We start from the raw sequence: 72,089 nt of genomic DNA on the forward strand, positions 1-72,089 counted from the left end.
TGGTATCAAAATATTTATCTCTTCCTTACAAAACAAGGTTTTATCTCTTGTTCTTCAGATCCTAACTTATATGTCAAGCTATGCAATGATAGTTTTGTTACTCTTGCTCTATATGTGGATGATACTATACTTGTTTCTAACAATCTCAACTTCCTTCAACAAGTAAAGAAGGTTTTATCTTATGCGTTTGACATGCTCGATCTTGGAGACATACACTCATATCTTGGTATTTAGATTCAGGTCTTTTGAGAAAAGGGTGTTCTATAACTACGTCAAACAAAGTTCATTAAAGATATTATTCAAAAGTTTGGTTTGGATTCTACACATCCTATTAGTACTCCTTGTCTTGTGAGCTCTACCAAAGACTCTCACTTTATGCAAAATGATGGACAATTAGCGTTACATCAACCTTATGTAATCTTATTGAATGTCTTCAATTTGTTGGCTTAAATTATTGACCTAACATTATTTTTTATACAAATTTTCTTGGACAACATCTTAGTTCTCCATGCCTTAAACATTGGACTACATCTAAATGAGTTTTGAAGTATTTGAAAGGCACTAAAGATTTTGGGTTGGTTTATTGATGCCAACAAAACTCTGATTCTCTACATTCACTTCAACTTTTGGTCTATACAGATATAAATTGGGCAAGCTCTCACTTATCTGTGTTCTACAAGTGGAAATTGTTTCTTTATCAATGGTTGTCTTGTTTCTTTGACTAGTAAGAAACAACGTTGTCTTGCTGTTTCCAATATAGAGGCTGAATATGTAGTTTCATCTTTAGTGGCTTGAGAATTAGTATGGCTTTGAAAAGTTCTATTAGATATTGGCCATCCTCCTCTCTCCATCACACCACTTTGATGTGATAATCAAAGTGCTATTAGTCTTACTAAAGACTATGTTCGGCATAACAAGTCTGAACACATTGTAGTGCATTATCATTATGTTTGATATGAAGTAAAGAAAGGAACAATCATGATTAAACATTGTTCAAGTGATCAGATGATTTCAAATATATTCACCAAAGACTCAATGAAGCACCCTTCACTCTACTGCGCTCAAAACTTGGAGTTGTCTCAACTTCAATCTTTGGGAATTAATCTATTATGACATTGTAGTGCCATTGTACATACTCCTTGTAGTAGGCACCATACACTTCACATATGCACATCTACCTCACACTTCTTGGTAATCTTTGTATAAACACATTTGGTCTCACCTCACATGCACACAATAATCTTTCTTGATCATGTTTATATATTTGTATATGGGATCTTGATTTTTTTCCTTATGCTCTCGAAGAGTTTTTTCATATCCAACTAGAGACCTTTGTTTGAGTGGGGTGTTGGAGCTATATATAGCTCACCCTATCTAGACTAGGTCTCACCTATATATATGTAGATTGTGATCAATATGATGTAGTCTTTGGTAGTGCATATGGTATGTCTCTTCTCTCCCTCTCACGTCTCTACATATCTTCTCTCTCTACATCTCAACACCATCACACTATTACCTCCCTTTGCTTGGAGAAACACAAATAGTACATATTTGCACACTAAAATTTGAGTGTGAGATATATATATATATGCACACACACACAAACACCATAAACCTCTCCATGTATTTGTGTGTATGTGTGTGTAGTTCCAATGTCCATACTTAGATGTATCTTTTCACACTTATAATTGGTGTTAGGGTATTTATTAGACATTTCTAATGTTGCAAGCTCTCTCTCTCTCTCTCTCTCTCTCTCTCTCTTATTAGCCACATGTAGGAAAAAGAGGGCAAGGAGGAGTTGCATGCATATACAAATATCATTTGGAGGGAATGATTGATGTATGTAAAGTAGACCAACTTAAGTGGTACATATGGATTATGCTCAAGCACACTACATCGATGTACATTGAGGGATGTTACATTCCACATAAGGAGTCCCCCTTGTATGCACAACATGAAGTGGATTTGCAAGAACCTCTTGAAGATTTGAGTATGGATGCATGCACATATATGGAACAAGGACATGTGATGGTCTTAGGTGACTTAAATGCACATATTGGACGTATGCAATTTCAGCCCATAGCACGTGATGAGTTAGACAAGGAAGAGATTGAGGATGTAGATGCATGTTGGTGTAGACAATCTGAGGATACGTACATTAACGCTCATGGATGTGCTTTGATGGATATGGTTAATGGTTTTCACATTCCAATATTGAATGGTATGAAGTTTTTCCCCAATTACTAAAGGATACATGTGCTACTCAACTAGTGGAGGTTCCAATGTGGTAGGCTATGTAATGGTACACATGAATGATTTATGCATGATCAGAGAGTTCTGGCTGGGTGAAAAACATCCAGAATCGGATCAAGTAGCTTTGGGCTTGACACTTGACATTTTCCACCATGTAGGACATGCAGGGGACGCACTAGCTACTGGTGCATTTCGTTTTGATGTAGACAAGAAACATGCATATGCTGGTCATGTGGATAGTCTTATGAGCAATCTTACTAGGAGCACATGGGATGATCTAAGAGATGGAATGTTAAATATGGATATGGAGGTTTTTGGAAAACCAAAGAGCAATCACAAAAATGTCAAAGGATTTCCATGCAAGAAATGGTTTGATGATGAATGTAAGGCTACATGTAGAAAGTTGAAAATCCTCCCTAAGGGACAAGAATGAAGTGAGGTAGAAAAATGATATATTGCTCTCACACATAAAAAGTGACAACGATATGTAGTGGCCAAAGAGAATGAAGATGCTAGGGAGTTTGAGAAATGTCCAAGGCAAGCATGGAGAAAATGGTAAACCAAACTATCAAATGTTATGGGGGATTTTATAGATGCTCATATGCTATAGTATGTTACAATACTTTGCATGCATAAAGGGGTAAACCCCATCAAATGTGATGTACGTAAGGGATGAGATGGCAATTTGCTAACAAACTAACGTATGATTATGGTCAGTTCAGCCATGACAAAGCTATTCAACACTATCTTGGAAATGCAATTAATGGGTAGAAATTAATAACAAAGGAGCTTATGGACGAGTAGGTTTTCACCCTGGTGTCATAACACCATAGACCATTTGGTTACTTTATGTGTGCTTATGGATGAGAGTCGTCTTGAGGGAGCAACCTTGTATTGTTGTTTTGTGAATTCTAAGAAGGCTTTTAACACCATACCAAGAGTTGGCTTATGGCAACTAATGTAAGAATTAGGGGTCCCAAATTATCTATGCATGGGAATTTACAGGATATATCAATGAGTGGTGTGCCGCCTCAGAGGTCACAACAGTGGGCTATCACAAGTATTTGAGATTAATATGGGAGTCAAACAAGGTTGCCCACTCTCCCCTACATTATTTGGTTTATACATTGATAAGCTAGAGGAAATACTTATTATGGCTATGAATGAAGAGGAATCCAAAAAGTCTGCATATTGGTATGTTTTCCATCCTACTTCTGCTTTATGCAAATGATGTGGTCTTCTTTACATATACTGAGGAACATACGCAGCAGTTCATGGGGATTCTTAAATGGTTTTGTCAAGATAAAGGTTTGATGGTGAATGACTAAAAAACAAAGCTAATGGCTATGCACACTAAGCAATCAAGGACCCCTCTAGAGGTACATTATGCAAGATAGTCTATAGAGATAGTATCTACTATCAAATACTTGGGGATTCAGATACCTGTAGACTACACATGGCATACTTGTGTGGAGCGGCGATTAGCGGTAGGGAAAATAAAGTATTATCACTTTGAAAACCACTGCAACCATAAAGATACTAAATGCTCAAAAAATATGGTGTATGATTTTTGGTGCATATGTTCTACAGACAGTATTATAGGGAGTGGAAGTGTGGGGGGGAGAGCATCTCCTCTTCTACATGGAATGACATTGAGAAGCTACAAAAATATTTTATTCCTAGATATTTGGGCATCAAAATCACGACACCATGTGTACTTATGCTTTTGGAAATCGCCTGTTGGCCAATTGAGGTACATGCTATGATCCGAGTACTAAGATATACCACTCGAGTACGTCAAATGGATGACAATAGGCTCCCCAAACAGGAATGGGATGTTAGCACATGCCTATAGAAAACGTGGAAAAGTAAAGTGCTTTCAATAGAATGGGTACTGGATATGCGAAAATGGTTTAAAGGGTGCAAAGTGGATAGATATCTAGATATGGCATCCCAAGATATATGCATGGATACATTTCAATCAGATCTCTTACAAGTGTATCAAGAAAAACATTAAAGCAAGGGAGAAAATGGCAAACTTTCTTATTACAGTATGCATATCTATCCTTCATGTTGGGAATTCTACATGCACGTAGAGGCACACACGAAGCCATACATAGCCAACCTACTCTCAGTGGTAATTTCACGGAGTATTGCACGACTTTGAATTTGATCACACACTTTATTAATCGAGACAGGTGCATGGAGTGGACATGCAAGAGAGATGAGGTTATGCAAGCTGTGTGGACTACAGAGTGTAGAATCAAACAAGCACATGATTATGACATGCCCAGGATATGCACACATACGGGCTGAATTTGATATCCCTTTACAAGGGCCACTTCACCAATTTTTCACCACTATTCCTATATCAAAGTTAGGGGCTCTCATCACCCGCATGTTATGCTTTTGGGAGAACCAGACTGCATAGATCATTCTTTCACCATAGCTAGCCCTTTCCTACCATGGGGGAAGAGAATCATTGTATATCTAGAAAGGTCTGATGGGTCATAATTTGGCCTTCCATGGACGATAATAAACTAATCTACTCTCTCATTTCAAGCCTAAGGAGAACCCTTATATTACACTTAGATGAAGTAAAACTTGAAGGAGAAACAATGTCCAAGGTTGCAAAGAGAAAGTAAGAATGTACTAAACTAAATTTAGTTGAAAAAATAGCAAATGTCTTAGAAATCTTAGTACATTGAGAAAATAGCCATGTTAAGAGATACTATCATGCCACATGAAAAATATCCAAAGTTAATATTCTCATTCTATTCATGAATAACTTTTCAGGAATATATAGCATAAAAACCATTTAGATTAAGCTCTCTCTCTCTCTCTCTCTCTCTCTCTCTCAAAAATACACTTTCCTATACAAACACACCCATGTATCTTTCTGTACTCAACATTAATGACCATACACACTCCACTCCCTCCCACATGAGAAAAACACACATACACACACTCTCTCTCATTCCAACTGTTTTGCATGTGTTAGCACTATATCTCACTTCAATGCTATTATTTCTTCCACACTTCTATCATCTCTCACCTTCAAAGCTTGTTTGTTTGAGAGAGTCATGCCTTCCTTTTAGTACAATAGCTCACACTTCAATTCTCATTAGATAGTCACGCCATTGTCAAAATGGCTATTTACTTCTACATTTTATACAATCTCGCACTCTAATGCTTGTTAGTGAGGGCCATTTTGAGTATGCTAACAATATCCAGCACACGCTTCTACCTAACAATAATTATACATCACACTCACCTGCCGCCAACACCAAAAAACAAAAATAAAAAAAGAAACAAAAACTTGGTCACTTTCTTGAACTTCATTTCCATCATGGTCTTTAACTTGGTCTTTCCTTTGATCAACTGCTCTTTGAATTTAATTCTTATGATATTCTCTTTTTTTTGGATACACAAATACACGTTGCTTTGGCTTGATAAATATTTCATGACTTGAGTAATCTTGGGATACATACAGTTTGGGATTTCATTTGACTTTGACTCAGTGATATACATAGTATTTAGTGATTTTTGAGGCATGAAAATGGCCTTCGAATTGATTTTGAATAATAAACTTAGACATCTATGCATGATGAAAACAAACCATTGTTTTTCGGGTAGCTCAATGGGATACATAGATGCATACATGTATACATGGCTTAAAGTATTCTTATGATGATGAATATACATTATTTACTCTAAATTTTGATGGATGTATTGGTGAGCTTTAGATCAAAATAGTTTTTTTACAAGGCTCAATATTGGAATAAGATAGTGTAGTTCTTACCATGTGAAGAAGGCTCAAATAATAACCAATTTGGAATTCCTAGTGTGAAGGAGCCTTTGTAAAAATCAATTTGAAGAGGCTGAGTGTGAAAGGGATTTAGGGGGCTTTAACATTAACCTTATAGAGTAGGAAATAAAGAAGATAATGAAAATATATAATTGGCAATAGGGTTGGTATTTTTTGGACAACACAAAATGATGAAGGCCTCTTACATGTTGTGATGGCAAACGAATGGATTTGTGACATCCTTAGATACTAGATGATTGCTGAGAGCTCTAAGCTCCTCCTTCAACTTGGCTTGATCTCTATTTCTTCTTCTTTCTCTATCTCACTAATATACAGCACATGATAGTCTCAAAACAGCATTGACTAGTTCAAAATGCGAGTGGACAAGAGTGTATGTGGAACTACAACCAATTAATGAAAACTATAGTTTTTGGATAAAATGATGAATTTGAGAGACTTGAACTCAAATAGATCTCTCTTTCTTCTCTTCTTTGTTTCTCTATTCACTAAGGAAGCATACCCTTGAAACCCCCCGATTGAGTGAAGAAGCCCCTAAGTTTGTATGGAAGTAATCCCTTGGCTTATCTAAAGCATGCCCTTTAAGCATAAGGCTTAAAGATCCCCCTTAAGAAGGGTCCTTTCTGAAGCAACCCTTAGCTTTAGGCAATGGCAGACACCCAATTTAAACCAAAGAGATAATGAATAAATGAAGAAGATATGTTTTGATACATCTCTTGAGTGAAAACCCTTTCAATTCCTTCAAAACTTTATAGTCCTTGTCAAGCCTTCAATATTTAATCTTTAAGCTTTAAGCCTCTTGAGTAGCAAACCTTCAAATTCTTGAACTCCTTCAAACTTGTGTAGCTATGGATGCCTCTCTACCTCACAGCCTCTAGCGAAAATGCCTTTATACTATGTTACAAAACATGATTGAGAAAGAAGAGAGTAGCAGACTCTATGCTGTGATACCATTCCGCAGCCCTTCCTTTTAACGTCATATTGAAGAATATCATGAGATGTTCCTCGTCTTGGATGTGATAATTGAACATCAATCTCTGAAATTCACAAATGTGAAATTATGCATCCTCTTCCGTTAACCCATTAAAAATGGGCAAGGGCACTCCTAAGGCTGGTAAATCCGGCATCCCTGCACGAATTGCAATACCCTGTGCCATGGTGACAATCCGATTAGCAATAGGAGCTTGAATTGACGGATTCACACCCCCACTTGAAGTGGGTAAACTTGGTGGAGGAGAAGAAGATCTTACACTTCCTCCTGCACCTAATGGAATAGGTGGAGTAGTTGCTTGACTAAGACCACTGCTTCGTATACGTACTTGACTACTCCTTTGAGGAGAATAACAGCTTACGATCTCTAACCGCCGTCTATCCCTCTCAGCACGTTCGGCTTTTTGGATTTCAGCTTGACGGTCCTTGTCAGAGGACATAAACCAACTTTCTTTTGGTCCCTAAAAACCCTAGATCCGAAAACCACCACTTATAAGTGTCTCCCGGCAGACGCACCATTGATGGGATCTAAAACCAGTCGGCACTGGCTATAGCACTAGCCGGACCTCATGCTCATGACACACAAATACCCTCATGGCCTCGCAGACCAGGAGCGTCAATCTAAGGCTGAAGGACAAACTACCCTAAAGCTTAATTCCCGCGTTTATAGTTTATAGTGCAACATTTCCCTTAAACTCCTCAGAGGGAGAACCCTTATACATAGGCATAACGCCTTGATTACACACACGTAGGAGGCACTCCACCGACTAATAGTCGAAGCCCCACTGCAGCTCTCCTACATCTCAGGGATTGGCCCTTTGATGCGCTGCTAAATATATAACACAAACGAACACAAACTCCTCTCTTTTATATTTCTTGTATTTCTAGGAGATATACTATGCTTTCTCACTTCACAGTCCCTTAGGAAACCGACCCTCTACCCTACAGCAAGGGATAACCTCACATTCTCAATCGTGGGTCAAAGTCCTAAGAAAACAATTGCTATGTAGTCCAAGAGATTTTCCTTCGATACCGTGAACCATGCATAGTGCATAATGTGAATGGTTTAGTGCACAAACAATAGAAAATCAGCATTGTGCATCGTGCGAAACCAATCTTTCCATGATTTCCATGCTAATGTTTATGTGTTGAAACAAGGAGAGACACCGAGCCTTACGCTCATGCTGCCTTTTCCTTTATTTTAAAACGATGTCCTATAACCATGATGCAACACATAAATCAGATTTAAGATTGTACTTTGATACTCAAACTCTCCTCTCACCCTACCGTTTAATGTTTTGCAATCGTTGATAGGTGTAAGAGTCATTTTATGTGTATTTCTTTGTAGAGAAAGCAATAAATACGGACAAAAACATAGAAATGAGGGTAAACCAGGCTAACCTCGTGCTCTACCTTCATTATACATTGCACAAACACTTATGTAATTTTTTGGAAATTTTCTTTTATCGTTTCCTAATTTTCCCCCATTTAAAACCCATTTTTCACCATTTTTAGGCATTTTTCCTCTATTATTTTGAATAAAAAATGACTAGAAATTGAAATTGATTATGGGCTATGGCCCTTTAGTTCTTTGACAGCAAAATTTCAGGTTTTATTAATGTTATGTCTCATGTTTCCCCTTTATTTTGCAAAAAACTCCCATTTTGCCTCTTAAACGCGTGTTTTACGGGTTTTATACCATTAATTTCAGTCATAACACTTATGATTTTCTGATTTTTTGAGCATAAACTGATCAAACTCATAGCAAAAAACATTATGATGCATAATCAGCCCATGGGAACAAATATTCACGAAGAAAATTGCATAAAAACATCAATTCCCTTTGTAAAAAAAAAATTACCGTTCTTTGCGGTTTGCGGGTTTTTATTTGCCATGTCTCGGGACTGATTTCCAGCAGCCATTAATGTCCATGATAGTCCGGAATTAGCAATCTACCCTCCTCTTGCATCACAGAGCAATCCCATCTCGGTTGGACAAGCATCCGTCAATCCTTCTTCTTCCCACATGAATCTGCCTCTAGAAGAGAGAGAGGGAGGAGAGAGAAAGACTAAAATCAGAGATTTCCATAGAGACCACCATTGCGCGAGTGAAGCATGGCGAAATGACCAGCATCCAGAGGGAAATGAAGCCCCATAGTCATTATGTATGGTTGTTCACAGGCAGGAGGAGACATCCCCAAGATCTAGGCGCATTTTTCGGCGCCATACTGTTCACGCCATCCTCCTCTCTCTCTCCTCACGTTTTTTTCCTTCATCCCAACATTTCATGTGGCATTAAAAATTTTCCCCAAGGGTCACTTACCCATTTGACCACTCTAATGTCCACCTCTTCAAATCTTGAACAGTTTCTTGGCTCCTTCCCCGTCCGGACTCCGAATTGAGCTCTCAAAAATCCTGGGCATCCGGCTTGACATCCCACATTGGCCGGTAACTCTTGACAACCCGCACGTTAGTCTGAAAAATTATAAAAAATCAACAAGTGTCGCTCGGGCGCCTTTAAAGCACTTTGACGCTTAAAATCACCACTAGCAGGCCTTAAGCCTTCGTACGAAAGATGATCTTTCCTTTCAGTGGCCAAGGATCTTGCTGAGACCTCGAGAAACGACGTAGTGACATGCATCAAGGAGTTGGATGACACCTTCACCACATTCGCTAGGAGCTATGAGAGGCTTGACCTAGGACTTCTTGACGAACCCCTTGCTTCTGATATTCATACATTGCCATGCACTTGGGAAGACTACGAGTTTATGACCATCAAATTTTCCAAAATTGCCACCGAATTAATTGCTAATGGAGAAATCTCAAAGGAGCAAGCTGCTCTCAGAAGACTAATCACCTCTTACCGCAAGCTTGCTTGCTCTACACCTGAACAAGAACTGGAGGAGCTCACGCACAGCTTTCCAACTCTGCTTCTTCATTCTTACAACTATGGTATGCCTTATGACTCCAATGGGAGAAAAAAGACTGCCATATCATGACCAATGCTGAGCAAAGGAGGGCAATAAAAACAATTGAACACGACCCTACTTATGTGGCACCTCTTTCATTTAGGGTTTTGGACATTACATGCAACATACACTTAGATGACCAGGTGTTGGTCCACCCTTACATTGACCAGTTCCTCATGGAAGAGGAGTTACACATTGCTAGTCACCTCAACTCCGGGGACATCTTTCATGATGTCTTGACCTACATCACTCAAGCTTCCATACGATCATGCGAACTTGATCATCATGCCCATCTTGAATATAACCCTAACCTTTATACTTGGCTGTTGGCCAAGTAACTCGCCCCACACAGCCCATGCGAGCCTTCCTCCTCCCCTTGCTAATACTAGGAAGGACTCCCTTAACACTTGAGGAAAGGGGGGGGAGAAAATGAGAGCCAAGTGATGTAGCAAGATGTATAATGGATGAAAATGATCAACTGAATTCAAATAGGAAAGAATGCAAGGAGGAAATAGATGTTGGTTGTGAATTATTTCCAAGTTTCATTCCTCTGAATCAGCATGACAAATTGTCACATGCATTCTTTCTTGGGTTTTTGTTAGTGACAAGTCAAGTTATAACACTAATGTTGACTTGGTGTGATGACTAATACCTACCATGGCTGGACAAAGTAAACTCCCATTCCCTGAAGCGGAGCTAACAAAGTAGGGAATGAGCATCGAGATGCATGGATCTAGCCAATTCACGTTCAAGTATACCATGAATTTAGATGAAGCCATCCTGGAAGAGCCAGCCGTGAGGAAGTTGGTGGACAAATGTAACCTCCAAAAGTACGTGGAAAAGGTCAGACAGACTATAGACTACAGCATATGCACGGACTTCTTAAGGAGCTTTGATGAAGGAAGGAGCTATGGCATAGTCTTAGTAAGGGCGGGTGACCAGGAAAGAAGGGTGCAAGGGCCCCTTAACGCAGACATTGTCCAGAAAGCCCTGGGGCTTGTGCCCAAGAAAGAGAGGCGCCCCAAAAAGAGATGTGTACGCCATGATGGGAATCAGAAAAGAGGGCGTGCACACGGTGGATGGAATCAGTTTGGCTGACATTCTAGACCTTGCGACAAGGATGCAAGCTAAGATGGTCCACACCCTTTTCTCGAGCCACAGATACAATACACTAATGAATAGAATTGGGGTGCCATTGCTGGAAAGCATCGCAGCAGGAGTTCCAAAGGAGGTGGATTGGAATGTCTCTGTCCAAAAAACTATCACGAGTTTAGATGCGCTCCTAGCTCCAGCTGCAGCACTGCCTGCTGGGGAATCTCCAGCCTCTACCACACGATCGACAAGAAAAAAACCTACCACAAAAGCCTCTACAATCAGATACGAAGGTGTCCTCACGGCAATCATCAATGAGGCTATCAAGGATGCCCGCATAGAGGAAGAGCAAGCTATGCACCAAATATCACCTCACCATGAGGAAGACGGCTCGGGCGAAAAGACAGTAAGCGATGAAGGAGAGCCAAAAATACCACCCACTCAAACGGCCAAACCACAGAAGCAAATGAAGACTGAGAAGAGCCAAAAGAAGAAGGAGCAAATACTGAGAAAAGAGGAGCGGGCCGAGGTGAAGAGGGCTCAAAGAGAGTCAAGGAGGGTGGAGGAGCAACGAAGGAAAAAGAAAGAGGAAGAAATCAAAAGAGTTAGAGAAGAGTCAAAAAGGGCAGAAGAAGAGAGGCAAAGAAGGACGGAGGAGGAAGCCGACGAGCTAAGAATGAAAGAACTAGCTGAGTTAGCAAAGGCCACTCGTAGATCTGTTGAAGAAACCCATGGAATAGGAGAGATCAACCCTTTGAGTCCCCACCATGAGGCTGAAGAAAGTGGTAGTGTGGAAGCGGCCCAAGTGATTGTAGGCAAGGGAAAATCCATGTTGCACCCCCTGCCTTCCTCCTTTGTGCCAGTGCCAACCGACACCACAACTACCCCGCAACCCACGCCCTCTCTAAACACGGCCCAACTGATGAGCATGATGCAGATGCTTGTCAGTAAAGTGGCTGAGATTGTACCGAAAACCGGAGCAAAAAGACCCGCTGCTACTGCAGATGCTGAGTCCAGGAAATATCCGAAACGGCAAAAGCTAGAGGCGTCAACCACTACAGCCCCTACTCCCATTCCACCTGGTGCGGACTACGACGCTTACGTGGCTAAGCTCCTAACACACTTGGACAAGGCAAAGGAAGAAAAAAAGGTGGCCTTGGTGGAGTTGGATAAGGAAAAGGAAATTTTTGCAGCCTTGAGGCTAGAAGTTTCAAGGCAAGGAGCCAACCGAAAAAGGGAGGTGAAAGTACTACAAGATCAACTAGAAGCAAAAATGAAAGAAGCCTAGGAAAAAGAGAGCCGCCTGAGACAAAGGCTGGAGGACAAAGAGAAAAACATGGTGGCAGAGAAGCGGAGCTTAAAGTTGCTAGTGTAGCAATATGCTGACCTGGAATAGAGAAATGCCAAACTAGAATGGTATGGACAGTTAGCAGCTCAAGAAGGCGAGCCAAGCGAGCGGCAAGAGGATACCATAGCAAAGCTATGGTATGAACACAAGGAACAAGACAGACTGGAGAGAGAGATAGAGTTCCTAGCACAGGAAAGGTTGGCAATCCTCGCAGCAGAAGCACAAGGGCTGCAACAGGAGGCACAACGACTGCAAGGTGCATTGGAGATTGCCAAGGAAGACACAGAGGCCCTCATGGCCATGGCCTTCACACAAAGAAGATTGCACCTTGCGGAGATCCAAAACCACAAACAGCTAGCGTAAGAAAAGTCAGAACTAATTGTTGAGAGATTCAGCATTGCAAATCAAGAGAAAAAATTTGCTGAAGAACAGCTAGCTCGGAAATCCAGGGAGTGGAACCAACTCTAGATCGTAACAAATGAATAGCAGAGCAGGTGGTAATCACCTTGGCAAGTGAGCTGGAAGAGGGAAGAATGAAGATGGTCCAGAGAGACAACGAGTGGGAAAAGAACAACTTTGAAAGGGTTAGGCAGTTAACGGAACGCTTAGTAGAGGTTGAGTGCGAGAGAGTGCTTGCCGAATCCAGGGCAAAAGCAGCCGATGTATACGCCAACGCCCAAAGGCAAGCCTTTCTCAGCACAATACTACATGTCGCCCAAGCAGAGGGCAATGATTGAGTGGAGAAGGTAAGAAGGAAGCTAGAACTGACTACTTGAGCACTAAGATATGGCCTTCAAGAGTGGGAGCTTCCAACAAAAACAGGAATCATGAAAGAGCAAAAATTTCACTATCTACGCCGTGCCGGCCTCTCAACTGATGAGCTTAAGGAACTTGGGTTCGAAGAACAGGAGCAGCCATCACCACCACCACAAGTGGCCCCAGCATTGGCTGAGCAGAATGTCGAAGAGGGTCTAGACTTGGAGCAAGATGCTGAAGAAGAACAACGAAGAATGCCCAGTCCGCCTCTACCATATCTCCCACTTGAAGAGCTCGAAGATGCCCACATGCCCGAGTGCATTGTGGCAGCCAGAAGAAGAAGGCAGGAACTAGCAGAGGAAGCATAATGCAGAGCACTGTCACTGCCCAGACAATTCCCTGAAGAGCCGGTGCCACTACAAGGGGATCCCAACCCTATCGATTGGCCTCAGGAATTGATCATATGGCGTGACCGGGAGTTCCAAACGAGACCATTTGAGCTTTCATTTTCTTATCCACGCTCTCTAGACCATGCGTTGCCTCTAGGCATTCTAGCCAAGATCAAGAACCTGGCCAATGATCTTGCAAACAGGTGGATAGAAGAAAGGAGCCTCATAATAACCAGGTTGAGGCAAGAGCCTACAGATTACTGGTAGGACAAGGTAAACAGGGTTCCCAAAACCGTGCAAGGCTACGAGGCACAACCGAAGTGGTAGAGGAGAATTTGGGATGCCAATTTTGATGTCTGGACCGCCTTCTGCAGCTCACTTCCTAAAGAACGCAACGACCCCATCTACATGCCCTACCCCTGTAAGCATGGAGTTGATTATGACCGAACCATTCATGGGGATTTTGACTTCCCTAGAATATATAACGTAAATGCCCAGAGTCTCGAGGAATGCCTAGTTTTAGAATAGAGGATCTCCTCCCATCCATCAACCACTTTCTCGCGGATTTTTCTTCTTGCCCGAATCCAGCCTTCCTAACCACCTGTAATTATCTTAGTCTTATCAAATTCCTATTAATACAGAGACCTACAGCCGAGGAAGCCCACCTCCCTCCCCTCTTTTTTGACATAAACCTAGGGATAGATAGTAGGGCTATGACTAGATTAATGATGAGGGAAACCGTGCTTCCCTCCTTTTTCCTAGAAATCTTAGAGAATATGAATGATACCCACTTCACAAGGTGTAATCATCCCTTCTTGTCATCCACACCTCTGAAGGCATGGGCCGCTATTAAAGAATATCTACAAAGTCGTGCATTTCTATCCCAATGCTTGCGACCACCCCGTACTCTCGCTGAAAGTGATAGGCATTAGCCAGAACGCCTTCTTTGTATGCAGTTCTCAAAAAAAAAAAGAAAAAAAAAGCACGAGGGCTCACTTTGCTCACTACACCTAGGGTCTACCCCTAGCCTCTCCCGCCACTTTAGGCTTAGGACACATCAAGGGTAGGACTTCTAGACCTGTCACCCTAAGTTCTGCACTACACCTCCAACAACACACGAACTGGGTCCTTAAGTTTGGGACATTACCAAGGGCCTACCAAAGGTTAGACCCATCTCCCAGCTCCACTGCACATGCACTTACACCACACCGTGAGACAGACACACCCCTTAGGGAGTGCACAAATTTCTCTTGCAGGCTATGATCGTGACTCAGTGACTGACGACCCAACTATGGAGGACCATCCATGACATCTGCTAATAACCAGGAATTTTTCCATAAGTCGGACAAACACCACTACAGCAGCTTTAGGAGCTTTTGCATACTCCGACAATTAAATGGACCAACATGCTTGATGTGGCCGACCATCTGCCTACTGATGGCTACCATGACTCAACCAAATCAAGCAGACGAAAAACTCAGTGATGGACCCACCATTGGCATAGATCTTGGAACCACATATTCTCCAAATGATTACAAAGCCCCAATTTTGACAGTCGTCGCAGAAGGGAAGCTACAACTGTGTGACAAATGTCGAGCATCTTCATGAAGATCAAAGCACGCCAGAATCTCTCCCAATCACCAGGATTCAAACTCCATCATCTCTCATTCACAAGAACACCTTTTGATTGTGGTCATCTACCCACCAATTCCACCTAGCAGCAACCCCAACTACCCTACTGCTCCCCACCCCAGTGCCATGGGACTAGTACTCAGCTAAGAGGGGGTGATGTTTACCACAACACAGAGGATCGAAAAATGGAGTAGAGGTGTAGAAAAAATGGAAGAAGGAGATAACCAAAAGGGAACAGGACAAAGAAAGGAAAAGGCACCCCGGATGGAGATTAGACCCCGAAAATTTGAATGATGACCTCTCCAGAAGGCTTCAGTGTCGCCTCGAGAAAAGAAAAGAGTAAAAGCATGCCATTAAATGTGAAGGCACTCCCAAATCCTTGTGAAAAGAGTGCCGGGCTCACTCTTGTGCAAATTGTATATATTAGTTGTGAATGGGATAAGTTAGAAGGGTGAAAAATAGGAAAAGCAGGCCTAGGCTAATGGCCGGCCATGTAAAAAGTGGGGATGACCACCCAAAAAGTAGGGCATGTATATAAAGTTCAAAAGTGAATGAGAAGCTCATTCTTGTGTGTGGCCAAAGCTTCTTCTTCTTCCTCTCTTGTTTCTTGCCTTCTTGCTTGTGCTTGAGTGAGGGAGTGAGGGAGTGTGAGGGAGGGAGGGTGTGAGAGTGAGGGATCGTGGAGAAGAAGCTCCCCATCTTCTCTCTTCATCTTCTCTTCTCTTCTCTTGCGCCGATATGGAGGATGGAGCCTGACGGAGGGGGATTGAGCTTGCTTGAGCTTGCCACAAGGATCTGGAGCTACCGGAGTGCAAGAGAGAGGAGGGAACTCAATCGAGTATCAAGGTAAGCTCACTACACCCGTAAGGTAGGCATTGTGCATCGGCTATGTGAGAGGTAGCCATGGCCGCTTGGCTTGGAATGCTTGATCAATAAGCGGTCCGTAGGTCTCGGGGTAGAGCTCCGTAGCTCCCCTCCACAAGGCATTGTCGATGAATTGCTAAACACCCATCTGTTCAACCTTTCCAGCGAGAGAGATTTGTTCAACGGTGATCTAATGCCATATTGGACAGATGACATCGTCCAAGTTCTGGAGCATGGACTTGAACGCCTCTCGAAAACTCTCCTTCTAGCCACTCATGCTCTCATATGCAAGAAGGCACAACGTAAGAGATGGTTTGACAAGCATGTCAAGCAGCGTGACTTTGAACAGGGCGACTTAGTGCTCCTATACTCACTTGAAGAAAACAAGCAGAAAATGAAGTTTAGAGGTCTTGGGCCTTTCAAAGTTCATGCAGTCAGCCAAACTAGCAACATTGAGCTCAAGACTCTAGACGGCAAGGGCATAGACTTCTTCAATAGCAGTTGCATTAAGAAGTACTACCCTCCCACGCATCCGCTGCATGAGCCAGCAATGTTAGAACCCCCTATCAAAGTACGAGTCGCCACAATCATGGAAATTGATGATGAGGATGAGGAAGCCGTAGAACCCGCATACCTCCACATCATGGTCACTACTAAGCAAACATGCACTTTCAATGTTTTGATCAAGGAGGGAGCAAAATTCAATGTCTTAACTCATGATCATTGGACTCAACTTGGTAAATTACCACTACAGCCCACTAATGCCAAATTAGCCCATATGGGGGCCGCTCGTATGCACTTCTCGGCAAGTGCAGGAGCGATGTTTCTATCGAGTCTGAGAATGTACCAATGATCCTTTACATGTTTCCAAACACTAAAGACACAGGCAAGAGTCATTGCTAGGGTGAACCTTCAAGAAGCAAACTCACTGTAATGTTGATTATGAGTTGCAGCGCATCCACCTCGCCATAGGCAACGTCCGCATTGTTACAGCCTTTAGCAAGGGCTGCGTGACCTCATCAAAGTCCGCAAGGCCACTAGTAGAAGTACTCGTAGCCAAGTCTAGGGAGCGGGATAGTGCTGAGCCACCATCCACCGAATCTCACAAGCCGTCACTCACAGCAGTAAAAGCTAAGGCCCAACAACCTAAGTTTTAATGGAGGCCTAAACAACCGCAATCACTGCCTAGGAGAAGACATTCACGTCCTCGTAACACAAGAAAATCAAAACCCAGGAGGTTGAAATGCAATTACAGAAATGAAAGCATGATCAAGCCAAGATGGGTTCCTAAATCCCTCTTGCAAGCGCAAGGCTACTATGAGGGAAATGCCTCGATATGGATCCCTAAGGCCCGAATGGTCCAAGGCTCTACTCACACACCACCCTCAAGCTTGATCACCCGAAGCCCCATAGAACCTCATAACCAGAATTCGCAATGCTTCCAGGACTTGCCACCTACAAGATCACCCGTGCATAAGCCCAGAAGTGTTGAGCAAGCCTATCGGCCCAAACCACAAATGCCTTTATACACTTCAACCCCTACTAGTGCTGATAAGACTTTCCAAACCCAATCCGAATGTAGCAGCCCATCCATAGTAGCTACTACTCCGATGCTCATCCACGAGGCTCAACCACTGCTTCATGGGTAACTACCACCATCTGCCACCAAGCCTTCTAGCCCTTATCAAACCACAGCCACCTGCAGGCCTTAAACCCTCCTACGAGCGAAAATCATTCTTAACTCTAGCCGTAGACCTAGCCGAAGACAGAGGGGATGACGTTATTTCTTGTCTTAGATGCTTAAATGCCACATTCATGTCACTGGCTCTCAACTATGACCGTTTGGACTTAGGCCTATTGCAAGAGCCTTTAGCAACTGAAGTTTGCATGATGTCTTATTCCTGGGAAACATTCGAATTCACATTTGTCAAAACACCCCACTTAGCTCCTGCCGAGTTGCTATGCACTGAGAAATCAAGAGAACAAGACATGAAACAGTGCCTCATTACATCCTACAATAAGCAAGTGACTTCTTCCATCACTGACAAAGAAGTTGAGGAGTTGAAAGCATTAGCTGACACCGACTTCCCATTTTTACGAAACTGGTACACTTGGCAATTGCAATGGGAACTCAAAGGATGTCAAATCATGACCAACGCTGAGCAACGTTGCGTAATCAAGACATCAGAGTATGACCCAACCTATGTCTCACCCACTACATATAGAGTGTTAACCACTCTTTGTGGCCGACCCATGGAATAGCACGTCAAAGAACACCCATATCTTGATCGTCTCTTGACCAAAGATGAGCTACACATCGCTAGCCGTGTTGACTCCAGAGATTTCCTAACAGATGTCCACACTTATATCACACATGTAAGTACCTGACCCTTCGATCTAGACCACAAGACTCAGTTGGAGTATAACCCACAATTCTATACTTGGCTCATGCGCAAGTAACCCTTATATTTGAATGCTAACTGCCCTTGACCTCCTAACCTTCAATCCTAGGAAGGATTCTTTTCAATCTGGAAGGGGAGGGGGTAAGGTGAATCAAATTAAAACCAATCAAGATCAAGCAAAAGCATAAACACATAAGAAATTGGTGATGTAGGAGGAATGTCACAAAAGCTTTGAGATAAAAGGCAAAAAGTCTAAAGGGAAGAATCTATGTTGGATCTTACTGCTTTCATTCAACAAACATAAAGTCTTTCTTTTCAACAAATTATTATTTTTGAAAGCACTAATGGGAATTATGGTTCATGACAAGAACAAAAGATGTCACAAAAAGACCGTGCCCACATCGACTCCCCTTCACAGAAGAGGAGAGGACCTAGTACGACATCTCCTTGGAAAGTCGTTCCTACAACCAACTAAAATTTCAAACCATCCATAATATTGAGAAAGTAGTAGCCAAGGAGGAAGCAACCAAGAGGGTCGTAGAGCAGTGCAACTTTGCTAAGTACCTCGAGAAGTTCGCACAAGAGCCTAACCACACAAAATGTGTGGAATTCCTCAAAACATACAACCCAGATCATGAATGTGAAACTGTAATAGTGGGAAGGGGGGAGAAGGCCAAATAGGTACACGTACCCTTGAACCCAACGTTGGTGGAAAAGGCACTAGGGTTAGGTCCTAAGGTGGAGAAGAAGTAGAAAAGATATGTCTATGCCTTGCTTAAGATGAAGAGGGAAGAGGTGCTGACCAATGATGACATCAACATCCAGGATATCCCTGATGCTAAAGTCTGCATGCAAGCAAAACTTGTGCATGCACTGTCCCCCAACTAGCACTACAATTTCCTCATGCACTGGATCAATGTGCCTATGCTGGAGAACATAGTAGCTCACACCCTAGATGAGGTTGACTGGAATGGCTATGTGTGCAAGACTATATACCAGGCAGCAAAAGCACTAGCCTTGGGGAGCAAGCCAGCAGGGGGGAGTACCCAGCCTCCAAAAGCACTGAGAGGAAGAAAGCCTCATCCAAAGCCTCTTTTGTTGGCTATGGAAGTGTTTTGACTGCCCTCATCTAGGAGGCAGTAAAAGAGGCATAGGATGTAGAGGAAGGATAAGGAGAAACACCCAACAGGTCGCCCCCTCTCACCAGGACCAAGAGTTGTCTAGCGACAGGACCGAAAGTGACGAAGAAGGGGGAGAACATAAGGAACAATCAAGAAAAAATCAAGCAAAGAAACCTAAGAAGAGGAGGACACAAAAGAAGAAGCAGGATGAAGGCCGCAAAAAGGAGAAGGAGGACTTAGAGAGAGCAAAAAGGGACTCCCTCAAGAAGAAGAAGAAGAAGAATAATAATAATAATAATAAGAATAAGAAGAAGAAGAAGAAGAGATTGCCTTTTGGCCACACACAAGAATGATCTTCTCATTCACTTTTCAAATTTATATACAAAACCCTAAATCCCTTTTGGGCAATCATCCTCTTATCCCCTTTTTTACATGGCAGGCCATGGCCTAGGCCCTTTTTCCCACTATCCTCCCATCTTCCTAGCTTCCTCCCTACCGCTCATTTACCTTTACAATTTTCACCGGTGAGAGCCCGCCACTCTTTAAAATAAATCCTAGTGCACCTTGCGCTCTTTTATAAGAGTATTAACTTGCGCTTCTCTTGTGCGCCTTTCTCCTTGATTTAGGACTTTTCTACACTCCTTGCGTTTTTGGATTCTTCTTGGCGTGCCTTCACCTTCTGTTTTGCTTTTGCCTTGGCCTTGTCTTCTGCTTTAGATTTTTCAGATTTTCCACCTTTGTTCCTTTGAGGGTTAACAACATGTAAGACTCCTGAGTCTCAATTATGGTGGCCTACACTATTTTGTGATGCAGCCAAGCTTGTGAAGAAGCATTGTGATAAGTGCCAACAATCCAAGGTCCCAATTCATAAGGATAAGATGGATTTGACCCCAACAATAGCATGCCAACCATTTGAAAAATGGGGATTGATTTCATCAATCCAATCAGCCCTGTAGCACAATACTCATAGCCTAGGCAAGGTACATAATCATAACCATAGACTATTTCACCAAGTGGACTGAAGCTTGAGCTACTCAAAAAAATGACATTAGGACCATTGTCAAATTTCTTTGGGAGCAAGTGATTTCAAAGTTTGAATGTCACATATAATTTTTCAGTGATCAAGGCATACACTTCATCAATGAAGTAATTTCCCACTTAACACCATATTGGGGAATATGGGAGTTTCCCATAAGTTTGGGACACGTCATCAAATCTTTGGATTTCTCATAACTTGAACACTATAATTCTAAATCAAGTGCTCTGTAGCTCAATAGATTCCATTTTTCAAGTGCTTTCCAATGATAGGTCATATCATATGGTTTTGAGAAACTTATGGGCATGTTATCCAGGTGCCACTCTTTTAGTATTCAAAAAAAATGGGAACTGGGAGATTCCCAAACTCACTAATATTGTGTTACTTATTGTCTACCTTGATAATCCATTATTAATCCTCACCGTATTACACTCCAACCAATAGTCAAACTAAAGCCACAAACAAAATCCTAGTGATTGTCCTAACCAAGGTGGTCTCTACCTCTTGCAATGAATGGGACAATAAGCTAATGGTAGCATTATGGGCTTACAGAGGATAGCCTATAAAATAACCGTAGGATTAACATCATTCAAGCTAACCTATGGGACTGAAGCAATCTTACCAGTAGAGTTCTTCATTCAAAGCTTGAAATTAGCAATCTAAGAGAGATGGGATGGCAAGGTAGCATGGACAAATCGCTTAGTCAAACTAGAAAAACTATTTGAAATCTGGCTCATTGCAACCCATGTCCTACTCTATGAAAAAGCACAGCGTAACAGTTGGTTTGACAAGCATGCAAACACTTTGACTTTGAATGAGGAGACTTAGTGTTTTTGTACTCTATAAAGGGTAACAAAAAAAAGATGAAGTTTAGGGGGTTGGGACCTTTCAAAGTGTGTAACATTAGTCAGATCGACAGTGTGGAGCTTAAAATCTTGCAAGGAGAGAGTTTAGGCTTCTTTAATGGAAGTCACATCAAGAAGTACCACCCTCCATCACACCCACTACATGAGCCTTCAATGATAATACCACCCATGAATGTGAGTGGCAACCATCACAAGCATAGACAGAAGAACAAAGAAACAGTAGCACTAGCTACTTGCACATAATGGTAAATGCCCAAAAGACACACATATTTAATGCATTAATAGACAATGGAGCCAAAAAAAATATCCTCACTTATGACCATTGGACCCTCATTGGTCAGTCCCAAGTGCAACCAACTAATGGCAAGCTTAGCCCATTTGGGGGTAATCCTATCTAGCACCAAGAAAGTGCAAAGTAATGGTTTCTATCAAGACTTAGAGCCTCCCAATTATCTTTTATGTACTACCTAACAAAAAATGTGTTGGCAAGGAATCACTTTTGGATCATGCTTTCAAGAAATAGAATCACTGCAATGCTGACATACAAGTCTCACCACATCCACCTTTCCAAAAGCAATGTTAGGATAGTCACAGCTTTCAACAAGGGTACTGTGGGTTCATGAAAGCCCACAGCACCACTGGTATTTAAACTTAGTGTCAACACTAAGTAGAGGGGTAGTGAACCCGCACAGACATCCACTAGGAAATACTCACAACACTTAGAAGCACCAACCAAAGCTACAATGCAGGTAACCAAGTGGGTTTCAAAATGCAAATCCTAGCGTACCAAGGGCGCATCTGCAAGATTTCATGGCTCTTGTATCCTATACACCAGACTTGAGAGAAAAATTTGGCGTTACATAAATAGACAAAGGACCATGACAACATGGGTACCAAAATCCCTATTGTGTGCCCAAGGCTTCTATGACAACAACACCTTGGTGTTTTTGCCTAAATCCAAGATCCACACACTTTCACATCCACCGCAACCTTCCAACCAACATCAACGTACCCATCTCAAGGGGGCTCATTATGTATATATCCTCTATATCATGCCATGCATTCATATCCTATTTATAAATATCCTAATCTGTGAATTTTTATTGAATAAAACATAACCCTTTTTTATTGAATCTGTAAGTAACCCCTTTATATGACATCCTTCTGTATGTAAAAAATGTATAAAAATAGTATTTTATAAACCTTTTATTTTGAACTCACGTTATACATACATATATTCATGAGTGACCACCCCCCCTCGAGAGGTATTCGTGAGAGCCAACAGGAGGTAAAAACTAGAGTGAGCAAGAAAATGCTCAACCCATGAACACTGAGTGGTTCTATGGCCTAAAAGTTAGACCCAATACCAATAGGACTTACTTGAATACCTCTAATGCACCACCCACTACATAGATAGAGATCCACATGGCCCATGAATTGCAAGCTCCATCAGAAGAAAAAAATAACAAACACTTCGATCACCAACTCATAGTAAAGGCTACTATAGCTTAGTAGTCTAGTCCAGTCAAACCCCAACCATCCATAGACCTTAAACCATCTTATCAACAATGAACAATTCTCAAATTGGCATTTGATATGGAAATGAACATGGGAGATGACTTACTAACATGTATGAGATGATTAGACTCCATTTTCACCCTATTTGCTACAAGCTATGAATGCTTGGACCTCAACATGCTTAAAGAACACATCACAAATGATCTTGGGTAAGTTACTCATGAATATATGTGTGCATCAAGTGGGTTTAAAATAAGGTATTTTTTAAAATACTATTTTCATATATCTTTTACATACAAAAGGGTGTAATGTGAAGGGGTTATTTATAGATTGAATAGAAAAAGTTATGTTTTATCTAAGAAAAATTCAGCGATAAGGATATTTATAAATAGGCCTGGAATGCACATGATGTAGAGGATATACCTTTATGAACTTTCCCGAGAAAATGATGTATGCTCTTTGCCTTGTTCTTGGAAGGTATTTGAATTCATATTCACAAAAGCTTCACGATCACAAAGTAGTTGATTGCCACTAAAATTTCTCAAGAAAAAAGCTTTAAACCAATGGCTAATCACATCCTTCAAGAAAAGTAAAGTTCTAATGTTGCCCGATGAACTAGATGAGCTGAAAAAGCTAGCTAAATCCGAGTTCGATTTCCTACGAAAATAGTACTCTCTTGACATCCAATGGGAGCACGTGGATTGTCAAATTATGACCAATGTAGAGCAAGGATGCACCATCAAGACTTTTGAATATGACCCCATCTACGTGGCCTCAATTTTTTAGAGTACCGATCTTGATATAAAAGAGACCATTAGAGGACAATATCATGTCAAATCCATACTTAACCCAAACTTATACAATTGGCCTCATGAAACACTAGAGCCCATCAAGAGCATCCTAAATTCTCTTATCCCCTCATTCTCAAATCATAGGAAGGTTTCTCATTGCTCCAAGAGGGGAGGGAGTAAGGTGAAAAGTGAATATGATTCAAAATATGATTGAACTCCAAGAGGAAAGATGAATGGAATTTCATTCAATGAAACTTTTTGCATGCATTTATTGCATGGAATGTATGCATTGTTGATATGTAATTTTTTTTCATTCGTTGGCCTATACATGTCACTATTTGATAAAGTTTCCTTCTAACTACTTTGTTGTCCTAACCAAAAATTGTCCTTCAAAGAGAACTCATTAAGAGCTGTTGTGTTATGTTAGGGATCCGAATGGAAGGACTACCATTTTCCAAAGAAGAACGAAAAAAATATCACCTCACCATAGAAATGCATGTGTTCAACCAATTGTTACGATACCAAATCATACACAACCTCGAAGAGCTCATGGCAAAATTGAGGATGTGGCTAGGCAGATTGTCAAACAATGCAATCTAGCCAAGTACCTAGAGAAGGTCGGCCAATACATAGTCACAATAGGTGCACAGAGTTCCTCGGATCCTTTGATGCCAAGAAGAATAGCAATATAGTGGCAATCAAACAAGGAGACAAAACCAAGAGTGTGGAAGATGTGCTCAGCTTGGAGTTGGTTGAGAAAGCTCTAGGATTGGTTAGCAAGCTAGAAAAGAGGCCAAAAAGAGATATATATGGCATTCTAGGGATGAATAAGTAGCAAGTGCACACAAATTATAGAATCAATATAGCAGACATCCCCAATCCTACTATTAGATTGCAAGCGAAGATGGTGCATGTTCTCTTCTGGAGCCAGAGGTATAATGCATGCATGAGCAGGATAAGGGTACCATGTCTTGAGAGCATTGCAGCGAAGGCCTTGGATGAAGTAAACATGAACTCCTTTGTCTGAATAAAAATTCATGCCATTAGCTAAGGTACTCACATTAGCCCTAAGATCCACAGGTAGAGAATCCCTAGCAATGAGGAGGCCCGAGAGTTAGAAAGAAAAAAACCCGTATCCAAGGCATCAAACATGGGTTTTTGAGGAGTGCTAACAACACTAATCTAAGATATTGTGGGGGGAGATGGGAAGAGAAGAGAAAGGGAAGGAAACACCAGAACATTCTGCCAATCCATGAGCTCCACATACCCATTCCAACAAGCCCTCCTATCTAATACTCTATAGGGAACCTTGGGGAAGAAGAAGTTAATAGGTTTCAATAAGAAGAATTGGAGCAAGCAACTAAGAAAAGGGAGGCTAACCATCAACCTCAATAACTAGGAATCTCAAGCAGGAGAATGGTGAGCGAGCATAGGCAGCAAGGCTCAACACCATCTAGCCAAGGGGACAATCAAATAATCATGCTAAATATTTCCATCAAGAGAGCCATATCCACCACTAAAGAAAGTAGAGAATTACAGAGGGTTCAAAATTCAAGGAAGCTCAAAGAGTAACGTAAAAAGAGATAAGAAGAGGAGGAAGAAAGATTAAGAGGAGAGGAGGAGGAGTAGGTGGCCATTGCTATCGGAAGATGAGTGGAACAACCCTCTCAATCTTAGGAGCTAGCCATGATGAGCCCAACACATGAGGACATGCCTGGCATAAGTGCTGCTATAGAGGAGACCAAGAAAAGACCAATGGTAGAAGGAAAGGGAAAGGCCTCCATGCATGCAATATCACTAGTCATGGCCACCACAACCACCCTAGTACAAGGAGCCATAGAAGTGGTGGTCATTGAATGTAACATGATGGCAATACCTACTAAGAAAAGTGTAGGAGATGGCACCCATGACATCATAATGGGTCATAATGGTAGGAGCCAAGAGACTGGCAACAGATGCAGAATTTGGCCAAGGTCTAAAGGTGCCAAGACTTGAGGTATCGACCACTTCAGTCTCGTCGACAATGCACAACACAGAAATATAATGAGTTGGTGAAAGAGCTCTAGAGCTAATGTGAGAGGATGAATGAGGAAATAAAATCTATGATTGCCAAGATAGAAGAAAAAAAGGAGGCTTTTGCAGGTTTTTTGAGTGGAAAAAACAAGGCAAATGATGGTATACACTAGGGAGGTGACAGCTCTGAAAGAGGCCTTGAAGGCAAGGCTTGGAGGAATCGAGATGTCCTCATCTCGAGATAAACTGGGGATATTGATGGTTGAGAGTGCTTTTGTCCATCCAGGTGGAATCTGTTGAGATATCGAGCTCCACTCGTGATATGCCAGGGTGACCGTTGTGCATTTATGTCACCGACGTGTCAGTTGCAGATGCGATTGGTACACCGCCCATGAATAACAGCTATCCTTATCTACTCTAGTTCATGGCTCAGTTAGTATGCCACCTTAGTTAGTCGAGTTTGGTTTGAGACCCATATATAGGGTTCTTCTATTTCTATGTACTTGAGTTCTTTTTGGCTTACACAATTAAGAAGAGGAAAACTGTTTTCAGCCTCCACCTTTGTGTGTATTCCCCCATTGTGCAAGCAAGAAAGCTACAAGTGAGACTCCTTCCTTCTCTCCCACAATCTTGACATGGTATCATAGCCTTGTTCGTGGTAAGGAGCTCAAGAAAGCAAGCCAAGCTCACGGTGTTCTGGTAAGAGGAGAAGTGTTGCTTTCATTTTCTGTTTTGGGAGCAGATCTTTGTAGGTAGCACAGCCGGAAATTGCAAGAGTGTATTGTCTCAGGTTGAGACGCCCTTCGCGGTGAAGCAAGAGGGCAGTATATACTGCGGGAAAGGGCTTTAGTCCTAGGCGACCCTGTTTTTTTGATCTGAGGCCATTTCGGGGCCCATTTTGGAGGCGGAAGTTTTCTGCACGCACTCAGGAAAAGGCCCAATTTTATGCTATGCGACCACTAATCTACAGGTCGGTGAAAAGTTACTGTAGAAATTGCATCGTATGCTTGTGCGCAGAGACATTGGGAGTTACAGAATCATCCTTGTTGCCTGTTGATGCAAAATCGTCACTAGGAAGTGACTGTGTGGTCAAATACCACTTTCGTCAGTTTTGCAGATTAGCCCTTGTGAGGCTGAAGTTGTGTTCTTTGCCGTGACAGAATTTTTTGCAGTGTTCTGTAATGGCGTCTGATTCTCTCTCACAGATTTTCACTGAAAAGCTTGACAAGAACAACTTCCAAGCATGGAAGTTTAGAATGACGAATTTCCTTATGGGAAAAGGATATTGGGAATTTGTTGCAGGAAATGAAGAAGAACCAGTTCTTCCTGATGTTCCCAATCAACAGCAAATGCAGGCATTTAAAGCATGGCATAAGAGAGCCAGAAAAGTTATGTATTGGCTGTCTATCAGCATTTCAGACTCTATGATTGTGCATATTCAGGATGCAAGTACGCCAAAGGAGGCATGGGATACTTTGTCAAAAATGTATAGTACAAATACGCAAGCCAATTGCTAAGGAGTGAATCCTTCTTTTTGAATGCATCCAGCACTCGATCCGAGATCAATTTTGACTTGGCAAGATCCCCAAGGGTTTGTTTTTTAACCCTATATCCTTGGGTTAGGGTCGTATCCTATTAACCCAACTTAACCAATACCTTAAGTTCTATTAGCAATTAATATGTTATTCCAATTTACTGATCGGTCCTTTGCTTCCAAGCAAATATCTAATTCCCTTATCTTGGTCACTTTTCCCAAGAAAGGTGTTATGTCAGGATAACTACTCATCCTCTTGCAAGATAAACTTGCGCAAGAATCTGCCAATCTCATTCCCGGGAATTGGCCATTCCCTTGTGATCAAATCACAAGATCATGCAACTCTACAACTTGTTGCACAAGTGTCGCATCCAATCTATGGGACTATTTTACCCATCAAATGGCATCTTCTAATCACAGAGTCATGATTAGATAGGGAATAGGGTTAGGGAGTCTTCATAACAATCTGTTCCCGATTGCACTAGGCCGACATTATCAGTCCTAGGGTTCCAACTCAATCCGAGCTTTATCTCTTTAGCGAGCGATCCTTAGGGTAAAAACCCTAGATCGTTTCTTGCAAGTATGTCCTATTGTCCCTACATTCCATGAATGTGGGCAGGTCTTTAGGTTTATAAGAGTTTCAACTTGACAATAAGAGCGATTAGGCCACATCCTTAATGTGCTAAATCCCTGTTAGCACTTGGGATATGTTGCATCAATTTAACCCTTCCTAAACGAGTCCCTCGCAGTCTAGGTGTTTAGGTTAAACTAATTTACTTATCTATTCTTGAAGATATTTACGATACTATTTTCGTAACCACATGATTCATTGCCTACGTACGAGTAGATTTGCAAACCCTAACTTTTCTGGTTAAGATCAAAGCATATGCTAAGTTACGGCATAACTTCTATTGATTCTTGTAGAACATGCATTCAAGATTCATGCTACTAAGCGTAGGGTTTTATGTGAATGTTGAGAGTGGAAAAAGACTGAAATTTTGACTGATTTTTGTTGTTTTTGAGGTCTGAATGATTGAGTTTTTATGGATTCAGAGTGATGTATGGTTGTTAATGGAAGTATTTGAGAGTGTTTTGGATAATATTGATTATGTTTTGGAAGTTCATGATGATTCTCAGTGGAGATATGAGGTTTTGTGATGTTCTGATAGGTTCTACTTGGTTTTGTATAGCTTCTGTTTTGTTCTGATTTTCTTCTGTATGAAGCATGGATTGATGATTGATGAAGATTGAGATCTTTTGAAAGCTTATTAAATAGTTTTTGATAGTTTGGAATGGTTTGAGTATGAGTTATGAGGTTCTAATGACCTTCTGTAACCCTTTGTAGACCTTCTATAGAGCCTCTGTCTCTGTTCTGTCTCTGCTCTGTCTCTGTACTGTAACTGTACTGTAGCTGTTCTGGTTCTATACTGTAACTCTTCTATAGACCTTCTGTAAGTGTTCTGTAGAATGTATGTGTGACTTTGGGAAAGTTTTCTAACCTTTGGAAAGGATGAATCTAAGTTCAAAAGAGCTAAAACAAGTGGAAGAAGCAACTGCTGAAGACTGAAGAGGAGACTAAGTGACAGTGACAGTAGTGAGCTATGAAAAGACACTGTAGTGGCTCTGGTGACTCTTCATATCAGACATACCTCTTGGGAGGTGCATCCACGACCTAAGAAGGATTATTGAGAGTTATTAAGAGAGTATTTTAGTGAGAAGATGATGTACTATTGATGGAGAGAGAGAGAGAGAGAGAGCCAGAGATAGTCAATTCTATCAAAACAGTGTAAATGTATATGAGAGATTGAGAGAGAGAACTATGAAGACATTGAAGAAGGATAATATGTGATTTATTTCCATTCAAAGATGGTGTATTATTTTGTGTTCTTTATTCTATTGAAGAATTTTATGAAGATGTTGAAGATTATGGTTGATTCTATCAAATCCGTGGGAGATATCTACTATGATGCTACGTGAAGATTTGTTGTTTTCTTTGTTTTGATAATCAGAAGAATGAAATAAAAGCTTGTTGATGTTAAAAGATAGATTTTCTTGCAAGAGAATTCCCTGTTCCTTGGTGTTCCTCTTGGGGCTCCATGTTTTTAGTGCGCAGCCGGGGAATCTTGCCATCAACAAGCACTAGAAGAGGCTGAAAATGAAGGAAATTGCATTGCCAAGAAGAGGAGAATTCAATGGATGTTTGCAAAGTTCCTTCTTCCACTAAAGAGTTGGAATTTCTCATTATCAAAGCCACTTTCCATAAGAAGTTCATCCCACAATGGCGGAAACATATCACCATCATGATGCATGGTCGTGGTGGATTGTTTCCTCTTCCTGTGAAGCAGCAGAAACTTGCATCTTGGTGGCAAACTTTTTGGAAACAAACTGAAGAGCAGAAAAAGAGAGTATGACCATCCATGGAAGATTTGGCATTCATTGAGAAGTTTCTAGACATCATCAAGTGGGAGATTATGAAAAAGCTTCAGGAGTCTTGGTCTGTGGAGATTCACGAAGACAAGAAGGGAAAGAGTTGGAATTTGTTCGTGGATGCTCAACAACAAGATACATGGGATGCTTGGTGCACTAACAATCTTCTGTTTGTCCAATTAGCAACCCACTGGAAGTTGGTAGAGAGAGTGATTTTCACAACGTACACTGATGAAACCCTCTGAAGCTGGCATTATTATAATGATGCAACAACAATCCTAAGAAGAATGAGTTTTGATACTTTCAGAACAGAATATCTCCCCCTCTGTAGTGGTTTGAAAGCTGAATTCAGAGATGTTGAAAAGAAGGAAGTAGAAGAGACGTTGGCTAGAGAATCCATCAGAGACGAAGCCCTCTCTGATACTATCCTGTTGAGTCTAGACCAACTGGTTGAAGCCAACCCTTGATGAATGATGCAATAAAGAGGCAAGTGTTGGAACGAGTCTAGAGATACATGAGAAGAGAGAAGGCCAAAATCAAAGTTGAGAACGAGCTCGCAACAGCAGAAGCCTCCTTTGACGCCCTAAAAGCACTTTTTACAGAAGTCCCCATGGTGACTCAAGGTCCCCTTCCTAGTCAGATCCATCCTAGAAATATTGATGATAGGCCAGCAAATGTGGTCCCATTGCCAATTTTTAAGGGAGAGCTGATGCCAGGAGGCATATTCCACAGATTCCGTGAGGTTTTACGGTGGATTCCGTAAACTTAGATGACTGGGGCTCATACACAAAGTGGATTCTTTGTGCGAGAAGTTGATGGGGACGCCTGTCCTTTTCGGGCGTTTCATTAATTTAGTGTGTACATGGGTGATTCCATAGCGGGTGATTCCGCAAAATACATATTAAATTAATAAACGTTTATGAGTTTAGAGTGCGCACTCGTAATAAATTAAGGTTAGGATTTATTTCTAACCAGTTGATTTATTTATGTAGCTGAAGACTGCTAGGTATTCACTTTTGTCGGTTTAATTGTATTATTTTACTAACGATTGTGAATGCTTCAGTTGATGTGTAGAGATAGCAGCAGTGGCAGAGGAAAGCATTGGAGTCTAGCGAGTATTCGACCTTTGGATTATATTTTGATAGGCGCCACGCCTATATTTTGTTATGTCTATTGAGGCATTGATTATTGATTATTATTTTGTATGCGCCTATGCGCACGGATATGTTATTTCTATTTGGACATTGAGATTGGGCATGCCACACTCTATGGGCACCGTCCATTAGCTTTATTTCCTATTTTTGTAAAAGGCAAACTCAAAAGCTAAAAGCTTGTCATATTTTTGTAAATTGGGCTGTTATTGAGCATGAAGATGGAAATATACATAAAAATACATGCTTTGTGAAGCGCTCACACAAGGCATGGGGGAAGATTGAACCCAATTGGTCTCTTACTCTTGTCGTTCATGCTTTTTACATTGTTTTTTGTGCAAAAAGGTAGAGTTCATTGTTCTTGGGGACCTTCCGGGATTCACTACGTGAGCATATTGCGACCGATCTGTGCATCAGTGGTATCAGAGCGGAGCTGAGATCAAGAGCTTCCAATCGCTACCCATCTCGTGCGAAGGCGGAGCTCCTGGAACGATCGGGCTCTACAGTCAATCTTGTTGCGAACTGTCGATACAGGCAGACTTCTGGCGATCAAGAACCCCTGTTTCTGCTATCAGATCGCGAAGGACCAGGCTGTACAGGCGGAGGACCACACATTCATCTCCTTCATCAAGTCGTCAAAAACCAGAGCTAAGTTTCAATTACAAGCCTAAAATCTTAAAAAAATCAAAAGTATTAAAGCTTAGTTAAGCTTTAATAAGCTTAATCTCGAAAATTCATCTCGGGCGGTGTCAGTATAATCTCGCCGAGTTCAGTCACGTTGTCAACATACTGCGATACCCGAAAATCAGATTTGGCTTGGTAAGCCATAAGTTCCATAACTAAGCTAAGTCAATCAAAGCTCTTAACTCCAGCAAGTCAACAAACTTCAGGTCCTGCGCACCAGAAATCAAGTCCTGCAAGTCGACTGTAATCAAGTTTTGCAAGTTCACTAAGTCGGCCTAAGTTCTGCAAGTCTGCAACTCTGCAAGTCACCTAAGTCTGCAACTCTGCAAGTCAGACTAGTCAACTCGAGTCAGAACTGACTTGTGCTCAAAACTCCTAGAAGGGTTGTTCCTGCGCAAAAACTCCGAACTGCAAAGTTGTTCGTGGCAAGGTATTCTACCAATACGCAAGTCCGCTTAGAAAGCTTCGCCTTGCACTCCCATGGAATGTTACGGGTTTTTCGATCTAGTTCTTTCTGCGTCTGCCACGTAGCGGAAGTATCTTGGCCGTTCCCACTTAGGATCGACCGGAATTAGGGTTTTCCTAATGGGTCATTAGCTAACAGCAACTAGCGTCAGACTCAAGCGAACTACTTTACGCAGAAATGCCAGGTCTGAAGCGGATTCACGCTGCACTTGGTTCAAGGAGAATGGGAAATGAGAGGGATGCAAAGCTCAACCTCTCTACCAAAAGGCATAGTCCCATTCCGTTCCCCTAAAACAGTGTAAATCGGGTAGCCAACCGTAGGACGGGCCCATGGCCCATCCTCCGCACTTTCCTTGGTGTGTTTTAGTTATGTAATTATCTAGCACATTAATTTGACATATAACAATCAGCTTCGTTAATTAACCCCGTTAAGCACTGGTTCCTTCACGTAATCTTATCATGTGACATAGAAAAACAATATCAAGCAAGTTCTTTCTTTACATTTCATCATTTTTTTCTTTGAAATACAAGGAGTTCCGCCCGTAGGCTTGTCCATAATCCGCCCGAAGGCTATCCAGTAATCCTCAGGAATCACTATTCCAAGCTTCCACCCGTCAACTAGTATGCGGGCCTCGAGATCCAATCCCGAGTCACGTTAGCCTCTTGTGCAGGACCCGGAAGGCGAGGGATTTACGGCCAGAGCCTCCCCTGGCACCCAAGCGTCCTCGTGCTCCAAGTAGAGCTCAACGAAAAAACCTCTCGCAGCGGGTTCGGTCCACATTCGCGGCGCGGTCAACAACCCCCTTGGTTAGGGTCAGGTAGGCAGTCGGGGGTAACTGAAGCTGCCTCTCCCTTCAGGCCTTCAACTTGAAGCTTTAGATATCTTTTCATCCTTTAGTTCCTTGAGCAAACAATGCAAATAGTGCTTTCTAAACTGTTACAAGCACAATCAATTCCAATGGTTGTTTATTTGGCCAATTTCTAAGGAGTGAATCCTTCTCTTCGAATGCATCCAGCACTTGATCCAGGATCAATTGCGACTTGGCAAGATCCCCAAAGATTTTGTTTGTTAACCCTATATCCTTGGGTTAGGGCCGTACCCTACTAACCCAATTTAACCAATATCTTAAGTTCAATTAGCAGTAGATATGTTATTCCAATTTACTAATTGGTCTTTTGCTTCCAAGCAAATATCTAATCCTCGTATCTTGGTTACTTTACCCAAGAAAGGTATTATATTACAACGATTATTTCTCCTCTTGCAAGATAAACTTGCGTAAGAATCTGCCAATCTCATTTCGATGAATTTACCATTCTCTTCTGATAAGGACGAACCATTCCTAGAAATGTTTACTTGATCTAAAGAGGAAAACTAGTTGCATTTTGTCACAATTCACGTAAGCACAAGATTCATTGCTTCTACGTACGACTAGATTCACAATCCCTAACTTTTCTTGTTAAGGCCAAAAGGCATGTTAAATTTCAGCATAACTTCCATTGATCCTACTAGGACTTGCATTCACGAATCATGCTCACAATTCTTTTTTTAAGCTTTTTAAGATTTCATGCTTAAATGAACCATGCAACCTTTCCCTAACTACATCTCTTGATGAATGAAATTCTTACGTGCGATGAATGTGCAACATGCAATCCTTTCCTAACTACACGTAGTTAAATGAGATTCATGCCAATTGAAGCTAGAGTTAACCTATTTAATGCAGCCCTTAGAATTATTTCCATGATTTGCTATTTCCTACGGGTGATAAGGACTTCCTTAATGAATCATTACCAAGAAGATTTATCTAAAAATGTGACATGCCATTCATCTTTCCATGCCTAGTAAAAGGTGTACCTCAATAATTTCAACCTTGTAATGAGGCAATAGTCGTCCTAGGCTCGTCACTTTTGAATGCACAAAAGGAAACTTACTGGTAAGGTCCTAAAAATGCATAGACACCTTATGTTCTTTTCATTCATTCCATTGAACGTACCAATGACCAATTTTCATAACTTGAGCTAATTCTAGTAAATGTTCAAATAGCCAATTCATTTTCCAATTGCATTTAACTTGACTAGTTGAATTTGAACATGCATGAGTGCTTCCTAATCCATGAAGTTATCGTGAATAATTCAATACTTTTGTGTGGAATCCAAATAGATAAAACCTCAACTTGTGGACTCCGGGGAATAGCCACGTAAATACTAGGAGAAGATCCTCTCGCAGGCGTGCCTTGTGACTCTTTAGGGCCATTGTAGGCATGATTTTGGCTTGTGGTTTGCCTTACGGTCTACCAATTTACTCACCTTGGTATGCAGCCTTATGATCTTTGCCTTTCTCCATCGTACATAGGAGATTCCTTCGCGGGACTTCAGATAAACGGTGCTTGCGGAAAAGGGGCTTTATGAGCTTCTTAGGAAGAAACCGAGGTGGTGGCTAGGAATGGGTTTACGGATGTCTTGTGGGATTTGAAGCCTATTTGCGGAAAGGCTCTTACGATGGGTCTTGCGGGAAGGGAGCTTTATAAACTTCTTCTTCTTCTCTTCAAAATCCCGAGGCTAGGATTGCTTTTCCAATAACGCCATCATCATCACGTTCAAATTATGTTCAAGCTTTGTCACCCTGCGATTCTTCTGCCGCCAATCATCTTCCTCATCTGCAATTGCCTGCCATCCAAAATCAGAGAAGACACCCTCTGTAATTACACACAGACACACTCATACATCCATGCTGAAACGGCCAACCCAATTCACAAGGAACTTTAGACACTAAACTAGATTGTAAGTAGCCTTATAACTAGTAAATACACATTTTTTTCTAGCTAGTAACTAGGGTTTTTTAAATTGGAACTAGGTTCTTAATTTTACTAGATAGATGTGAAGCTATAACTAGTAAAATAAGTGTCTATATGGTAAAGTAAGGCAAATTTCTATATATCACCTAATATAGCCATGTTTATTGGATAAAATTATGAAGCTATGGATCATAGGATAATGTGCATGCATAGTAAATCAAAACAAATTTGTATAGAATATCTAACATAGTCATGCTTATATAGTCATGTTAAGTAATATACATCACAATTGATAGGCCTAACCATCAACCATGTAGTCAATCTCAAATAAGACAATGTCGATACACACTTGTAATGGATATGTTTGTATGCATCCAAAATGTACATGTGCTATAAGATACACTTGTGCATTTCAATAACTTTTAATTCTTACTCACATAGCACAAATAGTTTACACATCCATAAATAAAATATCATTTTTAACAATATAAATATTTCCTTATCACATTAAAACAAAGAAAAATCTCATTCAATTCAACTCAATGCCATGGCTCTAAATCTTGAAATTCCCCTCAAATCCCCCTAAAGTGTGGGATATACCTAGCATCCATATAAGCACAAATAGTCATCAAAAGTTAGTTGAGCCCCTTACAAACAAGTATCCATCCATTACCAAAATAGAAACAGTTCAAATTGTAATAGCCTTTTCCTTAAATGAAAGACATAGAACCTCTTGAGTATGCGGAAACTTGAAGAGGGGAGCTCTCAATAGATAGTCATGGCACATGGTCTATTAACTAGGGCAGTTGTATTAAGTTCATTAAAAAAGCAACATTTCCTACCAACATGTGGCATATACTCCCACTTTCATGCATGAAGCATATTCAGGGGGTGAACAAGGAGTAAGAGATGATGGAACACATAGCACTAACATAAAGCAATAGAAGCAAGACAATGGGATGGAGATGGATTATGCTAACATTGTCGTTGCTAGCATAAACATGGAAGAGCTACAGAAGAAGATGTGGGGTGACAAAAAATGTTTCAATGAGAATTAAAAGAGAGTCAAAATAGAATTTGGGGAGCAAGTGCTATGTCCATGAGTGGTATCCTTTTTGCCATGCATTCGGCAAAGAAATGCTAAGTATTCTCTATGCAACATGTACATGTATTTTAAGGGAAGGTCCCCCTTGAGGAGGAATCGTGGAATTTATGTAGGGATGTTTCATCCTCTTTGGAATGTATTTGTAAATGGTCTATGCTTAGGTCCATTTGAGGTAAAGATGTCGATGCCAAAGGGTGTCCCATTGTCCCATTACTCTTCGCTACCATAATCACCAACCCTTTGCTTAGGAATTTGGATTTGAAGGTGCAACATGGGGTAAGCAAGGGGCTTCCTATACCATTAAGAAGACACTTGGTCTCCCAATTCTTTGCCAACAATAACTTACCAATATTGTGCAAGTAGAGAGGCAACTAGTAGATGTATTTGATGAAAGTGTATGAAAGTTTTCTAGAGCTATCTGGGGTTGTGACTAATGTGAGCAAAAGTAAGCCTATTTACCTAAGATTGAATGAGTTAGCAAAGTTGCTAAGGGATCTAGGCTTCCAACTAGCAAAATTCGAGCTGTAGTTGCTTGATTCTAAAGAATTTGGGTGTTTTCAAGATTCTTAGCATCAGACCTTAATTATTGAGCATATGATGGAGGAATTTATTTGATTATCTTGTACATTATGTATGTTGTGAGTCAAATAACATGCAACAGTGACCAAAAATACATGCACAGGAAAGGCCTAATTTTGGCATCATGAATCCAATGAGATTAATGAAGGTTGAAGATCCATAGCCTAGATTATCATATAAGACACTAGAAGTGAAGTAGGACTCTTGTTTCACCGTGGAATATGCCTCCTGGCATCAATGATCCTAATGGGATTGAGTTGCTGGTCAATGTAGAATTCTCTCTCTTCTTGGTTACATGCTTTATATTATGCAAAGAACGTGGGTGCTTTGCAAAGGAATGGAGCTAAGAAGCGCCCAAGGAGAAAAGAGTGAAGATAAGGAAGAACTTCATGCAACATAGTCACAAAAGAAGCAAAAAGAAAAAAGCTCATAGATTGAGAAGGGTAAATCCAAGAAAACAAACAACCCTCAAGAGGAGGAACCCAAATCCTAGAGATGTCAAAGTTAAAGCAAGATGGAAACAAAGAAATTCAACCACCAAAGTCTTCGGCATCTAATGGAGGTGAGAAAGAAAAGCTTTCCCTTTAAAAGCTTAATTGCAAATGTTTCGTTGACAAGACTATTTTTCTATTCAGGATTATGGAGGCTCAAAGAAAGATAGAATGTTAATTAGTTGGCTCTCTATGATCTCTCGGAATGTGAGGTTCCTAGGAAGTCCATCTAAGAAGGATCGGTTTAGTTGGAGAAAGAAATGGAAGCCAATCTCTATTTAGGTTTAGCGCTTCCTCTCTAGAAAGGGAAGGATTCAACCCATACTTGAAGGATGCTTGGAATAATATGATAAGGTCTTAAGTTCTTATCTACCCAGTCAAAAAAATGGTAAATTGCAAAGCACTCGATAGATAAAAAACTCCATAGCTTGGAAGTTAGCTTAATATGAGCTAACTTGGAAGTTACCTAAGTTCCCTTTTAGTCCTCTAACTCTTGCATTGGTTCCCCCACAGCCTCTAACTCTTGCATAAGAATTGAGTGAATTACTTTCACAAAACCTCTCAAATCATAAGTGAGGTTGGAAAAACTTAAAGCTTGAAATGAATAATAGGGAAAGATTAAAAGATGGAGTGCCATCAATGTTATGCAAAAAATTAAAAGAGATATGTTCAGGATAATAATTAGGAATATTATTTGAGTCCTTAAATATTGATGAGTTAACTACACTTTTATAATAACATACCAACATGGATCGTTACGTTACTTGTTGAGATTTAAAGGTGCCAATGTCAACAACTTGTGCTTAGGCATGCCCTTTATCAAGAGAGCATGCATGTGAATTTGGGTTGGGGGCTATATATGCTAGTAAGTTTATAACACTCCTTTACGATTGTTCATATCTATCATAGGCCAAGTAACATGCATGTTTTTGGGTTGGGGACTTAATTACTGAGCATATGATGGAGGAATTCATTTGACTATCTTGTACATTATGTATGTTGTGAGCCAAGTGACATGCAACAGTGACCAAAAATACATGCACAGGAAAGGCCTAGTTTTGGCATCATGAATCCAATGAGATTAATGAAGATTGAAGATCCATAGCCTAGATTATCGTATAAGACACTAGAAGTTCCCGCATTGTAACTAGGGGAATGGCCAAGAAGCATATTAGACTCAACTTGGGAGTGTATTCCTCATGCATCCCTCATGCAGCTCTAACATACTTTGCTTGATGGGAAATTAGGAGCACCTTGATATTAAGAATCAAAGAAGATATATTCAAGAAATATAAGACTTGAAAAGGAAGTCAAATGGTACAAAGGATCAAAACAATAAATTCAAAATACCTTATTCTCTATTTTCTTTATTTTAAATGCTAAGGAAAAATCATCATTAGGAGCATTGGGTAGGCCCAAAAAAAGATGATAGAGAATTCCAAAGCCATGGAGAAGAAAAGTCTGAGAAGATGGTTAGAAATTTTAAACTCATACGAAGAGGAATTCAAGGGAAAGTCATAGCTAGAGGTAAAAATGTGATTCAAGCTAAGCACAAGAAACATTTGGAATTCAGGAAGAATGATGTGTTCCTCAAGCAGCAGTAGATGGAGTGGAGACCCATCTTCCCTAGGGAACATTGGAAGATATGGCAGAAATGCACTAGAAAAGTGTGGTCTAGTACTCCATAAAAAAATTGAAAACCCCTCTATGTAAGGTGTATATGCAGAAGCTAAACATGAAGGAGAGGCTCAATAAGTTTACACAAATCCATGCATGGTGTGTCATGTGCCATCAATCTTGGGAGTCAATTCTCCATGTTCTCTAGCATTGCCTTGCAAGCAGGCTTTGTCTAAAAGAACATGACAGGGTGGATTACAATTGTAGGCCTTAATGTAGAGGTTATGATGAAGATGCATTGTTTGGGCACAAAGGTGTATTGGACGAAGACATATTAAACCTATGGAATCTCATCAGGGCATTAACATTAGCACCATTTGGGCCAATAAGAATTCTCAAATATGATCTACTATCTAGATAGACCGTAAGAGAAGTGCTTGCAACATGTAGAAAGATGAGGAGGAGAGAGCATGTCTTCAAAGTGTACAAGCTCCTTAGAAAGACAAATTTTTGAAGCTTGTGGGAAGGCTTTTTGGAGCCCAATAGCATATTTTTCCAGGAACCTCAAAATACTTTGTGATCAAACCTTCACATTAAAAGAAGGAAAGAGAAAATAGAGTTCTCTTTTGATTTTCGCAACAGTGCGGGTACTCATTCGGACTGTGCACAATCGAGGGCTAACAATGGGGCAGGGGCTCTGCTACTACATGCGTCCAACATCCAACGCTCGGCATCGCAATCCATCGCATCGAGCATTAATCGATCCCATGGAAGCCCAGGACTCATGGCAGCTGGCTCAGATCTGGCTGCAGTGGAAGGCCAAGGTACATGCCCTCCGGTTCGCCCTCGTCTCCAAGAGCCCTGATTCCCATGTTAGGCACCTTGTGAAGGATTGCATGAGCATCTACAAAGCCTCCCACAAACCTCCCCCCACTACTCATGGATTGCTTGCAACTATTTCAGGTCAGGCTTCACACACTTTTTATTTGTTGCATTGCTTGTGGATTGCATTAACTTGTATTGAATTGTGCCGTTGCGAGACTCTTAGGTCCATAAGCCCATACAATAAGAAGAATTCCTTCATTATTCCATTTTTCCCATAAGTCCATATGACAAGAAGCATTCCTTCACAATTCCATTTGTCCCCATGGCTTGCATTTCAACAAATGAAAACTTAGAACTTTTCTACAACACATCTTGTGAAAGAGAACAGAATAAACATATAGTGATGGTTGTCCAAGAGAATTGCCTGACACAAATGTACTCTAAGCTAGCATTAAAAAAGCACTAATAATATTCTATTGGAATTGGATACTGCATGACTTACCTTCATTGCATTAGGGAGCCATGTACAGAGTACTTTCAGTACACAGTTGGTAGTCATTCTATCCAGACATGCATAGAATACTAATCTAAACACGCTCAATGGCTTACTTTCATTGCCTCAAGATGGGCTTATTGATTGCTCAAACCATTCAAACACTCTAGCTTGTTTCTCAAAGTTATTCTTAGCACATATTATATCTCTTCTTTCTAAAACTCTCATCAGGAAAATGGTCTTGACTAACAGCCTGGCTTACACATATTGTGTCTAGTAAGTAAAACATTCAAGCTTAAATGATGAATTTCAGAGAATCTGTTGTATACACGTGTGTAGGTGATAGAGTGAGATTTCAATTTACTTTTGGGTGGCCAAGAAGAGAATGAAAGTATTCTTTGGCTTTACTGTGTTTGATTCTTTCTACTTGCCCCCACTGAATAGAGTTTTGTGTTGAGGCATGTTTTCTTGTATTGGTTAAAGTTTTTTTTCCTGCAGGGCATCATTCCTTTGCTCTTGAAGCAGCATTTATGTGGATAGGTGGTTGGAGGCCCACATCAGCTACACTCGTGTACTCGAAAATGGGTATTGATGTGCAGAAGCTTAATGGTTGCATAAGCCATGATGATGTGACATGCCTGTTGTCAAAGACACAGTTAGCTTCAATGGATGCTTTGCAGCATTACATGCACCAGGCAGAGATGGATCTTGGTGCGCAGATCGGACGCTGTATGCTCGCGTAGTGAATGCCGGAAGGTCCCCAAGAACAATGAACTCTACTTTTTGCACAAGTTACAAGGTAAAAAGCATGAATGACAAGAGCAAGAGACCAATTGGGTGCAATCTCCCCCCATGCCTTGTGTGAGCGCTTCACAAAGCATGTATTTTGTGTATATTTCATCTTCATGCTCAATAATAGCCCAATTTACAAAAATATATCAAGCTTTTAGCTTTTGAGTTTGCTTTTACAAAAATAGGAATAAAGCTAATGGACGGTGCCTAAAGAGTTTGGCACGCCCAACACAATGTCCAAATAAAAATAACATAACCGTGCGCAAGGGCGCATACAAAATAATAATAAATAATTGATGCCTCAATAGACATGACAAAATATAGGCGTGGTGCCTATCAGAATATAATCCATAGATCGAATACTTGCTATCCTTCAATGCTTTCCTCTGCCACTGCTGCTATCTCTACACATCAACTGAAGCATTCACAATCATTAGTAAAATAATACAATTAAATCGACAAAAATGAATACCTAGCAGTCTTCAGCTACATAAATAAATCAACTGGTTAGAAATAAATTCTAACCTTAATTTATTACGAGTGTGCACTCTAAACTCATAAACATTTATTAATTTAATATGCATTTTGCGGAATCACCCGCTATGGAATCACCCATGTACACACTAAATTAATGAAACGCCCGAAAAGGACAGGCGTCCCCATCAACTTCTCGCACAAATAATCCACTATGTGTATGAGCCCCGATCATCAAAGTTTACGGAATCCAACGTAAAACCTCACGGAATCCACTATGGCACGGAATCCACCGTGAAATATGCCTCCTGGCATCATACCCCCGGGGTGGGATAGCAATTGACCTCAATTGCTATTAGCTCAATGTGGAGCTAAGAGAGTGGGGAAAGCATTTAAGTCTCTAGCGTGCATCCATTGTGCTTCCTCTACAGGATGGTTCTTAAATTTAACTAGATATCTAGAATACTTTCGGCCAGTTCTAGTGGTCATAAAGTCAGTGTCTATGATAGCTTCTAGTTCAAGTATTTCAGTCTCTTCCTCTAATAAAGGTGGGTTTTCATAAACAGGGTGTACAGGTAATTGGCCTCTAAATGGTCTCAATAAACTAATGTGAAATGTGTTGTGAATTTTCCAGTGAGGTGGTAATTCTAACTTGAATGCATTATCATTAATTTTATGAATGATCCTAAATGGTCCATAGAATCTAGGGGCTAATTTGACAACTGGATGTCTATGTACGCTTTGCAGTCTACGTTTTTCTATTCTCAGCCAAACATAATCATCAACTTTGAAATTCATTGCTTGTCTTTTCTTGTTGGCTTGTTTGGTATATGATTGCTAGGCTTTAGCAATCATATCTTTAACCTCATCAAAAATATTGTTATGCATACTAGCAATATCATCAGCACTCTGAATTCTATTTGACAAAGATGCAACAGGTGTAGATAATCTATATCCATAAATGACTTCAAACGGTGCTTTCTTTGTAGATGTGTGCGGTGTATTGTTATATGCAAACTGTAATAAATGCAAATGTGTATCCCATGTCTATGGTTTAGAGATAGTATATGCACATAAAAGATCTAGAATTGTGATGTTAGTGGCTTCTGTTTGTCCATTAGTTTCTGGATGAAATGCAGATGAGAAATCAATCTTTGTGCCTAGGTTAGCAAACAGAGTAATCCAAAAATTGTTACAAAATCTAGAATCACAATCTGAAATAATAACTTTTGGCAATCCATGGTTAGTAAAAACAGTTTTCAAAAACAATTGTGCTGCTTGTGATGCTATTAAAGTTTTCTTACATGGAATGAAATATGCTTGTTTACTAAATCTATCTACAACTGACCAAATCATATCATGGTTAGATTTAGTATTAGGTAAACCAGTAATGAAATCCATAGAAATTTGTTCCCAAGGTTTAGATGGAATAGACAAAGGCATAAGTAATCCATACTATTTACCATGATGTCTCTTAACTCTTTGACAAACCAAACATTCAGAAACAAAGTTAGATACATTAGCATCCATATGCGGCCAATAAAAATCTTCAGTTAACGTACGTAAGGTAGATATGATACCTCTATGACCTTGATATGGGGGACAATGAATTTCATTCAAAACAAAAGATCGGAATGGAATTGTAACACACAATCTCTTTTCATAAAACATAAATCCATCATTATATGATAATGAATCAATAGGAATGAAATTATTTTGAACCAATTTATTCCAGTCAGCATGAAAAGTAATATCTTGATGATATATATCTTTCATAGCAATCAAAGAATCAAAAGATATGACAGAAATATTATGAATGGTAGGTCTTCTACTCAATGCATCAGCCACTACATTTTCTTTTCCAGGTTGGTATTGAATGATAGGATGAAAACTTTGAATAAAGGAGGCCCATTTGATATGACGGTCAGAGATTTGGGGTTGGCTAAGTAAATGTCTAATACTTTGCTGATCGGTCTTAATCATAAATTCTGAACCCATTAAGTAGTGTTTCTACTGTCTTAATGCTTGTACAACTGCTAATAGTTCTTTGTCATATGTGGAATATTTCAGCTGAGAGGGTTTCAGCTTAGAACTAGAATAGGCTATAGGATGATTGTCTTGCATAAGTACAGCTCCTATTCCTGATCCACTAGCATCGGTCACTACTAGAAAGAATGGTCTATTAAAATCAGGCAATTGTAGAACAGGGGCATTGGTTAATGCATGTTTCAGTAAGTCAAAGGATTTTTGTTGATTTTCAGTCCATTGACAAACAATTCCTTTCTTCAGAAGTTTGGTTAATGGTAAAGCAAGTAATGAAAAATTACATACAAACTTCCTATAGAAACTAGCAAGACCAAGGAATGAGCGTAACTCATGCACATTTTTAGGTACAGGCCAATTCAATATTGCATCAATTTTCTTAGGATCAACTTTAATTCCATCAGATGATACAATATGACCTAAATACTCAATTTTTGTTTTAAAGAATTCACTCTTTTCAGGATTTGCATACAGTTGATTTTCTTTCAATAACTGAAAAACCAATGACAAATGCTCATAATGTTCTTTCTCATTTTGACTAAACACCAAAATATCATCAAAGAAGACAATTACACAATACTGATATTTTAGAAATATACGGTTCATCATTCTACTAAAGGTAGCAGGTGCATTAGTCAATCCAAATGGCATCACTAAAAATTCGTAATGACCAAACTGTGTTCTAAATGCAGTCTTGAATGTGTCAGACTTATCTAGTCTCACCTGATAATAACTAGACTTAAGGTCTATCTTACTAAATATAGCAGATCCTTGTAGTTTGTCCATAAGGTCATCAATTCTAGGAATAGGATACCTATTCTTTACAGTGATCTTATTTAAAGCTCGATAGTCAATGCACATACAGTAGGTATTGTTCTTTTTCTTAACTAACAGAACAGGTGCACCGAATGGAGAACTGCTAGGTCAAATCAATCCTTTATTTAGTAATTCCTCAACTTGACTCTGAATTTCTTTTTGCTCTATCTGATTATGCCTATATGGTGCTTTGCAAGGTGGTTGTGTGCCAGGGATCAAATCTATCTTATGGTCTTCTGGACGTGAAGGAGGTAAACCAGGTGGTAGGTCTTCTGCAAAACAGTCCTTAAAATATGCAAGAAATTCTTTATGCCTAGGGTGCATATGATTTTCCTTTACTTGCAGTTCATTTACCCAAATGAGGTAGGATTTACTACTCTTGCGTAATGCACGTTTAGCTTGAGTATGCGAAAGTAGTGGAAAAACATTAGATGCATGCATACCATATAATGTAATAGATTTTCCTTGAAAATTAATATGCATTGTGTGTGTGGAATAATCTATATCTGGGTTATGCTGGTGACGCCAAGGCATACCTAAAATAATGTTACTCGACTGTAATGGAACAACTAAGAAAAGGAAGAGGGAGAGAGAGAATGCACTCTCCCTCCTTCTCCCTCTCTTTCTCTTTCTCTCCCTCTCTCATTTCCTCCCACTCCCTCTCCCTCTCCCTCTCTTTCTCTTTCTCTTTCTCTTTCTCTCCCTCTCCCTCTCTCTCTCCCTTTCTTTCTCTCTTACTCTCTCATTTCCTCTCCTAAACAAGCAAAAAAGAAAGTGATTTAAACATTAAACAAGCAAAAGGGAGAGGGAGAGAGAGAATGCACTCTCCCTCTCTTTCTCTTTCTCTTTCTCTCCCTCTCCCTCTCCCTCTCCCTCTCTTTCTCTCCCTCTCTCTCCCTCTCCCTCTCCTTCTCTTTCATTTCCTCTCCTAAACAAGCAAAAGAGAACGATTTAAACCTTGAATAAGCAAAAGAAAGAGAGAGGGAGACTCACCAATGAGATATGGCGAGCGTGGGGGGGCTTCTCTTTGCGATGAGGGCTCCTCCTCTCCTTCACAAACAACGGCGGTGGCGGCGGAAAGTCTTCTTCCTCTTCTTCTCTCACAAAGCCTTCACTCTCTCCCTCGCTCTCGCTCTCAAAAGTCGAAGCAAAAGAAATGAAAACCGCGCTCGGGTTTCGGTTGCGTTTTTTTCCCTGCGGCGTTGCTATTTGCGTCGAGTAGCGATGCCAATAGCGACGCAAATAGTGATGCCGATATCCGCCGTCTCTAATCGGCATCGCTAATTGCCCAATTCCTTGTAGTGAAGGGTTACATCCCCGGGTATCGACGTTAATGTTGTACTAGGGCCGCTGCCGGCGATGGTATGGTCCATGGTTTCCTCTTTGGCGCCTGCAATGGAAGAAGCTTGCGCCTCGTCCTCATGTTCAGAGGATGAGAGAACATGGCGTTGCGATTGCAGAGCAGCCATAACTCGAAACGCTTGCTCCGGTGCTACCCCTGTCCCTCCTGCATGACATGCAAGGAGAGAAGTGCCAGTTCTGGTAGCAGTACTACTACACTGACTGTTTAGAGTCTCGAAGGCATTAGAGCTAAGGTATTTGAATGTTTGTATTGGAGTAGGTATTAGAGTGGAATAGAGGTATTATAGCAATATTAGAGGGAGACATAAGAGTGTTGATACTAAATGTCACTTCTTGTCATAATAAGATCATCTACATAGGTTGCAATTATGACATTGCTAACATTTATCTTATTTTCATACATTAACTGATTAGCCTTGTTAACTTCAAATCCAATATAGGAACTTTTTCATTATATTTGTCCATGCATAAGGTTCTTGTTTTAGCCAATATCAAGCCTTCCTTAGCTTGCGCACATAATTTGGAAAGTCTAATGCACATAGCCCTCTAATTGTTCTATGTACACCTCCTTATATCGATCATTATTCAAGGATACACTCAATGCTCCAATTTGGTAGCTTCCAATCTTTTCATATAGCCACACAATCACTTATCTTAAAATTACCATTTTTGCAGCAAGGCCAAAGGTCTAATGATAGTCTATAGATTTGAGCATACCTATTTGCAAAGGGTGTGTTTCGAGTGTGTTTCATGATATAATAAATATCCTTTCATACCAAAGGGTATGACTTGGATGGTTCTATCAAATTTGGAAAAGGTTCTTATTCCCTATTTGCAAATAATAAGCTACCTATACGCTTAAGCATCCCCCTTATTTGTGTACATCAACTTTTCTTTTCCCTCATTTTTCCTCGACTTTCCAATCCCTTATTTTGGCCTTATACCCACTTATGTGCTCATCAACTAATGCCAATGTTTACAAAATTCGACCCCATCACTTTAAGGAAGTGTTTAGGAAAGATTGATTTTTTTAAAAATGTTTTTAATTGTTTAAACTAGTATAAACTATGATATTAATTGCACAACTAAAATATGTTATTAACATAAACTATGTTATGGGCCTTTTTTTGCAGTCTTGGAGTTTTAATTGTGGAGCTCATAATTTCATCAACCTTGGACTAAAAATTGAAGATACTCAAGTAAGGGATGTCTTCTTCTTCAAGCACATTAAGAAAATGCACATGTAACTATAAGTGTGCACATAGTGCTGAAGGTTGGCAATTAGTGAATCGTAGTACTTATTTTAGACACGCTAAAAATGACATGCTTGGGACTACGCATTCTTCTCTAGAAAGATTACATCCTACTGAACCAAGGGACTCAAATGTGCAAGGAGATCATCTTGAGAACCAAAGGCACGAAGAATCATCTCTAATGCATGGTGAAACTAACATAGGTGAATTAAATAGACGACGTAGGTGGTGTGATTGCCTTGCATATTGTAATGGTTGGAGGAGTGTTGGTCCACAAACTTTTATTAGGCACCAGGAGTTGAAGGCCAAATATGATGCACTAAGTATGAAAATTGGTCTTACTCCTCCTAATGAAAGGCAACATGAACAAGGCAATGATCAAACTATCAATACTTCTATAAGTCCCTCCTTTAGTCATGACAACAACTCAATTAACCATGTTGAGTCTCCTCAAATAGATCCTTCTATAGACAATCACATATCTATTACTGGGCCATCATTATATCAACAAACTATACAAAAAGTAATTGAGCTTCAAGCTCTTTGGGATGACAACCAAATATCAATTAGTGCATAAGAGAAGATGCTCCAATTATTGTTTGGAGACATGGGTTATCCAAGGGCTAGAGCTCAGAGATTTGAAGAGTACAAGCCAAGTTTAAGTAAGCTATTAGTGCAACTACCTGATACATGGGATGGAAACCTTGATGGAGTGAGAGTCCCGAGATCTTGGGAGCAACTTGAATCTATATATCATGGTCTTGGCATGGTCCAACCTGAGCGCTATAGGTTTGTATGGGAAGTAGAAAAAATGATCATGAAATTGAACTTCTTACACCTAGTAAAGAAGATTCTTATGCCAAAGATTTAGTCTTGTGTTCTTGCAAACAAAATATGCGAAAAAGAATACTAAAGCGTGATTGTATTGAATGTTGTGAAAAGTGTAAAAAATGCAATAAACCAAGGAGAGAAATGTTAGCTATTGATTATTTACCTCTAAAGAAACAATTAGATCTTTTACTGCGATCCAAGACAGTTTGTCATGATTTCCTAAGCATGTGGCGTCATAAAACAAGATGGTTAGGGAAAGACATCCATATGCAACCAGAATTCATAAACGAGTTTTGGGATGGAACAAAGTGCCATGAGTATCAAGATTTTTGGAATTTTGATGCTAAGTATGAGATGGTTGTTGCGTGCAACAACCCTACATGTGGGAAAGTATATACAACTTTTCCAAGGTCTTGTTTCTCAATAGTCCTAGAACAAGGTTTTGACCAAGAGATGCAAGAGTATAATTTTGTTTGTAAAAAATGTCGACATCTCAACAAATGTAAAAGGAAAATGTGTAGAGGTGATCCTCAGAACTTGGCACTTCTTTTACATTGGGATGGCTCCCAAGCCTCTCGTACCACTCAAAAGGACTGTGGTGTGGTTGAAATTAAGGTCCTTAATGGTGGGAAGGGTTCCATATTAGGCATTATTCCTGTTTTATTCATACCTTTTAGTTGCTCTAAATTTATTCGTAATACTCTTGATGTATTTCAAACTTTTTTAAGACCACTTATTAGTAAGCTACAAGACCTTTACATAAATGGTATGCAAGTGTCATACAACTACCCTGTAGAAAAGATTTTTGAAAATCCAATGGGACAATCAAACTTTTGTGTTGTTAGATTAATGCTAATGATGGTTACAGGGGATCATCTTGCGCAATGCAAAATAGGATCCTTCAAAGATGGTGGGCAATTCTTTTGTCGTAGAGACAAAGCTCAAGCTACTCTTGATACTAGTAATCCCTCATTCCAAGGACGTTACCTTTACGATGGTAGTCGATATCAAGCAAGATATCCTCCAACCCAACGGTCCATAGGTGAAATGATTGATGCCTTATCAAGTTCAAAGAGGGCATCCACACAAGCTGAAAAGGATGGAAAACTAAAGCTTGCAGGATTAGCTGGAGACTCTATTCTATGGAAACTTTATGATTTGTATGGTTTTAACTTGTCAATAGACTTGGTATATGATGCGATGCATGTGTTATCTCTAAATATATTTCAAAAATACATACGAGTACTCATGAGAGCCATGTCCAATGAAAAGAAAAAGATGATAGATTTTTGTTGTGACAATGCTTATAAGCTCTCTCCACCCTCTATTCGTCATGGACGATGGCCTCGTAATCCAAGTAAGTACAATGAAAGCTTTAAGGCCGAAGAGAACCAAAATTCATTCAATGGTGCTTACCATATATTTTAGGTATAGTTGATGAGATACCAAAGTCAATTTTTGACCTAGGTTTGTTGCTCATAGATATTGCACATGCCTTCTATAGTTATAGTCGATGTATTGGTTGGTCAAAAGAATGTTTAGGTGTTGTACGTACTTTGTTTTTTGCTTGGAGAGTTCGAAAGGAAGAAGCCTTTGGTGCTACTTCTTCTCCCTTAGAACACATTGCGGGAAATGGAGAACTACTATATGACATATTGAGACATGGATTGCATGATGTGTATTGGTGTTGTGACTTTGAGAGAATGGTAGCATTATATATAGCAGTAAATACTAATAATCGCTTTAACAAAATATCTTATGAAAATTATTATAAGAGGACATTCTTCACTTCAATATTTAAGTTATTAGAAATGGAAGTAGATGGGCTTTTGCCACATGAAAGAATGCTTATCCAAGTACATGCCTGTCTTGTTTTACCTGATGGTTATGCTTTCACTGATTACCAAACACCGTGTTGTTATTCATTTCATGAGAATGGTATTGTGGAGGTTTCTTCAATTAAGAAGGCAAAGGAGATGTGGAAACTTAAAGAAATTTATTAGCAACCGTAGGAAATTGCTAGGACTGCATGAAGAAGATTTAACTAGGAAAGTGGCCTAAAAACCCAAATCAACGAAAGGTTGTGTAAGTTCTGCATACGATAAATTCATTCGGAAATGAAAGTAGAAAAAGGCTGCCTGTTTAAACATAAAATCCTAAAAGCCTAGTAGTATGAATCTTGTTTGCAGGTTATAGGATGATCAATTGAAATGATGCTCTAACTTAACCTATGATCTGATCGTAACCCAAAAAGTTAGGGTTTGTAAATCAACTTAACCGTAGACAATGAATCATGTGGTTACAAAAATGGTAGCGTAATTATCTTCAAGAATAGACAAGTTAAATTGGTTTAAACCTAAACACCTAAAACCGCGAGGTACTCGTTTAGGAAGGGTTAATTCAATGCAACATATCCCAAAGAGCTAACTAGGGTTAGCATGTTGAAGACATTACCTAGTCGCTCTTATTACCAAAGCTGCAACTCCTATATCCTAAAGACTTGCCCACATTCACGGAATGTAGGGACATTGGAACATACTTGCAAGAAGTGATCTAGTGTTTTTTCCTAAGAATCTCTTGCTAAAAAGATGAAACTCGGAACCCTAGGACCAGCAATGTCGGCCTAATGCAATCAGGAACGGAGTGTTATATCTAATCATGATTTTGTGACTCCATCCGATGGGTAAATAGTCCCTTAGTTTGATGCGACACTTGTGCAACAAGATTTAGAGTCGCAGGATCTTGTGATTTGATCACAAGGGAATGGCCAGTTCCTCGCAATGAGATTGGCAGATTCTTATGCAAGTTATCTTGCAAGGGAATGAGTAATCGTCCTGATACAATACCTTTATTGGGTAAAATGACCAAGATACGGGGATTACATATTTGCTTGAAGCAAAAGACCAATTAGTGAATTGGAATAACATATTCACTGCTAATAAAACTTAAGATTTTGTTTAGATCAGGTTAATAGGGTATGACCCTAACCCAATGATATAGGGTTAAGAGACAAACCCTTGGGGATCTTGCCAAGTCACAATTGATCCCGGATCGAGTGCTGGATGCATTCGGAAGGAAGGATTCACTCCTTAGCAGTTGGCAAAAAATAACGACCAATGGAAATGATTGTGTTTGTAATAGTTTTAAGAGCATTGTTTTGCTTTGTTTGCTCAAAGAATTAAGGGATGAAAATATATCTAATGCTTCAGGTTGAAGGCCTGAAGGGAGAGGCAGCTTCAGCTACCCCTGACTATCTACCTGACCCTAACGCGTCGCAAGAGGTCTCTCCCTTGAGCGCTATTGGGAGCAGGAGGACGTTTGGGTGCTAGAGGGGGCTCTGGCCATAAATCCCTCGCCTTCTGGGCCGTGCACAAGAGGCCAACGTGACTCGCGATTGGATCTCGAGGCCCGCATACTAGTCTACGGGCGGAATCTTGGATTAGTAATCCATGTAGATTGCTGGATAGCCTTCGGGAAGATTATGGATAAGCCTACGGGTTGGGGACTTTAGGTTTTCAAAGATAAATATTATAACCTGTTGAAAAGAAACTTGTTTGACATTGCTTTTCTATGTCAAGTGCTATGATTACGTGAAGGAACTAGTGCCTAACAGGCTAATTAAGAAAGCTTATTGATACATGTCCAACTAAATGTGGTAGGTAATTAGATAACTAAAACAACCTGAGGAAAGTGCGGTGGATGTGGCCATGGGTCCGTCCTACGGAGGGGTGGTCCCAGTTGGCCGGGAACTTTTCTCAATCATGATGGACAGCAAGAAGATCGTTCAAAGAATACAAATAGCAAGAGCGTTGACCTAGAATCTAAGTTATAGATGATCCCGATTTACGTTGTTTTAGGGGAATGGATTGGGACTATGCCTTATGGCTGAGAGGTTGAGCTTCGCATCCCTCTCATTTCCCATTCTCTTTGAACCAAGTGCAGCATGAATCCGCTTCGGACCTAGCGTTTTTGTGTAAAGTAGTTCGCTCGAGTTCGATGCTAGTTGCCATTAGGAAATGACCAATAGGGGAAACCCTAATTCAGGTCGGTCCTAAGTGGGAACGGCCAGAATACTTCCGCTACGTGGTAGACGCGGAAAGTCCTAGATCGCAAACCCTGTAACATTCCATGGGAGTGCCGGGCGGAGCTTTCTAGACATCCTTTCTGATGGACTGCTAAGACGTGTCCTGAAGATAATAGGTGGACACGTTACAGTCAATATGGTGTTATAGGATTGAATTATATGCCTTCAAGGATGAAGACGTTGAGGCATGCTCCATAGACATATAGTATAATGCATACTCTAACACAATACATTCTCATATTTCTCACTTGAAAAAATAAGTTGTTGTAGCTATTTCAATGATTTGTGAGACATGCTCAGGTGGTGCTGCAAAGTCTAAAGCCACTTGCATGAAAGACTCAAAATTTCTCACTTGATGAGGGTAGCTAGTAGGGTACAAAAACTACTTCTCTAGTATATTTCTCAAGTAGTCAATAGGTATAAAAATTGCATCTCCGATATGTTTCTCAAACACTCAAAGATCAAATTTTCTCTAAAGTCCAATTCCATGTCTATAGGGAATTCACAACTTGAAATGAAATGCACACTAGGTCATGCATACATCAATAGCCTTGATGGAGCCATGATCGAAATTGAGACTATTGCAGGTGGTGAAATAATCTCCATGGATAGGAAAACCACCTTCTCAAATACACAATTTCCAATTGTAAAGATGATTTCTATATTGCAGTCCTCAAGATGGAGGCTCACTTTTGTGAACAAATCATAGGTCTTGTGAGAGCGGAGTTTTGAGCCTGGAATAAGCCTAAAATTTGCCAAAAAATCTAGAATTTAGGGAAAAAATATTTAACATCGAAGGCGGCGGCTACAGCTAGGATGATTTTAAGCACCAAGTGAAAGACGACTTTTAAAAGGCGCTCGAGCGACACTTGTGGACTTTTGATAAATTTTTCGACTACTGTGCGGGATGTTAGGAGTTACCAGTCAGTGCGGGATGCTAAGACGGATGCGCAGGATTTTTCAGAGGCTAAAACGGAACCCGGACGAGGAAGAGGCCAAAAATTGGTCAAGATTTGAAAAGGTGGACAAATTTAAGGCCAAGGGGGGGGTGCCCTTTGGGACCTTTAACCCCCCCCCCCCCCCCCCAATTTTTGTGAAAATTTCGTGAGCATGGCGTGGAGGAAGATAACGTGAGCAGGCACCGAAAAATGTACCCTCCCCCTCATGGATCATGATGTCGGGCTGAAAGCAACCCATACAACAGACATTGGGCATCAACTTCTCCCTCTTGGCTGATCATATCTCCGGTCTTCACGCAAGATATGGCTGTCTGGATGATGAGATCAAAATCTAGTCTTTCTCTCTCCTCCCTCTTGGCTGATCATATCTCCGGTCTTCACGCGAGATATGGCTGTCTAGATGATGAGATCTGAATCTAGTCTTTCTCTCTCCTCCCTCTCTCTCCCCTCTATGGGCTGTTCATGTGCATCATCTTGAAGGAGGAATCGGGAGGGAGAATGAAGGAAATGGTGATGGAGATTGATGGAGATGCTGAAGATTGATGTGCAGCATTGGATTGAGAGCAATGGAGGCTCCGTCTAATGGCTATGTAAAAACACGGTTTCTTGGGAGATTATTTGGTAACGACACATGGTATCTCCTGGAATACTCTCAAAGTGAAAGAGTGGAGTTTGTTCATTTGTTCTATCTGTTGAGTAGCGCATCAAGGGGCCAATCCTTGCAATGTAGGAGACTGCAGTGGGGCCGCGGTGATTCCACCGAGAGGTTGTCTTCCATGTATGTGATTATCGTGGTATTTATTGCCAATGAGTATGGGTTCTCCCTTTGTAGAGTTTATAGAAAGGGAAACGTTGGACTACAAAACTATAAATGCATAGATTAGGCTTTAGTTCTTTAGCAGCAGCAAATAGACACTCCTGGTCTGCGAGGTCGTGAGGGTGTGTTTGTCTATTATGAGCATGAGGTCCGGCTAGTGCCATAGCCAGTGTCAGCCCATTTGAGGTCCCATCAGTGGTTGTAGGAGACTGGAGTGGGACTGCGGTGATTCCACCGAGAGGTTGTCTCCCATGTATGTGATTGTCGTGGTATTTTTTGCCAATGAGTATGGGTTCTCCCTTTGTAGAGTTTATAGAAAGGGAAACGTTGGACTACAAAACTATAAATGCATAGATTAGGCTTTAGTTCTTTAGCAGCAGGAGATAGACGCTCCTGGCCCGCGAGGCCGTGAGGGTGTGTTTGTCTATTATGAGCATGACGTCCGGCTAGTTCCATAGCCAGTGTCAACCCATTTGAGGTCCCATCAGTGGTGCATTTTCCGGGAGCTACCAACAAGTGGTGGTTCTCGAATCTAGGGTTTTTAGGGACCAAAAAGTTGGTTTATGTCCTTTGACAAGGACTGCAAGCCGAAATAAAAAAAGCAGAATGTGCTAAGAGGGCTAGACGACAGTTGGAGATTGTAAGTCGCTATTATCCTTAAAGGAGTAGCCCAATACACATAACAGGGAGTGTTCTTAGTAACCCAACTGCTGCACATAGTCCTTTAGGTGCAGGAGGAAGTGCAAGTTCTTCCTCTCTTCCACCAAGTCAACCCACTTCAAGTGGGGGTGTGATCCCGTCAGTCCAAACTCCTATTGTCAATCCGATTGTCGTCATGGCACAACCCATTGCAATTCCTGTAGGGACGCCGGATCTGCTAGGTTTAGGAGTTCCTTTGCCCATTTTAAATGGGTTAGCTGAAGAAGATGCGGAGTTTCACATTTGTGAATTCCAAAGACTAATGTTTAATTATTGCATCCAAGATGAGGGACATCTTATTATGTTCTTTAACATGACATTATAAGGAAGGGCTTTAGTATGGTATCATAGCATAGAGACTAGAACCATAACCACAATCGACCAATTTTATGCAGCTTTCCAAGGAGAATATGCCCCTGAAAGAGGTGGCCAATACTGGTTGCGTGTGTTGAATGTAATATGCCAAGACCCCCATGAGAATGTGAAAGCCTATGCCAAGAAGCTTAAGGAAGTGTTTCGTAAGTTACAAACTTACATTCCTATTCCGCCGGCTGCCCAATTGCAATACTTCTTGCATGGATTGAATTTCAATATTCAGGTACAATTGAGCAATTTGGCTTTGGCTGATATAGACACTACCATCACGCGGGTAGAGGGAGTAGAGTCACGATTACAAATGGCCTACTCCTCTCGAATAAATCTTAATGTGGGTCTAGTACCTGGAGGAAATTTACCATTGATAAATGGAAGTCAAGGGATGCCTTTGAATAACCCTAATGGGAGAGGAAGCATGGTTCAAAATGTACCTTTGCTGCTAGCTCCTCCCAGTGTGACTATGCCTATGGCTAGTCAGGTGGCTCCACCAAATGTTGGAGGCCAAGTTTTGAACCCTAATATTGTTCTTGTGAGTCAACAACCAATGCCTAATCAAATTTTTAGGCTACTAGAACGACGGATAGACGATCAAGGTTATGAGTCGAGTGCCTCTAATGTCCTTGGTGAAGTTAAGGATATGATGAAGCACTATACCGACACGATTTCTGAGCAATATCGGAAAATAGCTGTTGACCTCAATTTCCTGAAGAAGCAGCAGAATCTGATAGGGAGTCGATGCCCTAAAGAGGGTGGTCCCTCAAGATTCAACTGTAAGTGGTGTGGCAGACAACATTTCCCTAGAAACTGTCCAAATGTTAAATGTGATATTTGTGGGAAGTCAGGCCACTTAGCCGCTACCTGTTGGAGTAAGATTAGTTCCCTCCAACAAGGGAGTAAACAGCCAGGTCCAGTTAATCATAGAGCACAAGGTAATAACGTGCAGCAAAATGATGGACCAAGACAAATATTGCAAAGGGGAAAGCCCACTATAGAAGAGTTGCCACAAGGCAATGGAGTCAACCTTATTGAGGCTGTACGCATCAATGGCGCTGAAACCTCTAACCTACGAGCTATGACAAGAGGCCAAAAGGCTAAAGAGGGTGATAGAGATAATCCAAAACCGGTCGAGAAAAACCCTAAGAAAGGGGATAAGGGGATGCAAGTCCTGAATCCTGGTGTGGAAGGTGGATCTCTAAGGCCTATTGACAAAAAATTCGATCCTAAGAAGGATGAGGAAGTGCCAAGAAAGAAGGCAAGAGCTAAAAAAGAAGCAGCAAAGCCGGTCCCAAGACCAAAAGAAAGGATGGTTTGGCGAGAAAAGAGAGCTTTGGCTACCTATCATGATTTTGATTTAGCAAGTTCTCTTTGCGAAGTCAAACCAAATGTAAACCTCTTATAGTTGATTAAACTATCTCTAGGAGTACGCAAGGAATTCAAGAAGATCCTGCGTATTGGGTATATTGTAGAACCTTTGGGCATAGCATGATTAGGGGAAGATTGGTTTGATCATGCTGAAAAGAATTGCCCTATGGTTCTAGCATACGTGGATGGAATATTAGTGGAGTATGCTATTATAGACATTGGGTCCTCCATCAATATCATGAGTTCAGAGTTGATGGAGAGGTTGGTTCTAGGCATCCAAAAAGATAGCTCCACCCTTCTTAGAATGGCTGATGATAGTCTAAGGCAACCAAAAGGTTGCATTACTAAAGTCCATGTTACGATTGCAAGTGTAGAATGCTTCTTGGACTATAGGGTAATAAGATTTGCAGGATGTCCTAGCTATCGAGTCTTGGTAGGCAGGCCTTGGATCTTACGAACAGATTGTCAAGTCGATATACCCGCCGGTCGAGTGGTTCTAGGTAGAGGTGCTAATCGAGTAATAGTCAATGCTTACTCTAAGTCTCCTCAAAGTGAGAGAGCTCCTTTATTCTCTACTGAATTAGAAACAACAGATGATCCATATGGTATGAGACATCATCCAGTGATGAATCTAGAGACGGGTCCACTACAGAGGATATTTATCAGATAACTCTAAATGAGCCGATAGAGCCACAAGATAGGATAAGAGACGCGGATGTGATTGAGTTGGACCTTGGCACACCGAATGATTCACAACCAATTAAATTAGGTTTCATGCTCAGTTCAGCAGAAAGAGAGGACTATGTGTCCTTGATTCAAGAATTCTGCAACATCTTTCCTTGGAATTATGATGAGCTGAGAGGCATTCCTCGCAGCCTGGCTATTCATACTATTCCTGTAAAAGAAGGCAGTCATCCTGTCTGTAACGTGTCCACCTATTATCTTCAGGACACGTCTAAGTAGTCCATCGGAAAGGATGTCTAGAAAGCTCCGCCTAGCACTCCCATGGAATGTTACGGGTTTTGCGATCTAGGACTTTCCGCATCTACCACGTAGCAGAAGTATTCCGGCCGTTCCCACTTAGGACCGACCTAAATTATGGTTTTCCCTATTGGTCATTTCCTAATGGCAACTAGCGTTGAACCCAAGCGAACTACTTTACGTAGAAACACCAGGTCCGAAGCGGATTCACGCTGCACTTGGTTCAAGGAGAATGGGAAACGAGAGGGATGCAAAGCTCAACCTCTTTGCCATAAGGCATAGTCCCATTCCATTCCCCTAAAACAACGTAAATCGGGATCATTTATAACTTAGACTCTAGGTCAATGCTCTTGCTGTTCGTGTTCTTTGAACGATCTTCTTGCTGTCCATCATGATTGAGAAAAGTTCCCAGCTAACGGGGACCACCCATCCGTAGGATGGACCCATGGCCACATCCTCCGCAATTTCCTCAGGTTTTTTTAGTTATTTAATTACCTAACACATTTAGTTGGACATGTATCAATCAGTTTCCTTAATTAACCCGTTAGGCACTGGTTTCTTCACGTAATCATAAAACTTGACATAGAAAAGTAATGTCAAACAAGTTCCTTTTCAACAAGTTATCATATTTATCTTTGAAATACATAAAGTCCGGCCCATAGGCTTATCCATAATCCGCCCGAAGACTATCCAGCAATCCACAAGGATTAGTAATCCAAGATTCCACCCATAGACTAGTATGCGGACCTCAAGATCCAATCCCGAGTCATGTTGGCCTCTTGTGTAGGGCCTGGAAGGTGAGGGATTTACGGCTAGAGCCCCCCCTAGCACCCAAGCGTCCTCCTGCTCCAAGTGGAGCTCAACGGAGAGACCTCTCGTGGTGGGTTCGGTCCACCTGCCTGGCACGGTTAACAACCACCTTGCTTAGGGTCAGGTAGGCAGTCGGGGGTAACCGAAGCTGCCTCTCCCTTCATGCCTTCAACCTGAAGCATTAGATATCTTTTCATCCCTTAATTCTTTGAGCAAACAAAGCAAAACAATGCTCTTAAAACTGTTATAAGCATAATCATTTCCATTGGTCGTTATTTTTGGCCAACTGCTAAGGAGTGAATCCTTCCTTCCGAATGCATCCAGCACTCGATCCGGGATCAATTGCGACTTGGCAAGATCCCTAGGGGTTTGTTTGTTAACCCTATATCATTGGGTTAGGGCCAAACCCTATTAACCCAACCTAAACAAAATCTTAAGTTCTATTAGCAGTGAATATGTTATTCCAATTCACTGATTGGTATTTTGCTTCAAGAAAATATCTAATCCCCGTATCTTGGTCATTTTACCCAAGAAAGGTATTGTATCAGGACGATTACTCATTCCCTTGTAAGATAACGTGCGTAAGAATCTGCCAATCTCATTCCGAGGAATTGGCCATTCCCTTGTGATCAAATCACAAGATCGTGTGACTCTAAATCTTGTTGCACAAGTATCGCATCAAACTAAGGGGCTATTTACCCATCGGATGGAGTCACGAAGTCATGATTAGATATAACAATCTGTTCCTGATTGCATTAGGCCAACATTGTTGGTCCTAGGGTTTCGAGTTTCATCTTTTTAGCAAGAGATTCTTAGGAAAAAACCCTAGATCACTTCTTGCAAGTATGTTCCAATGTCCTTACATTCCATGAATGTGGGCAACTCTTTAGGATATAGGAGTTTTAGCTTTGGTAATACGAGCGACTAGGTAATGTCTTCAACGTGCTAAACCTAGTTAGCTCTTTGGGATATGTGGCATTGAATTAACCCTTCCTAAACGAGTACCTCGCGGTTTTAGGTGTTTAGGTTTAAACCAATTTAACTTGTCTATTCTTGAAGATAATTACGCTACCATTTTCGTAACCACATGATTCATTGTCTACGTGTAAGTTGATTTACAAACCCTAACTTTTTTGGTTACAATCAAATCATAGGTTAAGTTATAGCATCATTTCAATTGATCATCCTATAACATGCAAACAAGATTCATGCTAAAACATGCAACCTTTTTCTACTTTCATTTCCGAATGAATTTGTCATATGCAGAACTTATACAACCTTTCGTTGATTTTGAGTTTTTAGGCCACTTGCCTATAGTTAAATATTCTTCATGCAGCCCTAGCAATTTCTACGGTTGCTAGTAACTTTCTATAACGAATCATTTCGAAGAAAATATGTTCAATAATGTGATATGCGGTTTATTCCTTCCATGCTGAATTGTACTATCATAATTCCATTTTGTAAATATGGGCATTAATTAATCTAATTAATGCATAAAACCCACTTGCTAGACTTGCATATAGAAATCTTATGCTTGCTTTATCTTGTTCATTTTATTGAAAAATTACTAATAACCGAATTCTTCCATCGTGAGCTCTTTCCTTTAAATTAGTCAAAGTATTTAAATCGAAAGATGCATCCTATCTCCCAAAATGATTCATGCACGATTGAACTATAATGACGTTAATCAAATTTAGGAAGAAGAACCTGGACTTGTGGTGAAATGTCCACGTGGATGTTAGGAGACAATCCTCCAGCGATTGTGCCTTGTGCTTTCTTAGGAGCCATCGCGAATTCGGCCTTTTCGCCTTGGATGCAGGTTTATGATGTTGGCCGTCTCCTTTGCACGCAAAACTCCCTTTATAATTGCACCATCCTTTATAAAAAAAAATTTCTTCCCTTTGTAGAAGCTCCGGTGCAAATTGTATACACGGAAAGGGGGAAAAAGAAAGTAACTTTGTGGTATGCAAAAAGGGGAGAAAAGAGGGTGTTTTGCGAAGGTCAATAGGAAGGGGTTCTAAGAGATCCGAGGTTAAGATGAACCTTTGAGGGACTTGCAATATAAAAATAAAAAAAAGGCTTAAAGGACCCTAAATAAATATGTGGGGGTAAAACCCGCGGAGAAGGGTTTTAAATCCCGGGAAGGGGGTAGGAAAACCTTGTGAGAGTAAGGCTTATTAAAGCCACTGGAATGGGGCTTTTTTATTTGATCCCAAGGGGGTTAGTTTTAGGATGCACTAGGTGGGAACAAAAGGGAAAAAAAGGGGTGTGAAAGATCTTAGAGAGGGGATTTTATGTGGGGGGAAAAGGGAGCTTAAAGAGCCACATGAAGGGGGGCTTATTAGGAGGCTTGAGAAGCTTCCGATGAAGCTTCTGAAGCTTCTGGGAGCTTGCTTTGGAGCCCCACATGGCGAGAGAGAAGGCGACGACTTCTGGCGGCGGCAGTAGTGGATAGCGCTGGGCAACGAGCAGCAGCAGATCATCCATGTCTTCTTCCCTCCGGTGCAGCGTGACAGCTCCTCCTCTATCTCACAGCTTCCCTTCCCCACTACGGCAGCATCATTGTGTTGGCGTGCAATAGTGTGTTAGCATCTCTCTCTCGACAGCCGTCCCCTCCACCCTACGGCTCCTCCCACGGCATTTATAGTTGAGGGCGGGGATTCTTCCTGCCCCCACACGGCCATAATGAATGGCCTTCTCCCTTCAGCAAGCTCCAGCAAAGGAGCTTGCTCACCCTTGCTATTCCCTTCTCCTCCAGCACAACACTCAGCTGGAGGAGAGAGGGATAATTAATTTAAAAAGATTTGCCCTTGTTCCCCCCATGAAGAATGCATGTTTTCTTTTTGAAAATTGGGAATGTTACATTCTCTCCCCCTTGGAGGAATCGAGATGTCCTCATCTCGAGATAAACTGGGGATATTGGAGGTTCAAAGTGCTTTCATCTATCCAAGTGGCATCCTCCTCGGGATAATCTTTCCACTAGACGAGGTATTCTCTCAAGGTTCTGGATCTTAGTTGTCTCTCCCTAACATCTAAGATCCTGTCAGGCCTTAGTTCAAGGACTCCTTGACTAGGCATTACAACTTGTTGGTCATCAAGTACATGGTTAGGATTTGGTACATACTTCTTTAATAGGCTGATATGGAATACATTATGAACCTTTAGATTCTCTGGGAGTTGCACTCTATAAGCATTAGGTCCTAGGAACTTGAAGATCTTCTATGGCCCACAATACATTGGACTTAGCTTCTTGCAATCTCTTGAGGATAGAGAACTCTTTTTTTGGCGTACGCAAATGAAGACCATGTCTCCTTCCTCGAAGGTTCTATCTTGCTGCTTTAAATCGGCATATGCCTTTTGTCTATCCTTGGCGGCTTGGATGTCCTGTCTTATTGACTTTATTTGGTCATCCATCTCTTCCAGCATCTGCCTTGAAGCTTCAACCCTCAAGGTTGGATTTGAGAAGTTTAGGGAACTTCGACAGTCATGATCATACAATGCTTGAAAAGGGGTCATCTGAATGCTTTGTTGGTAAGAAGAATTGTAGGCAAATTCAACCAAAGGCAAGTATGGAATCCACCTTTTTGGCTCACGACAGTAGTGTACCCTAAGCATATCCTCAATAACTTGATTGACTCGCTCTGTTTGGCCATCCGTTTGGGGATGGTAAGCTGTGCTAAAGCAGAGTTGAGTCCCAATGGCTTCAAAGATAGCTCTCCAGAAGTGTGATGTGAAGAGAGAATCATGACCACTAATGATTCTTCTATGTATCCCATGTAGCTTGAATATCTCCTTGATAAACAATCTTGCAATATCCGAGGCTTTATAGTTTGTCTTTATTGGAACAAGGTGTGCAACCTTAGTCAGCATGTCAATCACAACCATGATGGAGTTGTATCCTCCTTGAACTTGGGGTAGGCCAACAACAAAGTCCATACTGATGAATTCCCATTTCATTTGGGGAATGTCAAGTGGTTGTAACTTCCCTGGAATTTTGACATGTTCGGCTTTGATACGTTGACAAGACAAACACTCAGTGACATATTTGAAAATGTCTCCTTTAAGCCTCTCCCAATGGTAGCTCTTCCTAACTGCATTGAGAGTCTTGGCATAGCCAGGATGTCCTAAGAAAGGGGAATCATGAGCTTCCCACAATATATTCTGCTTAAGTGACTAGCTTGCCGGTATACATAGCCTCGTTCTATAGTAGACAAGTTCACTATTGATAGAGAATTCATGATACTTAGCTTGTAGCTTTTGGTCGTGGTCCTTGATAGATATCTCCCTTAGCATCTTTTGATACGCTGGATCATGGCATGCTTCCTCTCTAGCTAGCTCAAGTATTGGGTTGTTCGGCATGGATACCTTTGTAGCTAGAGATCTAGCTGTTGATGGATTTTGCAAGATTAAAGAATTAAGGAATGCCTTGTGACTGAGTGCATCGGCAACCACATTCTCTTTTCCTGGTCGGTACTTGATTACAAAGTCATACTCCTCCACCACTTCAATCCACCGACGTTACCTCATGTTGAGCTCGTTCTGGGTAAAGATCCACTTGAGACTCTTATGATCAGTCATCACTAGAGTAAACTTGTTACCCAACAGGTAGTGTCTCCAAATCTTTAGAGCATGGATGACAGCTAACAATTCTAGATCATGGGTAGCATAATTCTTCTCATGACTCTTCAGTTTCCTTGAAGAGTATGCTACAGGATGACCTTCCAGCATTAGCACACAACCTAAGGAAAGTGTGTTAGCATCTATTACTACCTCGAACTCCTTATTGAAGTCTGGTATTTTTAGGATAGGTGCTGATATCAAACTTTGCTCCAATCTATCAAAGCTGGTTTGTTCGGGAGTTGACCATCCAATGGATGCTTGCTTCTTTAGTAAGTCCGTCAGAGGTACTACCATCAAAGCATAGTTTTTGATGAAGACCCTATACCATCCTGTCAATCCAAGAAAATTGCGTACTTCCTTGACAGTTGTTGGTATTGGCCATTCTAGCACATCTTTCACTTTGGCTGGGTCTACTGAGATTCCTTCCACTGATACGATGAATCCCAGATATTCAATTTGACGTTTGAAGAATGCACATTTCTTCATTTTAGCATACAACTTATGTGCCCTCATTGCCTCAAGGACAATATGAAGTTGGGGCTCATGATCTTTGTCCTGTTTAGAATAGACTAAAGTGTTGTCGAAGAAGACGAGTACGAAGTCATCAAGATATGGCCTAAAAATATCCTACATTAACCTATTGAAGGTGGCAGGCGCATTCGTAAGCCCGAATGCCATAACTAGAAACTCAAAGTGTCCATATCTTGTGTTGAATGCCGTCTTTGGGATATCTTCTTCCTTGATCCTTATCTGATAGTAACCAGACCTGAGGTCAATCTTGGAAAAGATCTTCACACCCTGAAGGCGATCAAGAAGCTCATCTATTCTAGGAATAGGGTACTTGTTCTTGACAATTGATTGGTTCAGCCCTCTGTAATCAATACATAGTCGAAGTGTTCCATCCTTCTCTTTCTGGAACAATACTAGAGCTCCCCATAGTGAACTGTTAGGACGGATGTAGCCCTAATCTAACAGTTGCTTGAGTTGTTCCTTTAGCTCAATTACTTCCGGTATGGACATTCTATAAGGTCTCTTTGCAATTGGCGCAGCTCCTGGTACTAGCTTGATCTCATGATCCACTTCTTTTTGAGGCGGGAGTTCTGTCAACTCTTCAGGAAATATGTCCACGTATTCCTTTAGCCATGACGGTCCTTCACTAGACTCCTGCTTGTGATCTAGCTTGTTGAGCTTAATCAAGTAGACATGTAGTCCTTTTCTGATTCCCTTTATAATCCGAGATGCTTTGGCCAACTGAATTTTTGGCACTCCAGTCTCACCTTGAGTTGTGACCAATTCCCCTTCAGAGTTTTAAAAGGAAATTCTGCACTTTCCACAATGAATGTGGGTGCTATTAGGCTTAAGCCAATCCATTCCGAGTAGACACTCATGGATATCTAAATTCATGACTCTAAATTTGACCGAAGTCGTCTTTCCTCCTAGAAAGAATTCCACCTTAGGAGTTTTCCTGGTACAAGTAACCTCACGAGCATTTGCCAATTCCACAAGCAAGATAGGTGCTTCTACTATGGCTATTCCTAATCTTTTTACACAAACTGGTGAGATAAAGGAATGTGTACTGCCACAATCAATCAAGGTCTTGAAACCTTTAGCTTGATAGTCCAACGGTGTCTGAATCACCGAGAACTGGCGATTCGGCTCTTTCTTGTGAAGAGCGGCATGGACTGTCGCCCTTTCAAACTCTGCTTCCATGGTCGGATCTTCTTCTTCTTCGCAGATTTTCCTATTGGCAACGAAAGAGGTTCTTCCTCTGCCTCGAGTAGCGGCTCCTTGTCCACATCCAGTTCCTTAGAAAGGTGCTTGGTGATGTCCTCATCCAAGCTTGGGACATTGCCTCTTGAAATGACCAGGCTCGTTGTAGTGGAAACAATGGAGGTTTTGACCATTGCTTTGAGTAGGGATAAAGTTGTTGACATTATTAGTCCTTGCTTTCTTTCTTTGTCCCTAATTTTGACCTTGAACTCTCTTCATTTGAGGCCTGAATGCTCCTCTGTTCGGGTCATTTTAAGACCAAGTTTTGTTACCTCTTGGTCTAGCCTGCACCTTTTGAATTATAGGTGCAGCTCGAATGAGTGCATCCTATAGATCTGATGGGCGCATAGATTCGAGACGGGTAGTCACTGGTGGATTTAAACCAGCACAAAATTTTGACACCTGTTGTGTCATATCCATCTGTGGCGCATACTTAGGAAGTGAGATGAATTTAGAATAGTATGCGTCAAGAGTGAGCCCCAGCTGTTTTAGCTCGTATAACTCATTCATTTTCTACGTGCGATATGCAAGTGGTAAGTATCTTCCCTGCACGGCTTTCTTCAGCTTGTCCCAGGTAACGGATCCTTCTATGATCCCTTGATCTCTGCACCATTGCTTCCACCAAAGCCTGGCTTCATCGGTGAGCTTTAGCTTGGCGAACATAGCCTGGTTGGTGGTGCAGTACCGGCTGCTTCAAAGTAATCCTCCATGGATTTAATCCAAATTTTAGCATCTGCTTGGACAGACCTGCCTCTCCTGTCAAATTCGGGCGGCTTAATCTACTTGAGAAGAAACTTCTTCTCCTGGATTACAGCAGTACTTGATGTTGGAGGCGAACTGGAATTTTGTACCTGGGGTTGTGCCTGGATAAAGGTTTCTTAACGTTATTACTCGTCAACCGTTACGATTTATATTTCATCTCCATTTCAGCTATCAACCAAGCAATCTAACCACTTATCTTCTTATCAATTCTCATGAACAAACATACATTTGATAAAAAGAAGTCTTATTTTATTTATATGGGCATAGCCCTTTCGGAATACAACATGTCTTGGGATGATAAGCCAACTGTTTACATTTTGTTTGGGGAGAATAATATTGTATTACTTTTATCTACAAGAATTGGACAATAGTATGGTTTCGGGTCATTGATCTTCAAGAATCGGTAAGTCATTGGAAGATTAGGGTATCCTTTCCTTTGGAACCCATTCTTCTCATGGCGCCCCAACACCTTGATCCTGTCAGCTGGGATTACACAGATCACGTCCCCATATACATATGAGTTCAGTTCAACCCTCCGACCTTGATTATGTAAAGTTGAGTTTACATGAGCCTCCACAAAAATGAACAACTTCACGACTTTCAAGTCTTCCAACTACTTGATCCTCTTTAGGTTGTTTTGAAGGTATGCAAACCAGTGGGCAACTATATAGTAGATTCCAGAGGTGCCCGCTGTCCATCTTCGTTCCATGTACAAAGGTAATGGATTATAAATACGTTGTAGGATGTTCATCATCCCAACCCTTTGTTGATAATCCGACGAATTGATAATCTGGGGAATGCATCGCAATCATAAACATGACTTGGAACACTAAGAACGTGTTCCATGCTTCATAATTCTGCAAGACAGCATTGAAAGTAAGGTAACATTTGGAACAACAACATTTGCTTTACTTCATCTTATTAAGATTTCATAAAAACAAATCCTTCGTTGGTTCGCTCTGATACCAACTGTAACGTGTCCACCTGTTATCTTCAGGACACGTCTTAGTAGTCCATCGGAAAGGATGTCTAGAAAGCTCCGCCCAGCACTCCCATGGAATGTTACGGGGTTTGCGATCTAGGACTTTCCGCATCTACCACGTAGTAGAAGTATTCCGGCCGTTCCCACTTAGAACCGACCTAAATTAGGGTTTTCCCTATTGGTCATTTCCTAATGGTAACTAGCGTTGAACCCGAGCAAACTACTTTACACAGAAACGCCAGGTCCGAAACGGATTCACGCTGCACTTGGTTCAAGGAGAATGGGAAACAAGAGGGATGCAAAGCTCAACCTCTTTGCCATAAGGCATAGTCCCATTCTGTTCCCCTAAAACAGCGTAAATCGGGATCATTTATAACTTAGACTCTAGGTCAACGCTCTTGCTGTTTCGTGTTCTTTGAACGATCTTCTTGCTGTCCATCATGATTGAGAAAAGTTCCCAGCTAACAGGGACCACCCATCCGTAGGACGGACCCATGGCCACATCCTCCGCAATTTCCTCACGTTTTTTTAGTTATTTAATTACCTAACACATTTAGTTGGACATGTATCAATCAGCTTCCTTAATTAACCCGTTAGGCACTGGTTTCTTCACGTAATCATAGAACTTGACATAGAAAAGCAATGTCAAAGAAGTTCCTTTTCAACAGGTTATCATATTTATATTTGAAATACATAAAGTCCAGCCTGTAGGCTTATCCATAATCTACCTGAAGGCTATCCAGCAATCCACAGGGATTACTAATCCAAGATTCCGCTCGTAGACTAGTATACGGGCCTCGAGATCCAATCTCAAGTCACGTTGGCCTCTTGTGCAAGGCCCGAAAGGTGAGGGATTTACGGTCAGAGCCCCCCATTGGCACCCAAGCATCCTTCCCCTCCAAGTAGAGCTCAACGGAGAGACCTCTTGCGGCAAGTTCGGTCCACCTTCTCGGCGCGGTTAACAATCCCCTTGGTTAGGGTCAGGTAGGTAGTCGGGGGTAATTGAAGCTACCTCTCCCTTCAGGCCTTCAACTTGAAGCATTAGATATCTTTTCATCCCTTAATTCTTTGAGCAAACAAAGCAAAACAGTGCTCTTAAAACTGTTACAAGCACAATCATTTCCATTGGTCGTTATTTTTTTCCAACTGCTAAGGAGTGAATCCTTCCTTTTGAATGCATCCAGCACTCAATCCGGGATCAATTGCGACTTGGCAAGATCCCCAAGGGTTTGTTTGTTAACCCTATATCATTGGGTTAGGGCCGTACCCTATTAATCCATCCTAAATAAAATCTTAAGTTCTATTAGCAATGAATATGTTATTCCAATTCACTGATTGGTATTTTGCTTCAAGCAAATATCTAATCCCCGTATCTTGGTCATTTTACCCAGGAAAGGTACTATATCAGGGCGATTACTCATTCCCTTGCAAGATAACTTGCGTAAGAATTTGCCAATCTCATTCCGAGGAATTGGCCATTCCCTTGTGATCAAATCACAAGATCATGCGACTCTAAATCTTGTTGCACAAGTGTGGCATCAAACTAAGGGGCTATTTACCCATTGGATGGAGTCACGAAATCATGATTAGATATAACAATGCGTTCCTGATTGCATTAGGCCAACATTGTTGGTGCTAGGGTTCCGAGTTTCATCTTTTTAGAAGAGATTCTTAGGAAAAAACCCTAGATCACTTCTTGCAAGTATGTTCCAAAGTCCTTACATTGCGTGAATGTGGGCAAGCCTTTAGGATATAGGAGTTTCAGCTTTGGTAATACAAGCGACTAGGTAATGTCTTCTACGTGCTATTCCTAGTTAGCTCTTTGGGATATGTGGCATTGAACTAACCCTTTCTAAACGAGTACCTCGCGGTTTTAGGTGTTTAGGTTTAAACCAATTTAACTTGTCTATTCTTGAAGATAATTACGCTACCATTTCTGTAACCACATGATTCATTGTCTATGTGTACGTTGATTTACAAACCCTAACTTTTCAAGTTACGATCAAATCATAGGTTAAGTTATAGCATCATTTCAATTGATCATCCTATAACATGCAAACAAGATTCATGCTAAAACATGCAGCCTTTTTCTACTTTCATTTTCGAATGAATTTTTCGTAAGCAGAACTTACACAACCTTTCGTTGATTTTGAGTTTTTAGGCCACTTGCCTAAAGTTAAATCTTCTTCATGCAACCCTAGCAATTTCCTACGGTTGCTAGCAACTTTCTATAACGAATCATTTCGAAGAAAATATGTTGTGTCGGCCGCTCTCTCTCAACGGCCGTCCCCTATACCCTATGGCTCCTCCCACGGCATTTATAGCTGAGGGAGGGGATTCTTTCCGCCCCCACATGGCCATAATGCATGGCCTTCTCCCTTTAGCAAAGCTCCAGAAAGGAGCTTGCTCACCCTTGCTATTCCCTTCTCCTCCAGCACAATAGTCGGCTGGAGGAGAGAGGGATAATTAATTTTAAAAAATTTGCCCTTGTTCCCCCCATGAAGAATGTGTGTTTTCTTTTTGAAAATTGGGAATGTTACACTGTGCGTCAGAAGGTAAGGCATATGCCTTTTGAATTGAGGGACAGGTTGTTTGAGGAGTTACAGAAGTTTAGGAAAGATGGTTTAATCTTCCCTGTACAGCACACAGAATGGTGTTCACCAGTTGTCATCAAGAAGAAGAAAAATAACCAGATCCGACTATGTGTAGATTTTAGAGAGCTGAATAAGCAGACGGTTAAGGATTACTACTTGTTGCCATTTATTGACCAGATTTTGGATCAATTAGTGGGTAGGGAAATATACTCATTTATGGATTGCTTTGTAGGATACAACCAGATGGCAATTGCAGAAGAGGACAAGTTGCGTTGCAAATGACTTTCATTACTGTCTTTGGTACTTTTGCATACCATGTGATGGCCTTTGGTTTGTGCAATGCACCTGGATCATGGCAACGAACAGCAGACAATACCTTTGGTGACATCTCCCCAGATGAGTTGAAAGTATTTATCGATGACCTAGGGGCAGCCACTGTAAGGGAAAGGATGTTGATTATCTTAAGAAAGTGCTTTGAGCGCTGCAGACAATTTTGTATCGCTCTTAATCCACAGAAGTGTGTCTTTGGAGTGCCTTATGGGCTATTGCTAGGCCATGTGGTCAGTTCAATGGGGAAAGCAATTGACTCTGAAAAGATCAAGGTTATAGTCGCTATGAGTCCACTACGCACTCCGAAAGAGGTACATAGCTTTCTGTCATCGCTATGAGTCCACTACGCACTCCGAAAGAGGTTTATAAATGCCTTGGCAAAAAGGACATTGCCATTAACGAACTTATTATCCTTTAGCTGTCTATTTGTATGGAGCAACCCTTGTAAGGTAGCTTTCGAGGATGTGAAATAGGAGCTAGTAAAAGCACCAATTTTAAAAGCACCTAAAAGAGGCGAGATATTTTACATATTTTCAACAGCCACCATGCATAGTATCAGCTACTGTTTAGTCCAAATCTATGAGGAAAAGTGGTATCATTCGATAGATTTTGCTAGTTGAAAATTGGGCATATCAAAAATCAACTACACCTACATGGAGAAGTTGTGCCTTGCGATGGTCTTTGCAACTAAAAAATTCAGGCACTACATCCTCTTTGAGAAGCTAGTTTTCTATACGAAGGCGGAAGGGCTTAGATTGCTTATGAACAAGCTGCAACCGCCTGATCGTCTAGCAAAGTGGTTAATCACTTTGCAAGAGTTCGATTATGAGATTAAGAGTAAGCCACTGAGGTTGCAGGGTATTGTGGAATACCTTGTGGATTTTGAGGAGCCGAAAGAGACTCTGGCTGAAGTAAGTGATATTGAAGAAATGTTTAAAATTGATACAGCTTCTATCCCATCTTGGTATGCTGCTATCACACATTATCTATCAATGGGAGAGACTAGAGCTGATTTATCAAAATCAGAAAAGAGGAAAATCAAACAACAAGCTTTGAAGTTTTTATTGATCGTAGGAACACTATATCGGCAGGGTGTTGATGATATCTACCGCCGATGTGTGATGCCTGACGAGGTTCCTTTCATCTTGGAAGAGTGCCATGACTGCCTGTGGAGGGCACTTCGTTGAAAGGTTGACGGCACAGATAGCTTTAAGAGCTGGATATTGGTGGCCGTCCATCTTCCAAGATTCCTTTGAGTACGTTAAGAGATTTGATACTTTTTAAAGACATGATAGCAGAGACAATAGGAAACGCCCACTTACGCCTATCATGGCTATCCTTCCATTTGAGAAGTGGGGCATTGACTTTGTGGACCGTATCACCCCGTTGTCTACTACTCAGAAGAGGTACATTATAGTAGCAACTGATTATTTTACAAAATGGTCAGAAGCGCGGGCGAGGAGGTAGGACAATGCAAAAGAGACTGCAAGTTTCCTTTTAGAGCAAATTATCTGCCATTTTGGTCCACTGAAGAAACTAGTGTCGGGGGACCGTGGAACCCATTTTTTGAATAAAGTGATCAAAAGTCTAACTGAAGCTTGGCAAATCAAGCATAATAAAACAACCTCTTATAATCCACAAGCCAACGGGCAAGTCGAAAGTACTAATAAGCAGCTTGTGGGTATCTTGTCTAAAATAGTCTCTAAGAAGAAACAAGACTGGGACAGGAAGTTGTATGTGGCAGTATGGGTGTACAATACAACGTTCAAGCGAGCTATCGGCCATACTCCATTTAAATTAGTTTATGGGGAAGAGTGTGTGTTACCCATTGAAATTGAGTTGCTGACCATACGGTTTGCAATTAACCACTCTTTGGGAGACGAGGATTCACTCTTTGAACGTTTCACGACCATAGCCCACCTGGATGAACTGAAATTGCAGATCTTATTACACCAGGAGGTAGCTAAACGTCGGATGAAGCAGTTGCACGACCTTAAAGCAAAGAAGTATACCTTTAAAAAAGGGCAATTAGTTCTGTACTACGATGCGCGTAGGGAGCTGTTTCCAGGGAAGCTGGAACCTAGATGGGATGGCCCCTACAAGATTGTTAGGATAGGAAAAAGTAGGTCTATGACTCTACTAGCTGATCTGCAATAGGGAGTAGAATTTAAAAATAAGGTTAATCTTAAAGAACTTAAAGTTGTTTAATGGGGTGGTTAATTCCTTATTTGGAGCACCCATATATGGAGCAGAGATACCATCAGGGGAAACTTATCTGGTGGAGCAAAGGATACAAAGTGATTAAGCAAGAAGACGGAACCTTTGTGTGGGAGATCAAAGTCTTCTGCCATCACTGCTTACGAATGCTGAAAAGTATCCCTGTTGAGTTTAATGAAGAATGCGGGATGGAGCCATCAGTTCAACCTCTAAACATGTTAAAGTTTGACTATCATAATTACGAATAGATGAGTTCGTGATGGCAGGCTGTGTAGACCCATTGTGGATGTACACATTATATTTTGATAGAGCATCCAGGGGCCCTAATAAAAAAGGGAGTGTTGGAGTAGTAATCTGAGATCCCCAACGCAGAGTTTTGATGAAGTTAGCTACTTATCTCGGGGTAGGATTCACTAACAACATGGCGCAGTATAAAGCCTTGATTATGGGACTGCATATTGCCAAGCAAGGTGGTATTCGGTGGTTGTTAGTAAAAGGGGATTCCCAGTTGATCTTGAATCAGCTAGATGGGACATACACAGTGCGGAATCCCATCCTTTGTATGTATCATCGAACTGCCATGACCCTACTTGAGAAATTTGAGAGAGTGTCTCTTCAACTGATTCTACGTTACTAGAATTAGATTGCAGATTCACTGGCAAACCTTGCTGTAATGTGTCCACCTCTTATCTTCAGGACACGTCTTAGCAGTCCATCGAAACGGATGTCTAGAAAGCTCCACCCAGCACTCCCATGGAATGTTACGGGGTTTGTGATCTAGGACTTTCCGCGTCTGCCATGTAGCGGAAGTATTCCGGCCGTTCCCACTTAGGACCGACCTGAATTAGGGTTTTCCATATTGGTCATTTCCTAATGGCAACTAGCGTCGAGTTCGAGCGAACTACTTTACACAGAAATGCCAAGTCCGAAGCGGATTCACGTTGCACTTGGTTCAAGGAGAATGGGAAACGAGAGGGATGCGAAGCTCAACCTCTCTGCCATAAGGCATAGTCCCATTCCGTTCCCCTAAAATAGCGTAAATCGGGATCATTTATAACTTAGACTCTAGGTCAACGCTCTTGCTATTCGTGTTCTTTGAAGGATCCTCTTGTTGTCCATCATGATTGA

This window comes from Lygodium microphyllum, chromosome 7, assembly GCF_053477565.2.
Source record: "Lygodium microphyllum isolate KBCC chromosome 7, Lygodium_microphyllum_v1.1.10, whole genome shotgun sequence".
Classification (NCBI taxonomy): domain Eukaryota; kingdom Viridiplantae; phylum Streptophyta; class Polypodiopsida; order Schizaeales; family Lygodiaceae; genus Lygodium; species Lygodium microphyllum.